Genomic DNA, 72,089 nt, shown 5'->3' on the forward strand with positions numbered 1-72,089 from the left:
CCGTACAGAATGGTTGCCTTTTAGAAATTATGCTGTGGGCATGGCAGTTCAATCAGTACATTGAAGTTTTTCCTTTAGCTCTCCTATAGCTGATGGTTTCTGTAGAAAAGGGCCAATTGATTTCTTTTTAAAACGTTGCTTCAGGGCATAGAGACCTTTATAGGTCATGTTTCAACTTATAGGAAATTTTTATAGTTCAAATATAAATTACATTAAATGTGGGCTTTGTAATGGAGTTAAGGTTAAGTAAAGTTCTGACTTCCCTTAGGCTGTTTATAGTGTTCAGGAGGCCTCCATTCTATTGAGACAGGAGCTGTGTTAAAGCAGAAGAATGGTCAGGGTTGGGTATAATAAGGAATATGGGAGGCTCAGTCTAATGATATAACTATTGAGATATAGAAAGAGGTGCACCAGGGCTCTGTACTGCTTTAGTTGGTGGCAGAACCAGTGTTATGGGTTGGATTGTGTCCCTCCAGAGAATATGTTGGAAGTCCTGACCCCTGGTACTTAGGACCTTATGGTATTGGTGACCTTATTTGGAAATAGACTCTTTGCAGATATAATTAAGGTGAGGTAATCCTGGAGTACAGAGGGCCCTAAATCCCATGAGTGGTGTCATGGACACCAGAGAAGAGAACACCATGTAAAGGCAGAGACACACGGCGAAGATGGCCATGTGATGATGGAGGCAGAGACTGGAATGATGCATCTATAAACCAAGGAATACGAATGATTGCCAGCAACTACCAGAAGCTAGAGAGGCAAGGAAGGATTCTCCCATACAAATTTTGGAGGCAGCTTTGACCTTCTAACATCTTAATTTTGGACTTTCCCCTCCAGGTCTGTGAGACAATAAGTACCTGTTCTTTTAAGCCAGGTACGTTGTTGTACTTTGTTGTGGCAGCTGTGGAAAACTAATGCAACTGGTATTTAATTTTGGAGGCCCAGTACAAAATGAAAATGCAGGGTCTTTGTTAAAAAAAATCAAGAATTCTGGGGCGCCTGGGTTGTTTAGTCGGTTGAGTTTCTGACTTTTGATTCTGGCTCAGGTCATGATCCCAGGATTGTGAGAATGAGCCCTGAATTGGGCTCTGTGCTGAACATGGAGCCTGCTTGGGACTCTCTGTCTATCTCTCTCCCTCTCTCTCAAATAAAATAAATAAAAAATCAAGAATTCTGAAATGGTGACAGACTAGTAGATTATTAAACCAAGTTGAGGGCTCTTTTGAGCCCTGGGCCTTGAGTGACTGCTCACTTTACAAGTCATGAACCTGGCTCTGGTTGCTGGGTTCTCAAAGTGCTGGACCCCCTCTGGCATGCAGGAAATGGTTGAAGTGGATTATTATAATGTACACTGATAAACCCTGGGAAACCCAAAGAATACTCACTTCTTTTTCCGACGAATGACTGTGTATGTCACACTAGCAACACACAGAACTGCAAGAACTCCTGTCACAATCCCGAGGCCAAATGCTATCTTCTGGAGAGGGAATGTCTTCTGTGTCTCTGCTCCTGCTAAAATATAAGATGGTTTTTTAATTGTCTGATTATTAAGAGGCTGTTCTTGCTGCTCCTGGGTCTCTGGGAAGTTTTTCATCCAAGCTCTGGTGAATATTAATTATGGAAATGAAATGTACATTTAACCCAAGAAAGTGTTCACTGTAGAGAAACCTCATAGGGCAAGTCGTTGAAAGGCGATTTACTAAATGACCTATTCGCCAAATGACCCATTTGCCTAATGACCACTTTGCCAAGTGACCAATTTGCTAAAAGCCAATTTGCTGAAAATCAGTTGGTGGGACATCCTGCTTATCAATAACTGACAGCAGTCAGACACCTTACCCCAGGTTCCCAATGGGCTATGAGACGGGGGTAGCCAAATAGTTATAGCAAAACTCTAAAACTTAAAAAAAAAATCCCAATAATTTCCCGAGTTGGTCATTCATTTAAGTAGTTTCCTACAAAATGGCCTGCATCCTGTAAGTTCACAAGAAAATCGTGTGCAGTGGCTTAGAAGAAGGGAAAAGTGTGTCCTTTATACTCTGTTTTGATTGAATGTAGTTGCTTTAAGTGTGATAAATCACTGAACAGCATCTAAGTCTCTCCTGGCAGAAGAAAAGCTGGCCACTGGTTGCAAACAACTGCATTCTTAGAGACTATACCATTCTTCCTTTATATCACCCTGGTTTAAGGTTTTGAAGTCTTAAGAATTAGCAACCCCATTTACAGAAACACCTCCTTCCTTCTTTTTTCAGCAATGAGTGGAATGGTAAGGTTTCCTCCACTGTGAGCAGCTTTCTTCCAGGCACTAGCAAAGGCTGAGTTGCTGAAGGAAGACTGCTTTTCTGTACTACAAGGGACGTCAGGGGGCAGATTGCATGTGATTTCTAAGGATCAGAAGGATTATTGCTTGACTGTCTACGGAGAGCCTTCCTTTGGCCCCAGAGGCACTGTATGAAATGTCACCAGCACGTGGAGGGATTCCCTGTTTCCTTTGCTACCTGTTTAAGAGCTGCTGCTATCATGCCCTGCAGATGCTGAAGCTGTTGGACAAACAGGATTATTCTGCTCGATTCTACCAGTGGCCCCCTCACTCCCCCGCCCAACCTCTTTTTCATTCGTTTGTATCTCAGGACAGAATAGATCAGACTGCCAGTTTTCTGGTGGTTGCTCTTGTATCTCACCTGGCTGCTGCTCATTGTGCTCATGTTGCACAAGCATTTCCTGGGTGACTGCCAGGGAGCCGTTATGGGGTTCAGGGGTAACCCCCAGGAGCTTACACATGAGTGGGTAGATGTGGATGCTGTCAAAAGGCTCAGCTAGGTGATTCTTTTTGAAATCTGGCCCAAAAGCTCTGAATATGGTCTTCATGTCCATGTAGACATTATCAAAGCCATGATCTCCTTTGTTGAAATATATTATTAGTTGCTGAAAAATAATAATAATAAAAAAGCCATTTTAGGCTCCAATCCCCTGAAAGAAAACTGTCCCTTAGTTATTGTCATGCTTGTCAGATCCATGAAACCTTTGAAAATTTAAATGACAAGGAAGGACACTGCTCTGCAGTGCCAAAGGGAAGAGCAAGGAATGAAAGATCTTTAAGAAAGAGAATAAAGAAAGTATACCCATTAGACACAGCAAGAAGGTAATACTGACAATAATAAGCTGAAACATAGTGCCTCTGGTGATAGCCTCCTGTGCTTTGCAAGTTCCTTAATCCTGAAGAGAGAAGACTAACACCCACTTCACATTAAGTCAGGCAGGTGGATGGGGATCTGAGAAGTGTACTCAGTGAGAGGCACTGAGACCCAAAGGATTTTCTAATGGTCGGTTCAGAAGTTTCCCTATTCCCTCAAACCTGGTTGGTTATGTTGGGAATGTGACTATTGCATTAAATTCCTTCACATCACTCTCAACTTGTTACATCATGAACCAGGTTTAGAAAGAGGCCAGTGGCTATGGAATTTCTCCTTGGCAAGAACTTAGCTTTGGGCATGCATCCTCAGTGTTCTGGGTCATGTGAGGGATTGCAAAATATCAAGTAATTGTTGCATTTTACTGTGACTATTTCCACCAATGCTAAACAATAACCTTATGAATTTTCCTATACCTATTATACTCTGAACAGATTGCAAATATAATGTTTGGCTCATGTCCATAGCCTAGGACAAATCTTCTTCAAACTATTTCTGGGATGGTCTTCTGTCATGCAGTGTTTAAACATCACTTACATTTTGTTCTGTCGTGAATTATTGGTTGATAGTTAACAAAAAACAGACCACCTTAAATCTATCTCACAATTAGTGTTGATTTTGGTATTTTCTTCTTTAGGCTTGCTTATTTTTTCATAACTGCTTTCTTGAGATATAATTTGTATAATTACCATATAATGTACCCATTTAAAGTGTACAATTCAATGATTTTAAATTTTGTTTCACAGAGGTGTGCAACTATCACCACAATCAATTTTCATCACCCCAAAAAGAAACCCTGTACCCTTCAGGAGTCACTCCCCATTTCTTCCCAACATCTCTCCCCCTTCCCCATCCGACAATCACCAATCTGTGTTCTGTTTCTATAGATTTGCTTGTGCTGAACATTTCATTTAAATAGAATCATACAGGGGCGCCTGGGTGGCGCAGTCGGTTAAGCGTCCGACTTCAGCCAGGTCACGATCTCACGGTCCGTGAGTTCGAGCCCCGCGTCAGGCTCTGGGCTGATGGCTCAGAGCCTGGAGCCTGTTTCCGATTCTGTGTCTCCCTCTCTCTCTGTCCCTCCCCCGTTCATGCTCTGTCTCTCTCTGTCCCAAAAATAAATAAACGTTGAAAAAAAAAATAAAATAAAAAATAAATAGAATCATACAAAGTCTTTCGTATCTACTTTCTTTCAGTAAATATAGTGTTCTCAAGGTTCATTCAAGTTGTAGCATGTATCAGTACCTTGTTCCTTTTAATGGCAACATAATATTCCATTGTATGGTTATATCATATTTTGTTTATTCATTCACCAGTTGATGGGCAATTGGTTTGTTTTCACTTTTTGATTTTTATGAATAATGCTGTTGTGACCATTTGTGTATAATGTGTGTGTGTGTGTGTGTGTGTGTGTGTGTGTGTATGAACAGGGCTTCTCCTTCTTCTCCTCTCCCTCCCCTCCTCCTCCTCCTCCTCCTCCTCCTTCTCTTTCTCCTTCCCATCACCCTCCTCCTTCCCCTCTCCCTCCCTCTCCTTCTCCCTCTACCTCCCTGTCCCTCTCCTTCCCCTTCCCCTCCTCCTTCTCCTTGATATGTGTAAAGGGGAACCAGCACATGGTTATTTTTGGTGAATCTACTGGTGATCTGTGCATAATGATCAAGCAAGCACACAGGCTTGGATTCAAACATTAACCTTATACTTACTTCTAATCCTGAATCACTTCTCTCTATCTTTGGCTTATTCCTTATTAAATAAAACAAGGGAGATAAGAGTATCTATCTTTGGGTTGATGGGAAGACAAAAATGAAACAACTTATGTTAAATTTTTAGTACAGTGCTGGACAGAGCTTTGGTCGGGGATGTTTGTCATTATAACTGCATAGCAGTAACATGGGACAGGGTTGGTTGGGTGAGACATGGGGTGAGGGTGGGGAACACTTAGAACTAACAATGGGTTACAACTTGTTTTAATTTTTTTTCAGAATCGTTTCTCTCTAGAGGCTGTCTCCCAGATCCAAGATGACTTCATTCATTTTAGAATCGACTCACCCCATTGATGTTATAACCAGAGTCAGCGTACATCACAATTGGCAGCACCCGCTTGTGTTTAGCAAAATGGAAGCGTTCTGGGAATTCCTCCTTCTTGTACACATTGAGGTGAGGATGTGCATTCTTCAGTGCTTGGTAAACAGCTTCCTCTTTCCCTGGTTTGGGCAGGATCATCCCAAAGCCACCATAGTCCACGATATCAAACTTGACCAAGTCCTTGAACTTGATGTAGTTTGTCAAGAGGATCTCAGTGACATTGGGCCTCTTTTTTACTGTGGTCATGCCATGGTCTGATGTGATGATGACATTGAGGTGCTTGGTCAAGCTGTGCCTCTTAATGGCTTCCACCAGGTACCCGATGGTTCTGTCAATTTGCTGAATCATCACCCTTCTGTTCTCCGTCTCAGGCCCAAATTTGTGACCCACGTTATCTGGCTCTCCATAGTACAGAGTCACAAAATCAAAGTCTTCCTTAGTGAACCAGTTCATGACAATATCGATGTTCTCCCTCCACTCTGTCTCATTGCTGTCTGGGTGAGTGTAAGACTCCACCAGGGACCGCTGGACAGCCTCCCCTTTGTACTTTGCACCTCCCCCAGGATAGTGGAATGATGCTGTCTTCCTCCCCTGCAAGTACAAGAAGAAAATTCTATCAGGGCTGTATCTTATATCTTTTATAAAATAAGCAAAGCCTGACTTGTTGACATCTCTGCCCTAGTCCCTTTGGAGCTTTGGAGTCAGATGGGGTTGGCTTCACCAGGCTTCATGGCTTCACCAGGATCTCATCAAATCTAAAACACTGTTAGTTGCAAGACATGTTATTATTTTATGTGCTACTGGAAGAAAAATGCTGCCAGTTAAACCATGACACTCCACTGATTTTAAGATGCACTCCAACTTTAGAGATGGCAAAATGAAAAAAAAAAAGTCCCTTGGAATGGAGGAAAAAGTTGCTGATGGTGAGTGTGTTCTTTAACTTCTTATGCTTCAGGGTTTCTATATGTAAAATGCCAAAAAGTTGATGGTATTTTTGTGAGGATTAAGCCAGATAACTTTAAGGTAAAGTGTGGGGTATTGTGTTTTGGCATGTGCTAGGCAGTCTTTTCTTTGCCTCCAGGTATAGCAAATCACCATAAAGCCTTCGCTGAATTGTATAGTGGACAGTTTGCCTGCCTAGCACCCAATATCCTTCTGCTGGTTCAGAGAGCGCTGACTTCCCCTAGAGGCTCTCCTCTCTGCCCTTGCTTCATGGCTGGTTTGGGATGTATTGGTTCCACATCATGCTCCAGAAGTGGGATGTGGCTGTGGCCTGGCCAGTTAGAGGACACTGTATCCATTGGCCACAGCAGTTGGTTCAGACGTGGGCCCATGTCCCAGTCAGAGCCAATGAGATTTGATCTTGGGACTTCTGGGGAGGAGAAGTAAGGGCTGAGGAAAGCTTTGAACCAGAAATAATTCAATATATTGTTTTAACAACGCATGTGATTGCAAAGTTATGAAATATTCTTAAGTGATCTCCCCAGTAGAAAGGTGGCTGTTGACAAAGTTTGGGAAAATTGTTAGGAAAAAAAAATTATATATGCTCTTTAATGAGTTCACAACAAGATGAACACATCTCACTAAATAAGTCCTGTTGTTGGAAAGCATCTACTCAACCAGGACATGGCACATAGTAGGGGCTCAATAGATTTTTGGTTCAATGAATGAATGACTTGTGTATTTGGGGAGCAAGTATTTTCCTTTGCCTCAGCAAAGCTATTAACTTGAAGGCTGTATTGTGGCACTTGCTGTGTCACCCAAGGTTTGAATGTTTTGAAAAACACAAAAGATTTATTGGTTTTAGTAGAACCAAGATTGGTGTAACTGTGCTGATTTGGTATGGAGAATAAATGACCAGGAATACTTTGGGGATAATGGCACCTGGGTTGTGGCTGTTTGATTAACAAATGAACAGAAGAGTATAAATAGAGAGTAATGAAAACTTCCTATATACTGTTTAAGAGAGAGAAACAAGAAAGCAATTTGGAAGTTGTAGGAGATGCTGTTGTTTTTCTACCCAGATCCCCTTACTGGGCCAGTGAACTCACATTCACTTCAGCTGCTCCATGTTCTGGAAAATTACCTTTAGCCAAGTGGCCAAATCTTGCCTCACCTGGAAAGTTGTTCCATACTGCTCCTTCACTCCCAGCTACCTATGGCCAGGAATTGACTAATGGGAGGACAAAAGACCAGCTTACTTGCTTCAGGCTGGGATAACATGGGGGTGTAATTCATGCGCCAGAGCTCCCTGTGGGATCATGCTGAAGCTGGTATCCAACTTTGGGGACCATTTATCTTTCAAACCCTGCCCTGTCAGTTTCCCTTACTCCCATCTCCTGAGAACTCTCCCTCAATGCCTCACATGCACTAAACCCCTGCCTCAAGCTCTACTTTTAGGAAATTTGAAGTAAGACAGAAGTCTTAAGGTGTGCCTGGGTGGCTTAGTCAGTTAAGTGTCTGACTCTTGATCTCAGCTCAGGTCTTGATCTCAGGGTCATAAGATCAAGGCCTGCATTGGACTCCCTCCATGCTGGGTGTGCAGCCTACTTAAAAAAAAAAAAAAAAAGGCAGAATTCTTAATACTAAATTCTTCGCAAGGCTCCAGAAGCTCTGCTATCCATAGTTATAGGTGAAATATTGTGCCCTCTGCCCTCCAGCATTCATTTTCTGTGATTTAGTTTTCTTTTCTATAAAACACTTTACTCAGTCTGAAATTATCTTACTTTGTTTACTTGTTTACTATCTATTTCCCTCCCTTAGAATGGGAGTTCCAGGAGATCAGGGGCCATGTTGATTTTGTTGACCACTCTTTTCCTGGGACCTAGAATAGGCCTGGTTCAGTGTAGGTGGTAATTGTTGGTTAAACGCATGTTGAATGAATGTATGAATTGCATCTCCTTTAGTCGGTGCAAAACCCATCCTATTCTCACTCCTGATTAACTTATGGAAATAGTTACAGAAGCTCTTCCTTTTTTGGGTTCTAGCATCTTATTTGTAATCTCCTCAGGCAACACATTTTCATTTCTGATAATAGAATTTATATGGTTGCTTTAACTTGCAAATCCTCTAATATTTATTTATTGCATTTCTGATTGGCATTACTCATAATTCTCAGTTTTTAGCGATGGTACTTTGTTTAACTTACATATAAATTGACTTTGCTCTGAAGTATGGAATTGGCTGGAAGGATAAAACTTTCAACGTTTTGTACAACATAGTTTGGCTATTTTATTATCTAGAATAAGCTGACATTGACTTTATGAGGGACTTAGGCAGCCTTGCCCATCCATTTGTGTTCTTGATGTTTGTGTGTTAAATCTCACATGTTCCCAACTTGAAATTGTTTTCTTGTGCTGCGTTCTCAACATACACTTTCTTTAAAGATATCCCAAGCTGTATGATTTTTTTTTTACTTGGTCCCATAGGAATATTAAGAGTTACACTACTCCATGAAAAGAGCTCCAGAGATAAATGTGTATTTGAGTGTGTGCACACACACACACACACACATACAAACACACACACACACGACTCTGTTTATTTGGGACCCGTGATAATCAAAAGTGCTATTTTCAACAAATACTTCTGAGAAATAATCTGAGCACTTAATTGGATGCAAAAGAGTGGGTATTTACTATTCTACCCTTTAATTAGCATAATCAGTGTTTCCAGTAGCAATAGCAATTGGAAAATCGCTGGTTTTATTAGGTTCATTATTCTCCCTTAGTGTAGTTTTGCATCAATGTGGCTATTATTCTTAAGTTGCTTTTTTAAAACAAGAGTTGGTACTTACTATGGGAAAAATCCTTGTACAGATCCCACCAAACTCTTCAGAACAAATCATTAGAGCAGAAGTTTCAGTTTGGTTTTGTATTTTGTTTTATTTCTTCCTTTAAGTGACAGAGTGAATGTCACAAGGTGCACATGTTTTAGGAAGGCCCTTGAACATTTTCTCATGGTTGTGCTTTGGTGGGAAGTGTGTGTGGTTTAGGGAAAGGAGTTAGTTCCTCCTTCTAGGGAGTGACTGGGTGGAAAGAGATGGACTGTATGTATGTGAAATTCAGAAGTCTGAGCGTTTTCATTGGTTTTCTGTGCTCCAGAGGAGTCACTGAACAGAAGGAGCCAGACGGCCAAGATTCTATTTTCTCCCCATCCCACACCCTTTTGGAGGTCAGATTATTATTCTTAGAGCCTTTATGATGCATTATAAAAACATGGTTTGGGCCAATATTGGGATGAATTATTCTGTTATTAACACTCTAGGCAGAAGTACCTGGCACCATCTTGCTCACAGCTCTTCCAAGTTTGGAAGCTATTGTCTAGGAGACTTGGCTTACATTGAAAACCATAGCTAAACTCCCCATGGTCTCTCTGAATCCCCTCCTGGTAATAGCCTACCATGGTCCTGATACAGACTCTTGGCAGCCATGGGGATCTCACTCGGATCATCCTCTGCCATTTCACTCCTTAATACACTCTATAGCTCCTCCATAGAGAGGTGAAACGTGCCCCTAGGTTTTTATGGTTCTCTTGGATCTTACAGTCATGGCTGTCTGCCTTTCTCTGAGGATTAGGACTTCTGAACATGGTGAACCACCTCAGCCATTAATCATGTTCAGTTATCAGGTATGTTCATTTAAAATATGAGCTTGCTCTAAATGGAGCTTCTCTGTTCATACCCTGACCATTAGTGAAGTCCTGCTGGAGTGTGGATATGCTCATGGACCATGATTAATGGACGCAAAGGTGGCCAGGAATCCCATCTTTTAGGCATCATGTGTAAGGCATGTCAATGCTTGTGTATCTTGATGAACTCTGGCAGCGTTAGTGTCATGGAAGGAAAACATTTTAGTCCTATTAAAGGTGAATGCATCAATCTCCACAAAGCCTGCCTGGAAGAGACTCAGGAGAACGATGGATTTTCCCAGTGATGGATACAGGCCAGGCCACCCCCCCCCCCCATAGCCCTGCCTGGCAAAACATATGGGTTCCTGAATGACATTTAGGGCCAGTTGGAATCCTGTTACTGGGAAGCTGACCTGGGGCCACAGGTCTGCCTTGAATGCAGTGGTTTTCCTGCTATCTCTTCAGGCTGCTGGGCAATGGCTCTGTCCCATGGCAGGAGATATCAGTGGTAGAATGAGAGATGCACCAACTTGACTTTCACTTGCTAAATGAATGGCGTGTTTTCAGTCGCCTGGCCCTGAACCAGATCTTTTTCTGCATAACCACTTATGAATTCAGCAAAGAGGAAGAACACTCTGATTATGAGTTGAGCAGAAGGAAACAAAGTCCTGAAAATAAATGGCAATGAGACAAGAACTGTGAATAAGAAAAACTACAGGAAAGAATGCTACAAGAACCCTCATGCCAATGAACAAATATCATAGCAAGTTGAATAGTGAATTAATGAAGACTGCCCAGATCTCCCTAGCAGTAAGATTCACTATCAGATCCATGACTAAATGTTTTGGCCAAGGAAATAATATTCTGTTATGGTTAAGAGTTAAGAGTTGCTGAACCCTGAGTGAATTCAAATCTCAGCTTTGCCTTTTGCAAGCTTTGTGACTTTAAGAAGTTATGGCACTGCTCTGTTTAACAGTTTACTCATCTGTTAAGTGGACATAATTGTAGCACCCACCTAAGAGCTGTTATAAATTAATAAATGTAAAGCACTTAAATCAGTATTAGACATGTAGTGTTATGAATCTTATTTTCTTGGAAGGACAGAATTTATTTGCATGGTGGTCTCTGCCTCAAAGTTAAAAAATGTGACAGAAGGGGCACCTGGGTGGCTCAGTTGGTTAAGCGTCTGACTTCAGCTCAGGTCATTATCTCGCAGTTTGTGAGTTCAAGCCCTGCGTCGGGCTCTGTGCTGGTAGCTCAGAGCCTGGAGCCTGCTTCGGATTCTGTGTCTCCCCTTCTCTCTGCCCCTCCCATGCTCATGCTGTCTCTCTTGTTTCTGAACACTAAATAAATGTTAAAAAACTTTTAAAAAATGTGACAGAAGAGGAAGGAATCTAGAGCCCAACAGTTAGGGGGAAAAAATGAAGCTAGGGTAGAGTCATTGACAACTCCCTGTGATTCATCTAGAAGCTACATTGTCCAATATGGTAGCCCTTAGCCACATGTGGTATTTAGATTTAAGTAGAAATTAATTAAAATCAAATGCAGTTAAAAAGTTGGTTCCTCAGTCTCACTAGCCACATTTCAAGGGCTCAATAAGCACACATGGCTGGTGGCTTCCATTTTGGAAAGTACACAGTAGAACATGTCCATAATCAAAGAAAGTTCCTTTGGTTAGTTCTGGTTTAGAGCTGTAGTGACCAGCTGAAGTGCTAAGATGATTCAGCTTCCTTTAATGACTAATAGTTTTTGAACATTTAGTTTTCAAGACATGTGCATTATCTCAGTTCACCCTCCCAATGGGCTTAAGAAGCAGGGACTCTGACAGTTTTCATTTTATGGGTGGGGCAAATCACACACCCAGAGGAGGTTGTTGCCCAAGGTCATGCAGCTGGAGAAGGGTGGAGCTGGCTGGATCCTGCTCCAGGTGTCCAAGTCCACAGCCTGCATTCTGAGCTGCAATGGCACCATCTTGCAACATGACACACCCAGTGTACCTTGGAGCATAGAGGTGAAGCGCCAGTGCCAAGGGGATCTTTGGAGCAAAGATTGGTGTCTTGGGGAAGACAAGGAGGAGGTCCTACTCTGAAGTGATGACTGTGGAAGCTTATTAAGAAAACACAAAGCTGACAAAAGGTTTTGGGCTAGGACTTAAACACAGAGTTCTGATTTCTGCCTTTTTGAAGCAATAATAAATGGCTACCAGAATCCTTTCAAGTGAATGTTCTCTTAAGAACTTTCCGTGGTCTGAAGATTCATTAAATGGTCAACTTCATTCCTAAGGGCTTTTATGCTTAAGTCTGAGACAAGTGTATAAACAGACATTTATGAAAGTGCTACTGGGTTAAAAAAATGTGACAGAGCCCTATGGTGAGCCCTGGAGGTACAATTGTGATTAAGCCAGACTCTGCCCTTGTAGAGACTTATCCATCAATAATGGCTAAATGCATATTTCAATTAATACTTATGTAAAATCTATTAAATAAGCACATCATCATTATTCCCATTACACATTTAGGGAAACATGCTTAGAGAAGTTAAGTCACTTACTCGAGGTCATAGCTTCTAACCCCCGTCCCACATGCTTAGGAATGTGATGCAATGTCCCTGGAAGCCAACCCAGGGTTTCTGAAAGTACCTGTCTCTGGGCTGTGATCCAGAGGGGGAGAACACCATTGTCCCACCATTCAGTCTTATTCTGTGTGGTCTTGAAGGAGTACTTCCAGTGTGTCTCTGTGTTAAACATCATGTTGTGAATGACTCCATGATCTTCAATCCAGCGACCTTGGGAATGAAGGAGGGAAGGTACTGATAAGTTCTATGAATGGATACTGCCAGCGGTGTCAAAGTGATCTTAAGACCTCCTCCAATATCCTTCTGGTTGGCCTACTTCTTCTGGGGGACTGTCACTCTGGGTGGCCACCCTGGGGCTTTAGATTTGGTTTTCTGGAGGTGCAAACATTGGTAGCCATAATGAAAGGGCTAATAGAATCTCACACCTGCCAGATTGGATCTGTTGCCTGGAACAGTCCTGGAGGAAGCTGGGGTGGGCTGTGGAAACTGATGGGCGAGGAGGGAAGGCTTCGGGAGGCCAGGTTACTTAGGTTATTCTGTGTCCAGAAGGCAAGAGCCTGGGATTTGGATATATCCTGTGGGGTGATATTCCTTATCTTCTGCTTGTGATGGTCTGATTCAATATTGAATATCCAGTGGGCCCAATTCTTGGCAAATATCCTAGGGTTTTTCCTAGGACTCCCATTGGCTGTGCTGTTTGAGGAAAACAATGGAATCAAGAAAGATTTCTAGACATAGATGGGTATAGACTTATTTCTCTCTACTTAAAGAAGGAAAGTGGATTTTGGGGAATGTGAGTAAGCTAGATTATTCTTGAAAACATAAGAATTGAACCAGATATAGAAAGTACCTGTGGTCTTACACTGTACTGGGGAAAAGGAGAGTGCATACTGGGGAGTAGTCTAAAGACTTAACCAAAAGACCCAGGGAACAGCTGAGTGTCCACTCCCCCACATTCTGGAGGAGATTCCTCTGGGTGACCCTACTGATTGCAATAAGATAGTGATGATTTCTCCTATTTTCAAGGTAAATCAAGACAGGACATTCTGTGACTAGAACTTGATGGTCACGGGAATCGAGAGGGGAAAATTCTCCACTGGCTCAGTCGTAGCCAAGCTCCTGGTGGGTAAAGTCCTCTTAGGATGGCCAAGGCTTTCAGCTGGGAAGAAGCAAAAATACTTGTTGCTTTATCATTTCTGCTTTGTAGGTACACCATGCTTGGAATCACTGGAAAAAAGTTGCACTGCTGTCAGGGACTGGGGTCTTGGTATCAAGGTTCCTGGTGAGGGATCAAATTGGATGGTCAACAGGGGAAGAGCATGGACTTAGAGTCCAAAAAGAGCTGGGTACCAGCTCTGAGTTAACTTCTGAACCTGTTATGTGAACTTGAACAAGCCCCTAACCTGCCTGGCCTTGGTTTGCCTGAATAATAGTGGGTAGGGTTTGTGTGATGAAATCGTGGCACATATTTATTGTCCTGCCTTTAGAGATTTTCCACTTTACAGGAATCAGGCACAGAGTTTGCTCAAGATCATGTAGCAGTACTGGGCTTTGAACCCAGGAGGTTTGGTTACACCCCGCTTTTTTTTTAGTAGGTAAAATTTGCAAAACATAAAAATAACCATTAACATTTTAAAGTGTACAATTCAGTGGCACTTATTATAGTCACAATGTTGTGCAATAATCACCTCTTTCTAGTCCCAAGGTATTTTCATCACTGCAAAAGGAGACTGTACCCATTAGCAGTCACTCCCCAGTTCTCCATTCCCCTACCTGCTACTGGCCGTTAATCTGCTTTCTGTCTCTATAAATTTAGGTATTCTGGACATTTCATAGAAGTGAAATCTCACAATATGTGACTTTTTGTGTCTGGTTTCTTTTACTTAGTCTCATGTTTTCCGGGTTCATCCATGTTGTAGCATATATCTGTACTTCATTCCTTTTAATGGCTGAATAATATTCTGTTGTATGAATAGACCAGAATGTGTTTATCCATCTATTAGTGGACATTTAGGTTGTTTCTAGGTTGTTTGGCTACTGCGAATAATGCTGCTATGAACATTCATATATAAGTATCTGTTTGAGTCCCTGCTTTCAATTCTTTTGGGTATATACTTCAGAGTAGAATTGGTGGGTCATATGGTGACTCTATGTTTAACTTTTTGAGGAACTGCCAAACCATTTTCCATAGTGGCTGTACAATTTTACATATCCACTAGTGATGTCCAGGAGTTCCGAATTCTCTGCATCCTCACCAATACTTGTTTCTTCCTTTTTTTGATTATGGTCAACCGAGTGGATATGCAGGGGTATCTCATTGGGTTTGCTGTGCATTTACTGAATGACTTAAGGTGTTGAGCATTACAACCTGGGCTTTTAATCTCCCCGTGATACTGTATGTCACGAGGGGGGTTGAATACCACAAGTGAGGGTACTTTGTTATGGGTAGATGGGGGCCAAATGGACAAGAACTTTTCCTTTTTTGAAATCTACAACAAATCCTCTCCTTGTTGTAGTGTCCAAGTTTTCTCATGGTTGAGCCATGTCATATCACAGCAGATGAAATGGAAGCACAGAGATAATTCACCCAGGTAGTAGCTTGCTTTTGTCTTTATCTTTTTTACCTGCAAATCCTGGATTCTGTTCTGTGTGACTCTTCCTGCCCAGTAAAGAGCAAATCACCATGGAATTATAAATGCCTGCCACTTCACCTGTTCCAGTATTTATCCATGGTATCTATACCACCAACATTAGAATCAGTTGAACTACTGTTAAAAAACACAAATTCTCTGTTCTCCAATCTAGCCCTTGCTCAATCCACACATCTAGGGTTGGATCTGCGAGTTTGCATTTTCTTAGCCAACTGACATGTCAGAGCCACTGGTTCAGGGACTGTTAGTCATTCACACATGTATGTGGATTAGTTCTAGCAGATTACCCATTACTCCAAAATCTGGGTTGATAGCAGCTTCCCTAAGAGACCAAAGGGAAGGCTGGCAGCTGTCAAAACCTGGAGTATTCCAGTATCTGGGGAAGCTTGGGGGCTCAGAGACATTGGGAGGATTTGGAGGAGGGATAGGAGGAAGCAAAGGACACCATGGACATGGAAACTTCCCCTCCCTGGACCTTAATGATTCTGGTTTCCAGGCTCTGGGACCAAGAGGTCAATTATAGTATCAGTTGAATAAACTAGCCTGGGAACCCATCATAGAATCCCTTTTCCCCTCAAAGAGATGTTACCCAAGTTTCAAACAACTAATCTAAAATGAGTTCAGGGAGCATGACCCTTCCATTTTGTGGCGTGGCTAGTCCCAGTAATTGCAAAAAGGGAACTGTCTCCATGGTGTTTGTGTTATTTCCACCCTGACACTTAAAGGTATGTTGTTCTAAATCCAGCCAGTGGCTGGGGACCACTAATGACCCAGCAGGAATTTCCATTGCCCCTTCGGTTCCTCCTTCCTGCTGCTCAAGCCTCTTTATCATGGTTAAGGCCCTGTTCTGGAATGTGGGCAGAACAAGATGGGGAGGTGGAGGGAAAGCTAAGAAATGAACAGTTGTAGGGAGCAGCAATCAGTTTTACTAAAATTGCATTTTGTACTCTGGAGACAATCAGGGACTGGGCTGGGAAAGCTGCGTGAAGGCAACAGTGTTGGCCATGCCTGGAGTTCCAGTAGCTGCAAAGGAACTGGTTTCACTTGGGTTGGGTGATGCTGCCCTCACTGCAGTATGATGCTACAGAAGCAGGGCTGCTTTCAGGAGTGGGACACCTGGGTTTGGTCTTGGCTCTTGAAAGCACTTGTTCTTCCCTTGGGCTTCATTTTCCACCTTCATAAAATGAGAGGATTAATGATTTCCAAGGTCCTCTCTGGCTTTATCCATTCTGAGAGTCTATTATCCATGTCATTTCAGTGTCTGTGATGTGGGTAATTATGCAAGTTAAACAGGAAGTAGGATGAGCTCTCTCAGAGAGCGTTAATCCTGCTGCTTGCTAATTATGCTTTAATCAGGGTACAATGCATACTCCCACACCATACCAGTTATGGCAAGATGCAGGTAAATTCTCCCAGCCGAGCATTTCAGGTGTGGGAACGAACCCAGCTAGATTTGACTCCTTTCTCTTGATTCTCAGAGACTGACATTTATTTATTTCTCAAATACTTGCAAGGTGAATTTAGAGAAACATCAAATCCAGCATTTGATCCAAACCCTCCCCTTCAAACATTTTGACCCAAGTACTATCCTCCATTGTCCCATGGTGTTCATAATCTAGGGACCAGGGGAGAGAGTTAATAAGAGAGCATGTTCTGGGGGTGCCTGCAATGCTCACAGTCACTCAGTCTTAGGATTCCCCAACTTACAGGCCCTGCCGAGAGGCAGGTCTAGGTACCATATTTGTACCATGTGATGTCTCCTCCCTACATTCATTTGGCTGGCGAGAAACCCAATTCTCTCTCAAGACTTAAACCAAGAGATGCAGTAACTAATCAGCTGGTGGTGGGCTCCCAGTAGCCTACCATGATAGGTCATGAGCAAAAAGAGAAAGCCGGTTGTGAGTGAGAGAAGTAGAGATAAGAGAGTTCCTGGGGCTGATTAGAAGGAGCACTGGGTTTCTGGATGTCTTCTTTGGAAAAGTGTCTATTCATGTCTTCTGCCCATTTCTTCACTGGGTGATTTGTTTTTCAGGTGTTGAATTTGGTAAGTTCTTTACAGATTTTGGATAGGGTTGATGGGGGGGCAGGGGAGAGGGGTAAATAGGGGATGGGCATTGAGGAGGGCACTTGTTGGGATGAGCACTGGGTGTTGTATGTAAGTAATGAATCATGAGAATCTATCCCCAAAAACCAAGAGCACACTGTACACACTGTATGTTAGCCAACCTGACAATGAATTATGTTGAAAAAAATAAAAAAAAATAGGGACCACTGGGTTTCTGAGAGCCAGAAAAGTGGGATCTGGTTTCTCTAACTCCATTTTCCATTTTTCCTAATTATCCCTCATTTGGTTCCCTGCCCAAGTTTTCCTGTTAGAGTCTTGCAAGGTGGTCCTCTCCCTTGAGCTAGTGTGAAAGGATTTCTGTATTTTACTGACATAGCTGGAGATCAGTGCTCCAATAGATGCTGAACAAAGTGCAGTGGGAACACAGAAAAGAGGGTATCAGGGAAGGCTGCACAGAGGAGGTGATACTGGAGCCTGGTGGCAGGTGAGAGTAAATGCAGTCCATCCTTGAGCAACATGGGCTTGCATTGTGCAGGTCCATTTACATGCCAGATTGTTTTTGACAAATACAGTACAGTACTATAAATGTATTTTCTCTTCCTTATGACCTTCTTAAAATTTTTTTTAATGTTTTATTTATTTTTGAGACAGGGAGAGACAGAGCATGAACAGGGGAGGGTCAGAGAGAGGGAGACACAGAATCTGAAACAGGCTCCAGGCTCTGAGCTGTCAGCACAGAGCCCGACGCAGGGCTCGAACTCACGGACTGCGAGATCGTGACCTGAGCTGAAGTCGGACGCTTAGCCGACTGAGCCACCCAGGCGCCCCTCCTTATGACCTTCTTAACAACATTTTCTTTTATTGTGAGAATATAGATTATAATACATATAACATATAAAATATGTGCTAATTTACTAAGTTATCAGTAAGGCTTCTGGTAAATATTAGGTTATTAGTTTTTAAATTTTGGGGGATTCAAAAGTTCTATGTGGGCTTTTGACTGTGTGTGGGTTCACCACTACTAACCCCCATGTTGTTCAAGTGTCAGCTGTATTTGCCATGATTTTTAACTATTAAAACTAAGCAGTTCACTGCTTGGGCAAAAGTAGATAGTGGTGGTTTTATAATACCCTGCTCGAGTTGTAACCATCGTCAGTTACCTCCCTTCAAGGATTAGGTAGCTCAAGTTTGCCTAGTTCTTATTTGTTAATGACCTAAACTTACATGATATGCCTTGGGAAAGAAGTGAGCACTGTTGTTCTGTTCTGTTGTTGTGGACAGATCACTATTTTGGCCATTGTTAGATGGCTTGAGAGTTTAGTTCCATAGTTTGAACTAAGATAGGGTCAGGCATCTACCCGGTAAGACTGCTGAAAATCTTTCCTTTTTTGATTATAATGACAAAATGGTCGAGATGGTTCACGACAGGCTTATTGTTGTGAACAATAACAAACAACAAAATTGTTGTGACTGGCTTATTGTTCTAGAGCAGAAGCCCTGCTCTAGAAGCTGTAATTTTTTCAGTTTTTTGCCAGTGTTTTAGGCTATTCCTTGGCTTGTGATGGATGAAAACCACTCCTAAGATCAGGACTAGACCAGACGTAGACTTTAGACCTATACTAGATCTGCCAAGGCTCAAACCTTCATGGGCCTTCAGATCATACAAGAAATGGGTATCTGTGCAGTATTGCCGTTGGCTGTCAGGGAGTGTCATTGGAACTGGGCACACATGGCATTAATGCCATTCCATCCTGCTTATACTTTGCATTCAGCATTCATCTCATTTCCTCTTGAATTTCAGGTGATTACCTCTAAATATGTTTTCTCCATTAGTTTAAAAGCTTCCTAAGAGTAGGGCTGTGCTCATTTATTTTGGTATCAACCTGGCACAAAGCATAGGGCTTTACCCTTAGTAGGCATTCAACAAATGTTTGTTGAGTTTAATTGAAAAAACTCCCTCTTACTTCTGCCCCATTTGCAGATGGCCAGGTATGCTCTGAACAAGTAGGAAGCAGAACCTGATTTAATCCAAAGTCAATTTGGGAAAAAAGATATTTTAGTGGGATTAAAATAAACCATGCCATAACTTAATAACTCAATAAGGGCATTCCTCTCCCCCCGCCCCAAACATTTGCTCTGTTCCTATCTACTAATTTTCAGGTGGAACAGTGTATATTTACAGATAGTCCATCTGGGTGTAGACACACTTAATGCTGAGAAACTGCTTGTGTTATTCACTAATTCCTTTAAACTAATCTACCATATAAACTATAAGCATATCTTCATTTTCCTCCCGATTTGTGATTCATTAATTTCATATTCCCAAAACCAAAGAAGAAAATGTCTTGTTAACCAGCTAGTATGAAGTCAGGAAGAATGGTTGCCAAATCAGGTCAACTCACCACCTTAAATCCACCCAATATTCCATTCTCAAGCTAACAAGCTCATTCAGAACCACAGCCAAGACACTGATGGGAAAGCAGCCTCCACTGATGCTGAAAACCACACTCACCCAAGTGTGCACACCCAGGGTACCACCCATTGATAATACACTGGACCCATAACAAAAGTACTTGAAATGAGAACAGGTGAACCCATCAAAATTTAAAACCTTATCAATTCCTGCTATAGAACTGAGGCTTGTCCCCAACACTAGCACTCATGATGGCAGCCCTTGTCTGGACAGAGAATATAAAACCCTAGCATGCCCATTTTACTAAACCACTCTTGCTCATGTGTAAGTGCGAATGAAAAATGCTGATGCTGCTTCTTTTTGACATTGCTTTTTAATTATGGTCATCAATAAATCATTTTATCCTTGAACAAGACTTGAGAATGGCCCTAAGGCAGAGGCACAATTCCTTAGGAACTAGGCCAACAGAGAATGGTCTTTCACACTCTATACCTCTTCCTTTATCTGCTGTCAAAAGCAGAAACGTTCTCTCTTTGAGTAGCTGGAAGTAGACGGCTTCTTGAGTTCCATCTGGAAACTCTGTTAACACACAGTTCTACCCTTGACCTGCCTTACTAGCCACTGTGACGGAAATGAGATCTCTCTGCTGTATTTTTTTTTCTCACTTTATTTTCTCCTCTTACCACTATAGTGGACTGAATGGTGCCCACTGGCACCCCCCCCCCATTTATATGTCCATATTCTTATTCTCAGAACCTGTGAATGTTGCCTTATTTGGAAACTAGGTCTTCATAGTTGTAATTAAAGATTTTGACATGAGATGATCCTGGATTATCCATGTTGACTTTAAATCCAAAGATAAATATCCTTACAAGAGGCAGAAGAGGAGAGGACTCAGATGGAAAAGGAGAAAGGAGACAACATGATCATGGAGGCAGATATTGGAATGATGTGGCTACAAATCAAGGAATGCTGGTAGCCGCTAGAAGACAAAGTGGGAAGGAAAGATTGTCCCCTTGAACCTCTGGAGGGAGCATGGCCCACTGATACTTTATTTTGGGCTTCTGGTCTCTGGACTTTCAGTTGCTTTAAGCCACCCAGCTTATGGTACTTTGTTACAGCAGCCATAGGAAACTAATACACCTGTGCTGTTACCCTCAAGTGGTTCCAGCTTTTCTCACTCAAGACCTTGGAATCCAGAGCAGTCATGATTTTTTTTCTCAGTTGCTGTGGTGTTTTGGGCTGACACGTTCTCATGTGTAATCCATAGACCTGAAGCATCAGCATTACTTGGGAGCTTCTTGGAATGGCCCCACTTCAGATCCTTTGAACTGGAATCGGCATTTTAACCAGATCCCCAGGTGATTCATATACATATTCAAATTTGAGAAGCACTAATAGGAGAATCTCTAAGGTGGCAATTAGATCTTTTCTCTACCTGGAAGAGTCCTAGTTTCTTCATGTTAATTATGGTGTGGAGGTTATATAAAAACAAAACCAAATCAAATTCTTTGGTTAGAAATTTACACTGATGTGGTATAGATGACATGGCATAATGTCTGGAATTTGCTTTACAAGGTTCCAGAAAGGGGACACCTGGGTGGCTCAGTCGGTTAGGTGTCTGACTTCAGCTTGGGTCATGATCTCACATAACCTGCATTGGGCTCTGTGCTGACAGTGCCGAAACTGCTTGGGATTCTCTTCTCTCCCTCCCTCTCTGCCCCCCTCCATCGTTCATGCTCCATCTCAAAATAAATAAATAAACTTAAAAAAAAAAAAAAGGTTCCATGATGTGCCTGGGTGGCTCAGTCACTTGAGCATCGAACTTCAGCTCAGGTCATGATCTCATGGTTTATGAGTTTGAGCCCCGCATGGGGCTCACTGCTGTCAGTGCAGAGCCCGCTTCAGATCCTTTGTCCTCCTCTCCCTTTGCCCCTCCCCAACTTGAGCATGCTCTCACTCTCTCTCTCTCTCTCTCAAAAAATAAACATTAAAAAAAAAAAGTTTCCAGAAAGAAAGGCAGGCAGGCAGAAAAGAAGAAAGAAAAGTCCATTGAGTGGAGACAATGGAACAGGATTGGCAAAATGTGGAAAAATTCTTACAGTTCGGTGATGGGTATAGGGGGTTCCTTGTGCAATTTTCTCTGCTTTTTCTACACTAACTTTAGAAATTAGTGTACTGAAAAGTTAGGGAATACCCTGGTTTTCCAGCCTTCCTTATTTTCAGTTATTTTCTTTTCTTATTTATTTTCTTAATAATAAGAAATATTTTCTTATTTCTCCACTTTTCGTTCCTTGTGGAAATGATTAGTGTTGGAAACATGTCTTTTCTGTCTCTATCTGTGGTTTTCTTTGTTTCATCTGTGTTTGGGGCTTTGTTGACTTCCAGGACTTTTTCAGTGGAGAGTGGTTTCTGGGGGAGAAGGATGGGAGCTGATTAAAAGGTTTACATCTTCTAACTAGGTTTCCAACAACATCTGCTGGGCTTGTACTGTTAACCAGCAGCAGGGATTTAATTTCCTTTTCCTTTCCCTACCTCTCTTACCTCTTTCAGACTCTATTTTTTTTTCACTGGATAGAGTGTCACATGGGTGACCGTTGGCCCTCTGATTTATATGTGATTTGTGTATTATACCTCTAGTTCAAGGGTTCTCAAGTAGGGGGTGATTTTGCCCCCCCAAGGAACATTTGCAATGTCTTGGAGACATTTTCGGTTGTCACAACTGGGAGAGGGGAGGGATGTTGCTAGCATCTAGTGAGTAGAAGCCAGGCATGCTTCTAAACATTCTACAACACACAAGACAGCCCCCCCAAAGACAAAGAATGATTTGGCCTAAAATGTCAGTGGTGGGACATTGAGAACCCTGCTCTAGTCTTAAAGATCATCTAAATACATTTGGCCATGCTTCTTTTGCTCTTGTTTCAGGCAGAAGGAGAGGTGGATTCATGACTGGTTACGACATCTATGAGGACTTTTTACCTCTTATAGGTTGATTTTGGGATAGAATGTAAGTAACTGATCATTTGTGCAAATTGTGCCCTGCCCACCTCCAGGGGGCACCACCCACATAGCATTCATGAAAACAGTTCTTCCCAGAATTGTGCTGTACACCGTCTACATGGTTACAAGTGGTGGTTCTGATTTTGGAGTTGTTCTGGCGGGGTTCTGGAATTGGGAGAAGCTTAATTTCTGACTGATAGGGACCTTGAGCCTACCATCGAGTGTCCTTCCAAGAAAGGAGGAAATGAAGAGCAGAGAGGACCTCACTGTTATTATCCTCCACCATCATCTCCTTACGAGCATCCCCCTTTCACCTCTGATCCATATCTATTTGACTAGATTTAAAATTGTTAAATTATAATATCACAGCTTACATTTTCTATAGCCTTTGTCTGAAACATGGTGGTGATAGCTTCTTATTTTCAGTAGGTTCCTTGGGGGAGAAAATATATGCTGCTGCCATAAGACTTCCTATCCACCCACCACTTGCTTGGCGGGATTTCCTTAGTTTCAGCAGCATAACTTATTCTCACTGGTCTTCAATCACTTTGCAATAAAAACTGAGATTGCAGAAATGTTCACTGTCATTACCAGTGATGGAGCAGTAAGTACAGGCTTCTGGAGAGGGAGAAGGAATTGGGTGATTTAAACTAGCAGAATGAGCTTCTAACCCTCAGAGAATGGCTTTTCATTTCAGTGAGATCTGAGGGGAATTGGGACAGTTCAGGGAGACTGGGGGGACCATGCTGGGATGTGGCTGTTTGCAGGTGTGGGTACTGTATCCACGGGGTGCCCCATAGCTGAGGCTGTGATTTCTTGGGACTGAGTACTGGGCCACTGGACTGTACACCCCCATCCCTACATCGTCAGCCCCAGGCTGGCGTGGTAGACCTCAGCACTTCCTGCCAGTTCTTCCTCTGTTGGTCTTTTCTCTGATAACAGTCCTTGACTTTCCACTGGGAACTCACCAGCCCCTGACTTGCAGTCTACCTGGTTTGTGTGAGGCTTGCCACCCCCTTAACCCCAAACTGGGGGTGGACACGTAGTCTCAGCTTGGGTGTTCAGCATTGTTCCACTCTCCCCCGGGCCATAGCGATTGGTTCTGAGAAGTAAATTGGTCCAATGAGAGCCAGCCTTGGGAATTTTGTGGTCACTCTTAGAGAGAGACAGAGAGAAAGAGAGGGAGAGGGAAAAGGAGGGAGATAGATCATTGTGATGACATAATATGAGGATCTGGATTACTAATGCCTGTAGTTATCAATTAATTATGTCTTACGGTACTATTATCGGTTGAACTGTTTCTCAAAAAAGATGTTGAAGTCCTAAGCTTAGATGCTCAGAATGGGACCTTATTTGGAAATAGGTCCACTACAGAGATGAGGTCATGCTGCAGTGGGGTGGGCCCCTAATCCAAATGACTTGTTCCCTTACAAGAAGATGACTATATGAAAACAGAGACACAGGGAAAATTCTGTGGATTGGATGGAGGATGGGACTGTGGCATCTACAAGCCAATGAATGCCAGAGATTGCCAACAAACTACAAGAAGTGAGGAAGAGACAGGAAGGATTCCCTGTGGATTTGAGAGGTCATACAGCTCCATTAACACCTTGATTTCCAACTTCTGGACTCCACAAGTGTGAAACAATAAATTTCTGGGTTTTTTTTCTAAGATTAAAAAAAATCTTTAAGCAGTCCCTACACCCAACATGGGGCTTGAACTCACAATCCTGAGATGGAGAGTCACATGTTCTACCAACTGAGCCAACCAGGCACTTCATAATTTTCTGTTGCTTTAAACTGCCCAGTACTGTTAAGTAAACTGTGGTACTTTGTTATGGCAGCCCTAGGAAATGACTATAAATACTTTCAATTAATAATTCTCCCCCAACTTCTTCTCCTCCTCCTCTTTGTCCTCCTCCTCCTCATTTTTGCCTAAGCAACAGAAAGTCTAATAGTGATGTGGTGACACACTATGATTGGACAGCCCAGCCTCCATGGACATTTATTGCCCCTCTGACATCAACCCTTGGGGTTCAGGGGTTAGCCATAATTCTGCGGGCTTTCTGGAGCTTCACTCTGGGGCATGATCCTGTTAACTTTTGCCTTTACACAAAGACTGATGCTCACCTCCTGTTTATCTAAGCCCCATCAGGGACCTGTTTGTGCTAGGCAGAATTCCAAAATGGTTCTCAAGGTTCTTGTCCCCTGATATATATGCCTGGTATAATTCTTTTCCCTTGAACATAGGTGAGACCTGTGGCTTGCTTCTAACCAACAGAACACGGAGAAGTTGAGATTTTGCAGATCCTTTGAATCCTTATCAGTTCATTTTGAGTTAATCAAAAGGGAGATTATCCAGCGTGGGTCTGACTTTATTAGGTGAGCTCTTAAAATAGGATCTAGAGCAGAGAGACCCTCTCCTGTGGCCTCAAAGGAGCAAGTTGCCATGAATTCTACAGTTGCAGGGAAATGGATTCTTCCAACAGCCATGAGAGCTTGGGACCCCATCCTAGCTGACACCTTGATTGTGACTTTGTGAGACACTGAGCAGAGGCTCCAGCTCACTGGTGCTGACTCCTTTCCCATGGATACTGAGAGATAATACATGGGTGTTGTACTAAACTGTTAAGTTTGTGGTAATTTGTTCTGCAGCCACAGAAAAGTAATACATCATTCTGTTTTAAGAAACTTCCAGGTCCTGTGGCCAAGTTCCCCTGTGTGTGTGTGTGTGTGTGTGTGTGTGTGTGTGTGTGTGTGTGGCATGGAGTTTGGGGGTGGGGGTTATGAAGCCAGGTGGGAAGAAGAAAACTATGTTGGAGGAAGTAATGGCCCATTCACTGGGGGAGGGGCTGAGCTTGATTAATGTGCAGGCCTACCCAGTGCCCGTCTTTGGGGAGCTGGAGGGAGAATGTTTCCTCCAGAGCCAAGGCTTGCTTTGCACTTGGGAGCTTAAATCCTAGACAGGGGCTCTACTTCCCCATCTTGTAGATGGTGCTGGGGGAGCCTGTACTTGGAGGAAAAATTTACATTCTTTGTAAAGATGCAAAGATTTTTTTGAGTGTAGAGGTGATGAAGTAGGATATTTTGAATTAGTAGCCAGTTTTCAAGAAATCTTCTTTCCTTGAGTCTTTTGCTCAGGACTTCTGCCCTTCCTGCTTCAAGGAGAGGATGCTATTGGAGAAAGCATGGAAAGTGGGTATTCCTCTTAAGCTCTGCCCCTTATGGTAGCCATAGAGGAGCTGTGGTGCAGTAAAAGGCTTATGGGGGGGACACAGCCAGGTGAGAACACATCTCTCTGTCTGATTCCCCGAGCTGTCAGTGAAAGGAAACACAGAGGCAGAAGGATCCACAAGAAAGGGGCTCTTCATCTTTCTCCCTGGCAGAGCTGCAGAGAAAAGGAAACAACACCTGAATAGATCTGTGGGATCTGGAAACAGAGGGGACATGAGCCGGTGTCTTGGGACAAGTCCTAGGAAGTGGCAAGACCTTGGAGTCACTTAAGTGTATAGTTGGCCATTGTTCCCACTGCCAGGCCCAACAGAGATGCTAAAATAATTGTTGAGTGGAAGAATGAATACGTTGGAAGCCCCCTTAAAAACTCTCCAGGAGGACTTTCTTTACCAGCAGCAGGGAAAACTGATGAGGGTCATGTGACTCTGGTTCTGGGGTGAGGGCTGAGATACCCACACATCTGACAGCCCCCAGGTATGAGGAGGCCCTGCTGCCCATATCTGGGCAGCAGATTCTCTGGGGGGCCCAGGGTTCTGACCTTTGGCAGCTGAGTCAGCTGTCTTAGGGAAGCTTGCTCATGGGTCCTTGTGCCTGGGGCATGGCTTCTCCTGGCCTGGGACCACCTGGCCCCTGCTCCTTGAACTCTGTCTGGGAAGCTCAGGGAGGTGGCCACATGGCTTCTCAGACCTGAGCCTGTGTTGGAGCTAGGATGTGAAGCAGTGCAACAGGCTCTTCCTCATCACCTCTCTTCTGTTAAATTGCCCAGAGGTGTTCGTAAGAACACAAGTTAATTAGTCGTTGAGCTAGGAGAGCCCCCTTTATCATAGTTTGTGTCATGTCTGTACCCTAGAATCTGATGAGGTCTTTGGGTGCTGGCAGCACACATTTTAACCATTATTTTTTCTATTACGGATAATTCTTGTGCACACTGGAGTCAGACAGAGGTCGGCTTGAGCTCAGCTCATGGAGACAAATGCTGAGGGTTTTGCTGGGTCTGGGGTGGTCTCTGTTTCATTAATACAACATACTCAGGATATATACTCGTTTCCTGGAAGCTCTGGGGATGGACAACATTCAGAGGGGTTTGGAAAGATTACTTAGAATCAAAGACACTGACGGGCTGTAGTCATGCTGGAGGGTAGGGATTGAGGAACCAGTGTCTGGAACCATCCAGGACTGAGTTTGAATCCTGCCTCTGCCCCAGAAAAGATTTGTACATCTTTGAGCCTCAGATATCTCTGCCCTGTAAAGAGGGTAACTGTCCTGACTTCATATCACCGTTAAAATTATTGAAAGATCTGATGATCATGGTACCTGCTTGGCCTATTCATGAGCAGGTTCAACCATTCAAGGCAGGGGTTTTCAGCTGGGGCCAATTTGCCCCCACAGCAGACATTGGGCAATGTCTGGAGACGTTTCAGGTTGTCATATCGGGAGGAGGGGTGCTCCTGACATCAGGTGGGTGTACAGACCAGGGATGCTGCTCAGCATTCCACAGTGCACCGGATATCACCCCTCAAACCCCAGCACAGAAAATGATCTAGTCCCAAATGTCAATAGAGCTGATGTTGAAAAACCTGTTTTATAGTTGAAGCAGAGTGAATGTTCACTTGCTCAATAAATGGCAGGTCTAGTTATAAATAAGAGGGTTCAAAGGAACATGTTTTTTCCACAGTGGGTGAATTAAAAAGATTATTTTGTATACAATGCTTTGTTATTTATAGGCAATACGTTTCACATGGTCCAAGATCTAAAAATTATACAGGGGGTACAATCCAGTCTCCTACCCTGTGCCCTCCTCGGAGGAACCAGTATCGCCAGTTTCTTGTGTATTTATCCAGATTTCCTCTATGCATCTACAAGTAATTGTATGCATATATATACACATCCATATTATATGAACACATATATTCATGCTACACACATTCTTTGCATCTTGCTTTTGTCACTGAATCCATTTTGGAGATAACTTCCTATGAGGACACAAAGAACTTGCTCATTTTTCTTTTGAAGGTAACAGACTATGCCATTCAATGGGTATCTGGTATTTTATTTAGCCATTCCCCTCTGGGTGAATAGTTAGGTTGTTTCTGTTTTCTTGTGGTTACAAATGCCAATGCAATGAATAACTTTGCATGTACATCATGCATCATTTTCCACCCAGCAGATATATATCTGTTGGATAAAGTCCTACAAGTGGAATTGCCAAATAAGAAAATTTGTGCAATTCTGATTGTATTGGGTGTTGCCAAATTACCCTCCATTGAAGCTGTACCCAATTCCATTTCCCACTGGCAATGAATGTAGACGAGGAGGTGCAGTAATTTTATAATTTTTAAAATTTGCTCTCACTGTTTATATCTTCTCATCAAAAATCTTCTGGGAATAAATAAAGGGTGGGCATGCCTTATAATATTTTGTGCCCATCATATTCTCAGTGTTCAGGGACCCAGAATCTGCCCATGGGAGGTCTTTTAAGTGTTACAAAGTTAATGCCACTGGGAAGTAGCATTCTCTTTCTCCAGAAAAGGGCTATTTAGTTCCTGCTTCCTGGCACTAATAGTTCCCAAATGACTTGCCTCTCAAAGAGTTTACATGTAGGAAAATCTCCCTCTGAGTGGTTGTTCAGCTTTATTTTTTAAGTTTCTGATTCAAGGGCCCCTTTGAGAGTCTGATGGAAGCGATAAAACCCTCTCCCCGAAAAAGGTACTAGCAGTTTGTGTATCATTTCAGAGGCTCCCAGAGCTGCCTTGGACCCCAAGGGAGTGGTTTTCTGGATAGGGGTGAGGCTCATACTGCCAGGCACCATTCCATACCCCACAAGAGGGGTCTGTGGATTCCAGGCTCAGAGCTGGGCAGAACCAGTTCCACGTGGCCAGGGACACCCTGGTTCCAGGCCTGGCTTCTTCCTTGCCCATTTCTTGGCCAAGTGACTGATGAGTTATTTGGCCTCTCTGAGCCTTCATTTTCTCATCTGTGGAATGAGGACAACACTTGCTTTGCAGTATTGTTGTATTGGAGACATTGAAGCCTAAGCACCTAGCACATGCCTGGCTTCAGGCCCATGTTGGAGAAAAGAATGCTGATGTTATTCTTACTATCGTGGAATCCTTTGCATTTTGGTATTTGGGATTATGGAATGACCACGTTCCTTCCTATCACAGACATCTGGAACATGCTCTTCCCTATGCCTGAATGCTCTTCCTTCCTCTTGTCTCCTGTACTCTCTTTCAATTCTCAGTTCAACTGCTCCATCTCAGAGAGCCTTTTCCTGTTTCCAATTTCAAGTCAATTTGCCCTTGCTCTCTTCTGGAGAAACTCTTCTCTTCCTTCTCAGTGACTTTCCTAGTTGTAATGAGATCTGTTAGTATCTTTTCTTGTCTAATGTTGTGTCCTCCTCTTGGGCTACACGTTCTAGGTAAGCTGGGGAGACTGGCAAGGGCAAAGGTACTAAGAGAGGTCGGGACTGGGTGGAGGTACAGGCAGGTGACCTTTGTGATCTGGAAAGAACCGTGTAAGGGAAAGAGAAATAAGAGAAGATAGGAGAGAGTGGATCAGGGGCCAGGTCATGGGGACTTTCTGGGCCACAGAGAGACAAAATTTGAATTCTTTTCAAAGAGTATTGGTGTCCCTCCAACTCTTCAGTAATAAGCCAGGGAATCCTCTAATCTAATTGAGCTCTTTAAACTTTAATGTTTTACTATTTTTATAAAGTTCTTTTAATAATTTACTTTTGTTTTTTTAAATCATTATTTTTTTAAACGTTTATTTGAGAGAGAGAGAGAGAGAGAGAGACAGAGCATGAGTGGGGGAGGGGCGTGCACACACACACACACACACACACACACACACAGGGAATCTGAAGCAGGCTCTAGGCTCTGAGCCATCAGCACAGAGACCCATGTGGGGCTCGAACTCATGAACTGCGAGATCATGACTTGAGCTGAAGTCAGACGCTTGAATGACTGAGTCACCCAGGCGCCCCTAATAATTTACTTTTGGAAAAGATCACCAGCCACTGTGTGTAAGGCAAGGTGCAGGGTGGGTGGGTCTGGGGAACAGGGAGTAGGGGCTAGGGAGGCTGCAGCTGTGTGGTCCTGATTCTGTCTGCAGACTGGGGCTCTGTAGCAGTGGGGTTCTAGAAACCAGAATATTCTTAGCTAGTGCTTCTTCCATTTGCATGAACTGCCTCCGTCTCCCGAGAGCTGGTTGAGAATGGGCTGTATCTCAGGGAATGACAGACACTGGGGCTTCCACTAGCATTGGCAAATTGGCTGCAGAGTGGAGCTTACCTGAGATGGTGGTGAAGTGAGACGGGGACGTCATTGTCACGAAGGGTGGTGTGAGGTACTTGGCCTTCACGCCCTCCTGGGCCAGCCGGTCCATGTTGGGGGTGTCCACATCCTGGTCATAGTTCCAGCGGAAGCCATCGAAGGAGATCAGCAGCAGCTTGTTGAAGTTCTTCCTTCCAGGGACAGGGTGGCAGCTGGCCCAGCCCAGCAGGACGGGCAGCAGCAGCGTGAGGACCCCAAACCCTGTCATGCTGCGAGCACCAACATCACAGAGTTTGTGGTCCGGCTCCCATTTTCTCCCTTTTTTATCTGCGATTGAACAAAGTCCAAATTGATAATTCTGCCTGAGCTCCGCTGTGGATCAAAACACCTGGAATGTAACAAGATGTCATGTTTTACGTGATGGAAAGTTCTGGAAATGGATGGTGGTGATGGTGGTACAACCTTGTGAATGCATTCAATGCCACTGAACTGTACACTGTAAAATGGTAAAAATGGTAAATTTTATGTCATGCATATGTTACCATGATAAAAATAAGTCAAACCATGTGAAATATTTTGGACTTTTATATCAATTCCACTATTGTGAAGATTTGGGGAACAAATTAGATTGGTGCTTTCCTTTGCTCAGTATATTCTGTTTTTATAGGGAGAACAAATTATTGTGAATTATGACTACAAACGCAGCCACCATGGGTTGAGGGCTTGTGAGGACTAGGAACTGTATATACATTATCTATTCCATTTAACTAAAAAAAATCCTAGGTAGGTTATTAGTTGGAAATGCCCCATAAGAAATAAAAAAAAAAATACTGTGGCTAAATACACATAGGATAACACCATTTTAACCATTTGAAAGTGTACAAATTCAGTGACATTTGGTGCATTCACAACGTTGTAAAGCTATTATCTCTATCTAATTACAGAACTTTTTCATCCCATCAAAAGGAAATCCTATACCCATTAGCAGTCACTCCTCATTCTTCCCTTGCTCAGTCTTTGGCAACCACTAATCTGCTCTTTGTCTGCTTGAATTTACCTTGCCTGGACATTTCATACATGGAATCATAAGGTATGTGACCTTTTGTGTTTGGCTTCTCTCACTGAGCATGATGTTTTCAGGGTTCATCCATGTTGTTATATGCATCAACATTTCATTCTTTTCATGGCTTATTAGTGTTCTACTGTATGGATATGCCACTTTTTTTTTTTTCAACGTTTTTTATTTATTTTTGGGACAGAGAGAGACAGAGCATGAATGGGGGAGGGGCAGAGAGAGAGGGAGACACAGAATCGGAAACAGGCTCCAGGCTCCGAGCCATCAGCCCAGAGCCTGATGCGGGGCTCGAACTCACGGACCGCGAGATGGTGACCTGGCTGAAGTCGGACGCTTAACCGACTGCGCCACCCAGGCGCCCCTGGATATGCCACTTTTTATACATCCACTCACCAGCTGATTGACATTTGGGTTGTTTCCACCTTTTGGCTATTGTGAATAGTGCTACTATGAATATTTGTTTGAATACCCTCTGCTTTCCACTAAATTTTTACAACATATCGATCAGGTGGTTTTTACTTATTATCTGCCGCATAAATAGTTCAGAGAGACTATGGAACCACTTCAAGGTACTACAGCAGATGTGAGGCTGGAACTTCAGTTTTTATACTTGGCTACATGTTTGCTGGGCATGGGAGGGGTGTATTAAATTTCCCAAGGGAACAAATTGCTTTGTATACTATTCTTTTTTTTAAAGCATACTATTTTTTAATGTTTATTTTATTTATTTTTGAAGGGTGGGGAGGGGCAAAGAAAGAGACAGAATCAGAAGCAGGCTTCAGGCTCCGAGTTCTGAGCTGTAGCGTAGAGCCTGATGTGGGGCTCAAACTCATGAACCATGAGATCATGACCTGACCTGAAGTCAGCCACTTAACTGACTGAGCCACCCGGGCGCCCCACACCCCACATTTGTTGAGCACATATTCTATCCTAGGGGTAAGAGACACAGAAAAATAGATGCAGAGGTTGCCTGTGGGTGGCTCAGAGTCCAGGGGACAGGCAGACAAGTAAAGTATTACATGCAATGGAAGGGCCCTGCTGGAGGTGTGTATGGGAAGTGATGTGGGAGCAGAGATAGAGGGTCCCAACCTGGAGAAGCTGGGTAGGGGAGGGTTCCTTGGAGGAGGTGGTGCTAGTTTTGAGTTTTGCAGGCTGGGTGGAATTAACCTGTTGGAAGAACCATTGCTCAGCCATCCCTCTGGATATGACAGCATCTGCTTCTGACCTCTTCCTGTAGGTATATGGATGACATTTACCTTTGCTCTTTTAGAAAGATCTTTGCATTGTGTAAAGATGTCACCAATGGGTTTTTCTGTGACAGGAGTTGAAGGTCTGCTCAGGTATTTAGGGGAAGTTTTTGGAAGATTTTTATCTTGACATGGGGGACTGAAGGCTGGATATCAGACCCCACATCAATGACTCATTTCCCCCTTGCTGAAATTGCCTGGAATTCTGTTCCAGGTATTTGCTTAGGTTGAATCTTTGGGATGAGGAGGTGGTGTGTTGGAGGAGCTCCATTGTGTATTTGCATAACTTGGCTTCTCCTATTAATTAGCGTGGTGTTTTGCTATTTGAGGGATTTCCATAGAATTTTGTGATGAGTGTGTAGCTTTGTGGTTGAGTGTGTTTTGAAGTTTTCCAGGTTGAGCGTGTTTTGAAGTTTGGGTTCATATCTTGACTCTGCCACTTACTGTATGTGACACCTTGGCACAAGTCCCTTAACTTCTCTATTATTTCTGTTTTCTTCTCTGTAAAAAGGAATAATGATGTATTTTCTAAGTTTGTGAGACTTTGATGAGATACTGTACATTGGTAGGAATGCTTACTGCTCATGGGCTATCCGTCTTCTCCCCCTCATTTCCCAGCCCCCTTGGAATTATAACCAATGTACTATGAGTGGAAGCCACATGCATGACTTCCAGCCTGAAGGTGTCTAGAGCTGGTGCCTGACCATCCCATTCTCTTATCCCCTGCCACCCCATTAAATGGAAGTCTTGTGTTGAGGTGTTAGGCTTTCCATAATTCTGGGTCTATGAGTGACCCTATGGAGCATATTCCCCAGCCAACCTATGGTACACATGGAGTGTGGGAAGTCAACCTTTGTTGCCAAGCCATTGAGATTTTGGGGGTTAATTTGTTGCTGTGGCATAACCAGTGTATCGTGGCTAATACAGCAGGTAAAGTACTTATGTTGGTCCCTAACAGTGTAAGTGCTCAACAGATGTTGGTTACTTGTAGCATGATGATAAATTGCCACTGAAAATTTTGTTATCTGATCTGATGATGCCAATGATGCTATTTTGTGCTTGGACAAACTGGACTTGGCATTCCTTTCCACATGTGGCAGGGACAGATGCTTGAGGGACAGTAAAGCATTATTATCTTTAGTTTGTGTCCCTGGATACCCTTGGTGGCAATGAACAATGTATGCTACTCTGAGAAAGCCAGACCCAGAGGAGAATTGCTGTTGATCCCAGAATTGGGACTGTGCAAGGAGAGAATATTGAGTCTTGGTGTGTAGATTCTCCCAGGGAATTAGAATACTTGTAGTAAGTGGTTTGGCCCTTTGAGAATTGTATACAATTGTATAATTGTAATCACTTAGGCCCTTTTTGGGACAATCTGTATGCATCTCTGTATTCTGGAAGCACAGAAAAAATAGCTTTCAATAATGCAACAAACAGTCTGCCATGTCCACCGAAACATCCCTGAAGTGCCACATTTGGTGTAATCAGCAGAATTTGGTGGAGGTAGTTGACTAGAGAAAATTCTCATTATGGTCAATATGATGCTTATGGTTATAGCAGTGTCTTGTTTTCTCTTTGGTAAGTTCTGGTTTGAAAGGCATAAATCCATCACTTGTTTATCAAATATTTATTGAGCACTTTGAATGGGGTGGAGGATGAAATATGGAGGAGAGAGTAAATCTCTTCTTGCCACTATGTTTTCAAGCTTCCTAGTATTCAGCTCTGAGGCATGCAGGCTTGAGGGTCCCACAGTTCCAGAAGCATCTTCCAGTCATGCCCTCTTGATTGTGCCATTCTTCCTTGCAAGTCCAGTAGAGCCATCTCTGGCTCTTACTGTCTTTTGAATGGTTCATATATCAGTTATGGAAACTTTTATAAAATTTCAGGGTGTTGTGTCAAACCTAAGGATATCATTAAACTTTGTGAAGTTATAAGAATATCATTAAACTTTTTAAAGAAATCTGTATATTTATGACATAGTTAATGGAGTGGAGATGGGGAATTCCAAACACATTTTGGGAATTATCCCAGAAGGAGGTAATAGATAGAACTCTTGGTTGAAAGTGGCAAAAACCCATATATTATTAGTCTAGGTAAGAAGAGGGACCATGTTTGAGTCTGGTTTCACCCTGGAGCAGACCCTGAAACAAGGATGGGGGTACAAGAGTTTATTTGAGAGATAATCCCAGGAAGCACCACTAGGGGAGTGGGGAAGTGATTCAAGGAAGGGAAGGGGGCCAACATGGGGTGTTTCAGTCTTGGGTACATGCAGTGCTAGAATGATGAGTACGAATATGCTATGGGCATGGCCTCTGCTATGGGTTTTTTAGCGAATGATTTCCCATGTCACTGAAATCATCCTGCAGAAAGGCAGGGATTCAGCTGAGTTTCACAAGCAGGTACTTACATACCACCAGCTTTCTCTTTCTATCTCTGTGTCTGCCTTTGCATATCACCTTAATTTTCTTTCATTCAGGACTGGTTTTCTCCATAAGGTGAGGAATATGACCACAAAAGCTCCTGTATTTCCTCATTCCAGAATTTCTGTCATCACAGAAGATGACTATATTTTCCAGTTCCAGTTAGGAAAAATAATCCAAGGGAAGAACTCTGATCAGCCTACTTGGGTTAGATGCCCATCCCTGGACCAATCAACTGTGACCAGGGGGCAGGGCCGTGTAAGCTCATGGCAGCCTTCACTAGAGCCACATGGCTGAAGTAGGAAGAGGTACAAGTCTCAGTAGAAGAGAGGAGTGGTAGGATGAAAAAGCTACATGTTTGTGATGAAAGGAAAGGATTAGGAGATGCATCCTGTTAAACCTAGTAATTATTGGAACTTAAACTTTTTGAATATCAAGTTTCATTGTGGTCCTCTCAGGATGATTCCCTAGAAAGGAAAAACCTATATGAGCTGAACATTTCCTATGCACAGGCTGTTGCTATGGGTTCAAGTTCTTATTGATAGATCCAAAGATCAATTAAAGTGTTTCTCAAGAGATGTAAACCATGTTAGGCCCTGCTTATGATGAGGCCAAAATTAAGCAAGAAGAGAACTGGCATGTAGGACACTCTAATTTCTTTCTGTCATTGAGTACTGTCAGGTTTAGATTCTGGCTGGCAGTGGATGCACCTCAAGGGAGGGTTGCATATAAAGGTGTGTGTGTGTGTGTGTGTGTGTGTGTGTGTGTGTGTGTGGTAGGTAATTTCTAAACATGAGTCCAACATGCCACAAATGCTCTTTTGCAATGTGATTGCAAACCCTTCCATTAGTAAGTGGAGTCAACAGGGCACCTGGATGGCTCAGTTGGTTAAGCATCCAACTCTTAATCTCAGCTCAGGTCCTGATCTCAGGGTCATGAGCTCAAGTCCACACCCAGTATGGAGCCTACTTGAAAAAAAAAAAAGGTGGAGTCATTTCCTTTCTTTTGAACTTAGACTGGCCTATGACTTGCTTTGACCAAGAGATCGTGGCTGAGATGATGGTCTCTGACTTGGGGTTCTAGGTCTTGCGAGCCCTGTAGCTTCCCTTATTTTTGCTCTCTTGCAAGCCAGCACTAAATAAGCCTTGCCTGTCCTGCTCAAGGGGCCGTGTGGAGAGGGGCTCTAGAGGATAAGTGGCCATGTGGAGGAAAACCAAGTTCCCTGGCCAATAGCCAGCATCATCTGCCAGGCATTGTGTGAGGCCATTGTCAACCTTCCAGCCCAGCTGGGCCTCAAGCTGCATGCAGCCACACGGGTGAGCCCAGGTGAAACAAGCAGAGGGAAAGACTGGCCAGCTCACAGAATCATGAGAAATAATGAGCTGATGTGGCTTAAAGCTACTTAGTTTTCGGTGCAGTAGGAATAGCTCATGAGAGGATAAGCATGTAGGATCTGCATTTCCCATCTGCTGAAGACCCATGAGTTCATAGGATTCAACCCAGAACTGATGTATTTCCTCAATGTCCTCTTGCTTGAAACCTCTGTGAACATTTTTTAAAGACTTAAATTTTTAGAGCAGTTTCAGGTTCGCAGCAAAATTGAGAAGACACAGAGATTTCCCACACACCCCATGCCGCCACACATGCACAGCCTCCCCTATTATCAACATCCCCCACAAGAGTGAGACATTTGTTACATTTGAACACATCACAGTCACCCAAAGTTCATAGTTTATATTATAGTTCATTCCTGGTGTTGTACATTCTGTGGATTTGGGCAGCTTCTGTGAAATTTTCACAGGTTTGGACCATCTCAGGGAAATCTCAAAACTCAAAAATTGTTTTACCTCCTGGAAATATCTCCATGTGGTTGAGCCTTACAAATTCCGAGGAAGGATTTTACATGAAAGAAAAATTTTAAAAATGTATTCTTGTGGCTTTACTTCAGCCAGATTCATGCCACATGTTGAAATAAGTGCTGGTGTTATTCTTAGGTCATGCTTTCAGATTCACACGGCTTCAGGGTTATCAGGATCAGAATGACCTCCCAGTGTCTGTGACATACCCAGAAGGGTTGGTTCTTCTGGAGTGGACCTAGGTCTCTGGGGGCTAATGTACTATTTCTTTAAGACAAATGCCACCACTGTCCTCTAAATTTCCACAAATGCAACCTCAGAAACATTGACAAAATATTGCTTTAACTGAAAATTAAACTGAAGAACTGGGATGCCTGGGTGGCTCGGTTGAGTGTCCCACTCTTGATTTCAGTTCAGGTCATGATCCTAGGGTTGTGGGATCGAGCCCCACATCAGGCTCTGTGCTACGCATGGAGCCTGCCTGAGAATATCTCTCCTCCCTTTGTCCCTCCCCTACTCATGCTCTCTCTGTCTCTAAAATAAATAAAATGAAAGAAAAAATTAAACCAAAGAACGGAACTTTTGTGAATTTCCTTGCTATGTGGCCACATCACTTTGTCCTTCCTCCCTATAATTTCTCCTCTCTGCTCTCTCTGGCCGGAGCCTTTTCTCCAGTCTCACTCTGCCTTTCAAAACCCCTTCAGTTTGCATACTTCCTTTAACAAAATCTCCATCTAAACCTGTGTGCTTCTAGGGGACACAGTGCACTTGCCACATGCAGACTTCTACCAGTATCATATCATCTTCATTACTCCAGGGAGGCATTCTGGGGTGGATTCTATGCCTGTTGGAGAGTTTGTCCTCATACTCAGCTGATCCTTTGTCTGTACCTTCAGTCTCTCACCCCTCATTTGACCTCCTTGGACCACACCGAGCAAAATGAATTCCTTTTACTTACAGCAGATGTTTGAATGCAGCCATATTTGCGCTTCTCTCCCCCTGCCCATTCCCTTCCTTTTCCAGATCTGGGTTGGGACACTTTTTCTGTAATGAGCCAGATAGTAAATATTTTAGACTGTGCAGGTCTTATGGTCTCTGTCACAACTACTTAAGTCTGCCACTAGCATGAAAAACATGAAAAGCAGCCAGATGATACATAAAGAAATGGATGTAACTGTTATTTACAGTAACATGTAATTTACATGTTACATGTAACATGTTATTTACAAAAACACACATTGGTCTGGATTTGGCCTATGAACCGTAGTTTCCTGGCCCCTTTACCAGAATATTCTCTTCAGCCTGAACATCTCTAAGTCTTTTGACCCCTGCTTACTTGGTGTGGCTTCAATTTTCTTCCTCACTGTAGTAACCATTTTCTGAGTACCTGTTAGTTTGTCCATCTCTCTTAAAATGTGGCCCCTAGAACAAGATGGATCATTCTGCAAATGCGGCCATGTAATACTGTTTCATGCTGCATTCTGAGCAGGAGAACGAGAGCTGGCATACTATTACCCTTGGGAACTCCAACCTTGTGAACATTTGGTGACCTTCTTAGTAAAGGTTGTAAACCTGTTAATCCACAGGCTGGAAGGAAAGAAACCGGAAGCATGATCTGTTCAGCTTGAGTTTAATATTTGATGCACAGAGATCTCTGACTTTTCTGATAGAGATTTGAAGGGGACACTCATCCACGGGAAACAACTTCTGTCCCCAGATGAGGATCCAGCAGATAATCTTGTGAGCAGAACTCCCTGAGAACTGAGATGAGGGGAAGAGGTGGTGGTAGGAGAGTGAAAAGGTCAATAATTAAGGCTCTGACTGTGCTGGGAGAGGCGAAAGAAGAAAATTAGACTGCCAGGCATGAATAATGAGAAATCTTTGATGGAATTAGCAGTGCAGAACAGATACTAAAGCTTCTTTATTCCTCTCATAGTTAAAAGTTTTTGCTTAGGCTGGATGGGGGAAGAAAAAGCAAGTATTTTGAGAACCCCCTTTCACTAAACATGAAAGGAGGATTTTGGAAAAGGTCTCAGAAGAGAGAGACACCTAGGGGTTCCTTGGAAATACACAGAGGCTGAGCCCCCTCTTAGTGTAATGCAGGGATTGGGAGGTAGGGGAGGGCATTCAATTAGGTCTTTGTTCATCCAGCAATATCACCATTTAAATGTTGGCTGTTCTCACAGCCTAGTCTTGACATACTTCTCTGCTGTCCTTAGACTTTCTCACTAGGGGAGCCCATCCATTCCCATAGCTTTACCTGCCATTTTTGGGCTGTTGACTCCCAAATGTCTAGCTCTGGCTCAGACTTCTCCTTTGAACACGAGACTTACACATTCAGTGTTTTTCTTGTTTTTTTTTTTTCCCCACTTGTCAACAAAATTGACATCTCACATTTAACACATCCAAAGTCACCAAAACCACGCTCTTGCTTTTCATCCTTTTCCTTCCTTGCACCCAATCTGAGCCTCTTCCATTCCTTAAATGACATCACCATCTACCCAGATATTTAAAGCAGTAAGCTAGGCATTGTTTTCTTTTGCTCTTTCCCCCCATCATTAAGTCCTGTGATTCTAAACTTTATCTCAAGTTGTCCATTCTCTTCATCTATATTGTTCCTTTCTTAGTCTGGGGCACCACCATATCTCAGCTGGGCTCTGGCAGCAGCCTCCTAACTGGTCTTCCTGCTCCTGCCAAGAGCCCTGAGCAATCCATATCCCACCTGGCAGCATGTAAAGTGATCTTAGGATTCCTGTTTTGGATTCCCATTGCTTGGAGCATAAAATTGAGAACTTGAGCCTCCTTCCCACTTTTCCACTGCCTTCCTGTCTCCCACCTGTTTGTCTCCTCTGCTTCTGTCACCCTAATTTCCTTTTGGTTTTCGAACCCAACAAGCCTCTTCCTGTCTTAGGACCTGCTCATCTCTGGGAATGATTTTCCTTGGCTTTTCCCCAAAGTAGGCTGTCATCCTTTATGTCTTAGCTTAAATGCTGTCTCCACAGAGAAGTCTTTCCTGACCCCCTTTATGAAGTGGACTTCCTGTTGTTCTCCACCTCAGCCTCTTGCTTCTCACTTCATGGACTTTCTTATTTTTTTCATTTTATATGTTTTTTTAAATCACTTTTTTATTTTTGTGTCCCTCAGTAGCCCATGTTCCTCAAGGGAAAGGCCACACCTTGCTCATCATTGAATTGCCAACACCCAGCATAGTACCTGAGACATGAGAATTGCTCAATAAATCCATATTGTACAGATAAATTAATGGAGAGTGACTTCTTTGAACTACAGACAATGAGCTTGAACACTTTGTGTTTTTCTTAGTCAGACGTTATGTGCAATTAGGCATACAATAAATGATGATGGGACAACATCTGTGTCTTGCCTGATGTTCATCACCAATCACTAAATTAGTCGGTTGTGCCTCTTTGACAGTTATGTTTTCAACTTAATGATTTGTTTCTCTTAACTTATGGCTGTTGGCTTTGTGGGGTCTGTTAGCCTGACAAAGTGCAGATTATGTTGATATTTGCTTTTTTATTTATAATGTCATTAACTTTAAAAATGCTTTTGCTTTTGGTAAGAAGACCTAGGTAGGGCAATGTATTAGTTTGGTTTGGGTTATGCTGCTGTAACAACAATCCCTAAATCTCAGTTGTGCGGTGCAACAAGGTTTATTCTTAGTCACTTGCATGTCCAATGTGTGTCTGGGTACTGTGGGGTTGGTCTGTCTATTCTAGTCACTTAGGGACCCAGGCTGATGAAAGCTCCATCTGTATTTATCTGCTTGATCACCATTGCAGGGGGACAGTAATGTGGAAAATAACAGTGTCTTAATTCTTCCACCTGGTAGTGACATAAGTTACTTCTGCTCATATTTCACTGGACAAAATAGATCACATGGTTATGCCAACTTCCATGTGCCTGGAATGTGAACCAAATAATTGTGAATAGTCTCATTGACTCCTCCCATCAGTTACACAGAAGACCTCATATAAATGTACTTATTTGTGATTTTCCAGAAGCAAATTGAAATCCATTAGCCTTCAGAGACTATGTGCAGTTCCAAGCTCTTATTGGGTACTCTTTGGTTTCAGAATGTCAGACTTAAGACCTTTGTTAGAGGATACTGTGTTGTGATGGTTAACTGCAGGGCTCTGATGTTAGTTTGCTTGTGTTCAGGTGCTATTTCTACTGTTTCTTGACTGTGTAATCTCTGGCAACTTTATTTACCTTTTCATGCTTCAGTTTCCTCATAAATAAAATGGAGGAGAAAATTAAAATGATAATATTATTATATAATATAATTGATAATAAAAATATATGTAATAATCATAATAATATCATCTATCCAAATGGGGAGAGCTCAGTATTCGAAACATATGGATTCAAAAATAGTATTTATTATTAATTTTGTTAGATAGTTAATAAATTTTCTCAAAATCAGGAGTTCAATAACTTTGAATTCTTGGCTGGGATCCATCATTGAAGGGAGAAGTTTTTGAAGAGCACGGCTGGGGGAGAGGGGCAGAATTTAGTAGGTGTTTTACAGATTGTGGACTTCACTTGTATGGATGTGGGATTGAGTTCTAGCTTGTGCACCAGATACCAAGGCTTTGCTAAATTATATCACTTCCCTGGGTCTCAACCTCATTTGTAGGAAATGGAGTTTATCTCAGGGCTGAGATAAAGATTATTATGTAAGAGAGAATGGAAACTTCTATCAGTGATCAAAAATGGTAGCCTCTATAATTAATTTTCTTTTGCTATATAACAAATTATTAGTGGCTTAAAACAACACTTGTCTATTATTTCATGTTTTTCATGGGTCATGAATCTGGCCAGGGCTTAACTAGGTCTCACAAGCCTGCAATCAAGGTGTCAGTTGGGGCTGGGGTCTCATCTGAGGCTTGGGGTCTTCATCCAAGCTTATCCAATTTGTTGGACTGAATTCAGTTTCTTGTGGGTGTTGGGCTGAGGACCTCAGCTCCTTAGAGCCTGCCCCTCTCCACAGACTGATCATAGCATGATTGTCTGCTTCTCCTTGAAGACCAAGAAGTGAATCTCTGAAACTTCACCTTGTTTAAAGGGCTCACCTGAGTAGGTCAGGCCCACCCAGGATGATCTCCCTTTTGATTAACTCCAAGTCAACTGATTAGGGACCTTAATCACATTTGAAAACTTCTTCCCCCTTTCCATGTAACTTAATCACAGATTCTGCCCACACTCAGCGACAAAGGATTATAGAGGACATGGACACTAGAGAGTGGGGATCTTGGGGCTAACTTAGAGTTTTGCCTTACTCTAAGAAGAAAAGATGTTGAAGGGAGGGATTATCACAGATGAGCATAGCCCGGAGGTTGAGAGAGCCTGATGTTGGGCTCAGATGGAGGAAGCTGGGAAGTAAGTGTATAAAACTTTGTCCAGTTTGTGCTTCTGTTGGGGCTGTGCCTTCGTAAGCCAAAGCCAATGTTAAGACCAGGTTGTTTGGATTCTTTTGCTTCTTTCCTCCCCAGTCACTGCCTGTAGTCTCCCAGCCCTCCCCATCCCAGCCTGAGACCCTTCAGCTGTGAGTTAGGATCACCAGGTGCCATGATCAGAGATGCAGGTGAGCAACAGGTGGGATCACAGGGACAGAGAAATACCCATGATACTTCTTCCCATTGGCTTCGCAGACCACAGGGAAAAGAAGACAAACTTCAAGTGAACAAAAACCCAGAGAGAAAATGAATTTTAAGTGGTGATGTTTTTTCGGAAACTGCCAGATGTCAGAGGCTCTTTGAAACAAAACAAATGCTGTCTCAGTTCCGCAGAAGGAGGGCTGCAGGAGCTGGTGTGATGTGCCGAGAACCAAATTACTAACCACCTGTGCAGGAAAATAGTCTCTTCTTGCTCACGGGGCCATGGGGCACACTTGATAACAATCAAGATACAAATCAAGGTCAGCTAGAAACAAAAAGCCACTAACCTTGAGGTCTCTAAGTTCCTCTCAGTGAAGCCTTGAGCATGACAGGATCACTCCCGGGGAGTGAGCTGAAAGGGTCACTCTGAGACCTCTTTCATAGGGCCTGTGACAGGGTCTCTTTCATAGAGCTGTGCCCACAGCTCCCCTAATGGGACCACAGTAGAGCAAATAAATATCCAGGGAGGTCTTAAGCTGGCCTGAGGGCCCCCTTCACTCCCTTTTCAAATCCAGCTCTGTTCTGCACTTTGAAATTGCTCTTAGTTCTTGTCAACATCTGCCCTACAGAATGGATAGAAATTGCTTGCTTGTACATCACTGCCAGGCAAGATGGAGAAGGACCCTCCTCTGTCAACAGAAAAGGTGGCATGATAGAGTAAGATGGAGCGTCAGTTTGGATTATGAAGGATTCTTAGAATTGATATAATTCCAAAGGGGGAGGGAGAGTCTCAGCCAGCCTGGGTTTGGAATGACATTGATAAAGCTGGTGGTGCTCAATGGGATACAGATTAGAAGAAGCTTTTGTCCTTGCCTGATGCTAAATGGGCTGCCTGTAAGATGAACTAAAATTCAGAGTCGGAAAACAATTGCAGAAGACCACATATCATCGAGCGTTGTTGATAAATGTTAATGAGACAGGAGCAAGCACTGAGATTGGGCAATATTGATTAAGAGAGGAAATAAAATGTGCCGAGCGGTTCTTGACAATCTCAGGCAATGACTGCATTTTGTTTAAAGTATCTCTTGCCACAGCATACATCCTTGTAAATCTGGGGTGTGATATATGCTATTGTCTCCTCCCCCTCTTCCCTACTTTCTCCATTTCATTCACTGTTGCTCATTCATTAATTCAACAAATATTTGAGTGTCTACCACATATCCACACAGCACCAGGTACTAGAGTTACAAAGGTGAGCAAATAGACACAGTTGTTTCCCTCGGAGTTTATGTACAGTGGTAGGAGAGATGCTTTAAAAGGCAGTTTCAAGGAATGGGATATAATTTGAAAAAAAAAAAAAAAAAGGGCCTTTATTGGGTGGTCACCGGTCTACGGTAAGGCTTGGGTTGAGGTTGAAGGAGGAGTAGGAATGGGGCAGGGGCCAGGAGGAAGAGTGCTAAAAAAGCATCCCACAAAGGCAAAGGCATGGGGGACAGAGTGGAATTTCCAAGGATTAGGGTGTGGGCAGTTGGGATGGGCAGGGAGAAGATAAGAAAGGAAGCTAGAAGTGAGTGGAGTTAGCAGTACACTGTCCCCTTAAAAAGATATGCCCCAGCTCCAACCCTTGGTAGCTGTGAACGTGACTTTATTTGGAAATGGGATCTCTGCTAATGACATTAAGTTAAGATGAGGTCATACTGGATTGGGGAAGGGGAGGGCGAATCCAATGACTGGTGTCTTCACAAGAAAAAAAGAGGGAGATTCAGACACAGAGACATGGAGGGGGCATGGGAGAAGGCTGTGTGTGATGGGGGCAGCTGGAGGGATGCAGCTATTAGCCGAGGAGTGCCAGACATTGCAGGGGGCCACCAGAAGCTAGGAGAGGCAGGAAGGAGGCTTCTGTAGTACCTTCAGAGGGAGCAGTGCCCTACCAACGCCTTGATTTTGGACTTCTGTCTCCAGAACTGTGAGAGAATAAATTTCTGTGGTCTTAAGCCACTTGGTTTGTGGTACTTTGTTACATTAGCCATGGGGAAAGCTAACACAGAGGGGTGGAAAATGCAGGAGGGGCAAATCTGCTCCTTCAGTCCCCTTGCTCCCCAGGAGGAAAGTGTATAAACACTAGAATTGTGGTGATCACTGGGGTGGCTGAATCAGTTGCCCAAAGGGGCTGGATGGGGCCAAGAACAAATAGTCCCTATCTAGAGGGACAGCCACCCCTAAGCCTTGGCTGACTGTGCCATATATTCTGAGTTTTTAGGAGAAGTTATAAATCCGATTTTAAGAAAATGCAGAAAATCCTCATTTTTGAATATTGGCAACTAATTAACAAAAATTTAAAAACACTGTGCAGGCAAATCCAACCAGGTCTGCAGCCCTGATTTGGACTGTGGCCTGATACCTCATGAGAGAAGTTTAAAAGTATGTGAAATCATCTGTGTAGCCAAACACAATCATGTTTGTTTAGGGACAAAATAAAAATGGCCAATTTCTCATTAATTGAAAAAAATACACTGAAGAAAAATTCCAAGTGCTGTCTATGGAGACCTAAAATGACTGTAAACTTTAGTGTCCTAAACAGCCAAGGTCTGTAATTGTTCCACCCCCAAACTTTTAAGATACAAATAGAGAGGACTTCAGGTCCTATTCAGAGGACACTGGGGACCTCAGGCTTTAATACAAGTCACACAGAGATCTTAATAAAATGCAGATTCTGATTCAGCAGGTCTGGGGTGGGGCCTGAGATTATGCATTTCTGACGAGCTACTGAGTTTGTGCCATTGCCAATGCTGGCTGGTTCGAGAACCTCACTTTGAGCAATAAAATTTTCAAGGATCTGTGCTACCACTGTGCACATCAGAAGAGAAGTTCCCCAGCTGTAACACTCACTGAAAGTAGCCTGTTGCCAACTGTCTGTGGATGGATGGGGAGCTAAACAGGGGAGTTGGAAACCGCAGGTACCTTTGCCTTTAGAAGCAGGAAGTAGGGAGCATTGCTCAAGGTGACAGAAAGGTTTGGGAGAGGTTCCTTTTGCTGCCTTTGGCTCAGTGGTTGGAATGGGAAAAGAGCAAGTCTGAAAGTGAGGAAACAAAGCATTTGGAGAGCCTCCCCAGACCAAATTCCAAGTTTGGCCTAGTGGAACCCTGCCGTCTCTTACTCAGGCCTGCGGCGTCTGGCCTCTCTTCCCATGCAAACATTTTTCTTTGCACTCTTGGAAAAATTGCACCCATAAATTGAATCCACCTTCAGGCAGTTTAACTTGCATGGCCAGCACTTACTCAGCAGATAACCACCAGCCTCATTAACCTTGGCTCATTCTCAAGAGGTTTTTTTTTTGGGTTGGGGGGGGGTGTTGGTGGTGATGGTCGTAGAGCTTATGAATTATTCTTTGATAATTTCTGGAGTATGTTGGGGAGCAGAGTCATTTATTTTGTTGAGTAAACATAGTTGGTATTCCAAGCCTTGTTTGTTGGTATTGTTGATGTGTGCGCACACATATATGTGCATATGCGTGCGCACACATATATGAGTGTTGATGTGCGTGCACTCATTTTAAATGCTGAATAGTGACCTCTCCCTGGAGGGGGTCTCTTACTCATCTGATATTGCCAGGAGATCTGAAAAACCAATGCCTTGGGTTCTGTGAGCACTGTGTTTTTCGAAATGTAGTCCTTTGCCCATCTGCGTCAAATCACCTGGAGAGCTTGCTAACATGCAGATTTCCGGGCCCTGCCAGGGAACCGTGTATCAGAATCTCTTGCATTGGAGCCCAGGAATCAACCCATCCTGTGACCCTGATGCATAAGAATCTGGAGAATCACCGCCGTATATGAGGCTCAGAAGGTTCTTTTTGCATGTCAGCTGAGTCATTCCACTTATTTTTGAGTGGTTGTCTTGCTTATGTGATATATTTTATATTACAAAGTACTTGTGTTTCTCAGGGATCACTGGGCTGACTTTTTAAATGATCACTGGGCCCAGTGTAGTTTTGTTTGCTGCTCACTCCCATTTCCTCATGTTCTGTCAACAGCCCTGCTTATCATCTGTGGACTCTTGCCTCCTCTACTCTCTTAAGGTCTTACAGCTGCTAGGCGGTGGAGTCAGCATACAAGCCCAGGCAGCCTGGCTTCAAAGTCTGCTCTCTTATTCACCGTAGCAGGTAGCTATAGCAGATGCTGCTGGGGCCCTGCTTCACTGCTTAGCACTCACACTCCTTTGTATACAGAGCTTCTTTCTGCACCCACGTCCACCTGCTTGCTCAGCCAGTGCACAGGGTAGACCAGATGTAACCAAGTGGTTTATGGGAAGTTACCAGTCACCAGGAAGTTACCATGCCAGGAGCAGTCCTCAGCCAACCACAGGCAGGGGTTCATTGTTAAGCCCCCAGCTTCCTTTCCCTTTAGGAGACAGGTTCTGAGATAAGCTGTACATAGTCTCCCTGAGTTGCCCAGTGCAATTGAGCCCCAGTTGCCCACAAGGGCTTGCTCATCACACCCCTAGTATTGGCTTCTTCCTGTCACCATTTCACATCCCCACTCCCCTATCAGTGCTTCTTAGGATCACCTCCCAAATCAACTACTTGTACCCAAACCATTATCTCAAGAGGTCTGCTTCTGGGACAGTATGTGCTTAAACTGTCTTAGGCATATCCTCGTATTTAATCTTCACATTATCCTTGCCCAGTAGGAGCCATGATCATCAGTCCCATTTTACAGGTGAGGAAAATGAGGCTTGGAGAATGGAAGCCACTTGGCCATGCTTAGGAGCCAAGCCAGGACTGGAGCCCAGGTCTGTTGGCAGCACTGTCCAGTTCCAAGTTTGTACTTTGCACTGTGGAGTTTATGGGTAACTGGTGGGTAGTGTGTGGCGTGTGTTGGATTGGGCAGCTTCCAATCTGTTCTTGCCATACCTCCCACTCCCAGCTGCGGGAGGCATCGTGGTGCCTCCCTATAAATTTACAGTACAGGTCAAGAAGGTAGGATCCTGACCTCAGGCCTGGCTGCCATACTCCCTGTTGAGTCAGTGTGTCTACCTCAGACCTGGCTTTACTTGTGTACCAGCCTTTGACAGCAACTTGAGCTGAACTTGGCAGAGTGAATTCCAGTCAAGACAGATCCTTTCTCATGGAGTGCCCCCCACTCCTCACTGCTCCCAGCCTAAGCAGACCCTCCCACTGTGAGCTGACCTCTGGGTCCCAGTGAAGTGCTCTTTCAAAATGGACTTTTCCTGGTGGGAAGCCCTTCCAGGGTTTTTGTGTTGATCGATTTCAAGCCTATGATCTTGTTTGGGGCTGCCTGGGTTGTTCCTAAGGTCTGCCTTCATGTTACAGTTTTGCACTTGAGCCCACAGGCTATTCTGCCAAGAGTAGAATTTCTGTCTTTAAGAGAATAAATAATAAACTGCTCTGGAATGGTAATAACTTCTGGAGCCTCCTTAGGTCCAATATCTCACTTGTTCGTTTGGTGAATTCAGTGACTTCTCAAGCTGCACAGGTATGGGGAAGTGAAGTCAAACACCCACCCAGGAAATATCCATGGAGTGATTAATATGCACAGGCTGTAAGTGTGTGATCACAAACATGAGAAGGCATATTATGGAAAAGAAATAGTAATATGAGAGAGCGTAACAGCGGGCCAAATTTTAAAACCATTGTTGGGTTTGTTGTATTGATTATTACAGAATTTATAGATTTTATAACGAAATCATTATAGACCTTATAACTAAATCATTATAGACCCTATAATAATTACAGATTTTTCTCCATACTTACATTTGTATAAAGTATGCACATGTATACACACACACTTATACATATAAGTGGGTTTATTCACCAACTAGCTGTTTTATTTTACTTTAGAATATATCATGGATCTCTTTCCTGGAGTATACTTAGGGACTGCCTCATTAAAAAAATTATTATTGAAATATAATGACATACAGTGTTAGATTAGAATTGCTGAAGACTGTTCGTTTAAAAAATTCTTTATGATAGAAACTTTTTTTTTTTAATTTTTTAATGTTTATTTTTGAGACAGAGAGAGACAGAGCATGAATGGGGGAGGGTCAGAGAGAGAGGGAGACACAGAATCTGAAGCAGGCTCCAGGCTCTGAGCTGTCAGCACAGAGCCCGACACGGGGCTCGAACTCACAGACCGTGAGATCATGACCTGAGCCGAAGTCGGACGCTTAACCGACTGAGGCACCCAGGCGCCCCTATGATAGAAACTAAATTTTAAACATATACAAAAGTTGTGAGAATAATAAAATGAATTCTCTTTACTGAACTTTAACATTTATCAACTCCTAGCCAAACATATTTATCTAGACACTTACCCCTTCCAATTCCCCCCTTCCCACACATATTCCCATATATCATATCACATTTATAACTTTCTCAGTAGACCCCCAGGCTTTTTAACTATTGTGTAATATCCACTGATAAATATTCTGTAAATTATTTATCCTGTTTCCTATTAATGGGAATTTCAGCTATGTTTAGTCTAGGTAAGGACACATTTTCTTTCTTTCTTTCTTTTTAAATATGAAATTTATTGTCAAATTGGTTTCCATACAACACCCAGTGCTCATCCCAGGAGGTGCCCTCCTCAATGCCCATTACCCACTTTCCCCTCCCTCCCACCCCTCATCAACCCTCAGTTTATTCTCAGTTTTTAAGAGTCTCTTATGGTTTGCCTCCTTCCCTCTCTGTAACTTTTTTCTTCCCTTCCCCTCCCCCATGGTCTTCTGTTAAGTTTCTCAGGATCCACATAAGGGTGAAAACATATGGTATCTGTCTTTCTCTGTATGACTTATTGCACCTAGCGTTAACACTCTCCATTTCCATCGACGTTGCTACAAAAGGCCATATTTCATTCTTTCTCATTGCCACGTAGTATTCCATTGTATACATAAACCACAACTTCTTTATCCATTCATCAGTTGATGGACATTTAGGCTCTTTCCATAATTTGGCTATCATTGAAAGTGCTGCTATAAACATTGGGGTACAAGTGCCCCTCTGCATCAGCACTCCTGTATCCCTTGGGTAAATTCCTAGCAGTACTATCACTAGGTCATAGGGTTGATCTATTTTTAATTTTTTGAGGAACCTCCACACTGTTTTCCAGAGCGGCTGCACCAGTTTGCATTCCCACCAACAGTGCAAGAGGGTTCCCGTTTCTCCACATCCTTGCCAGCATCTATAGTCTCCTGATTTGTTCATTTTAGCCACTCTGACTGGTGTGAGGTGATATCTCAGTGTGGTTTTGATTTGTATTTCTCTGATGAAGAGTGACGTTGGGCATCTTTTCATGTGCCTGTTGGGCATGTGGATGTCTTCTTTAGAGAAATGTCTATTCATGTCTTCTGCCCATTTCTTCACTGGATTACGTGTTTTTCAGGTGTGGAGTTTGGTGAGTTCTTTATATATTTTGGATACTAGCCAGATAAGGACGCATTTTCTACTTGTAAATGTGGAATTAAATGAAAGGTTTTTTTCCTCTTCTGAAGGGGACCTTATACTGAAGACACAGATTCTCTAGACTTAAGTAAAACAAGAGTGTACTTCATGGCTGTCTCCTGCCACTTCCACACCTAGTGGGGTGGGAGGGAGGAGTCTCTGAGCCAGGGAGTAAGGAGTGCAATTTTCTGGCCATGGGGTGGGGATCGGGTCATCATCCCCACAGCCTGAAAGGCCTCAGGAAGAGTGTGAGTCAGGCCATCTGGTCAAGGAGGCACAGTGGTTTCACCAGTGAGTCTAGCAGAACACAGAACAGACTCGAGTGAATGCTGTTCTTTGCTAGGGCTGCCACAACAAATCACCAATAACTGGTGGCTTAGACCAACAGAAACTTATCTGCACAATTCTGGAATCCAGAAGTCTGAAATCAAGGTGTTGCCATCATACTCCCTCCTAAGGCTCCAGGGGAGGATCCTTCTTTGCCTCTTCCAGCTTCTGGTCACTCCTGGTGTTCTTTGGTTTGGGGCTATGTCCCTCTAGGCTCTGCCTCTGTCTTCACATGGCCTTCTTTCCTGCATATCTGTGTGTCCTTTTCTCTTACAAGGATACTCTCATTAGATTTAAGGCCTGCCCTAATGATTTCATCTTAATTCTTACCTTAATTACATCTGCAAAGACCGTATTTCCCAATAAGGTCATATTCTGAGGCTTGGGGTAGATATTTGGGAGTGGGGAGAGTCATACTATTTAACTCATCTCAGGGAGAGTTTTGGTATACTTCCAGTTGTCCTAGGCAAAAGGCTGGGACTTTTCTGGAGCTGAACAGGTGTTACTGTGGCAGCCAGGCAGTCACAGGCTAGGCATAGGGCAGTTAGGGAGTGTTCACCTACAAGCAACTGAGAACCCAATTCTCAGAAGGTAAATGGGAAGATCCATAAGAAGCCTGAAGGTTGGTGTTTCTGGGGATGGTTCAGAAGCTTCACGATATCAGGGGATTCTGCGCTTCTTTTCGCTTTTCCCTCTTGGTTGCAAGATGGCTGCTGTGAATCAAGCAGGAAGTGTTCACACAGCTCCATCCAAAGGTGTGAAATGTGAGTGAGTGAGAGGGTGCTGGGTATGGCCAGGTGTGTGTGTGTGTGTGTGTGTGTGTGTGTGTGTGTGTGTGTGATAGAGAGAGAGAGAGAGAGGGAGAGAGGGAGGGAGGGAGACAGAGGGGGAGGGAGAGAGAGAGGGAGGGAGAGAGAGTGGGAGGAAGGTTGTTTTTTTTTTTTTTTTTTTGTTTTGTTTTTTTTTTAATTTTTTTATGAAGGAGGAAATGTCTTTCCCAGGAGACCTTCCTATATATCTCACTGGTCAAGATTGGGTCACCTGGCCACCCCAGCTGCAAGAGAGGGTGGGAAAGCAAACATCTCTTGTTCAGCCTCTGTAGACAGAGGCAAGAGAGAAAGAAAGAGCTGAGGAGGGGTCTCTACCCATGGATAGACAACCTTCCAACTCTTCCAAGTAAACCACCAATTAATCCATTATGCTCTTCCATGCGCTTCCCAATGCAACAAGTCATATCTTGTTGATCACTTAAGACCTATATATGGCAACTCATGTCAGGGACGGTCTCATTATGAGGCAGCTTTTGTTTGTAGGGCTCATGCTCTATGAAGAGGACTTTCTGGAAAAACCCTCTTAAATCAGTAGGTTTAATTATTTTCCTCACAAGTAGGACAGTGCTGAAATGAACATCCTTGTCCATAAATATTTGTACATATTTTGTACAAATATGGTATCCGCTACCATATTTTGGTAAGTTACATTTTGGGATGTGGCATTGCTGTGTTCAAATACCCTGTACATTCCTGGTGAGAGTTTCCTCTAGGGCTAGATGAGGGTCTCACTTGCTCATCTTCAAGCTGACTGTAGCCCACAGTTTTCAGGGACAACTGAGCAGGAATATGCATTTCTTTTGCTTCCCCTTCGAATCCATTATCTCGACCTGCTGTCCCTTGCCTGTTTTGGCAGTGAGGTTCTCTGATGACTCTGGAACTGTTGTATACATTATTCATATATCTTTTTATATCACCTACTGTGGCACCAGCTGGGGACAGCAAATACTACAAACATGGCACCAATAAAAAAGAATGTGTAATCAGTCTTTTAAAATTCCTTTTTGTCTGCCAAGGGTGGCACGTGAGGGTGGAAAGTGAGCAGCTGGCTGGTCCTGCTAATTTTGAGGCGGCTTCACGCTGAAAATGATGGCTGTTTCACAATCAGTCTCTCCCTGACCTCTGGAAGAGGCAGATCCCAGGGGCCTGAGCAGATTTTATGGGGAGGGAGTGCATATCTGATGCCATAAGTGAGAGGAAAAAATAAAACATATCTTCTCCATAAGTGAGGTGTATTATTACCGGCTCTCTCAGATGCTGACAGAGAGGTGGGACTTGTTGGTTATGCTTATTTATTGTTTTTCTTTCATTTTGTTTTGTTGAGACATGATGTTTATACAGTAAGGAGTAATCATCTTAAATTTGCAATTTGATGATTTTTTACACATATATACACCCATTGTGATTTGAATTGTGTCCTCACAAAAGATATATGGAAAGTTCTAAGCCCCAGGACCTCAGAATGTGACCTGATTTGGAAACAGGGTTGTTGTAGATAAAATTAGTTAAGATGAGATTGTGCTGGGTTGGTGTGGACTTTTATTCCAATGTGACAGGCGTCTTTATGAGAAGAGAGTAATTTGGTTACAGGCACACACACAGGGAGAAGACCATGTAAAGACGAAGGTGCAGATTGAAAGGATGCCTCTACGATCTGAGGAAGGCAAGGATTTCTTTCAGCCACCACAACCTGGGAGAGGCATGGAAGGATTTCTCTCCTAGAGCTGTCCGAGAGAGAATGTGGCTGTGCTGACATATCCTTGTCCCAGACTTCTGGCCTCCAGAACTTGAGGCGACAAATTTCTGTTGTGTTAAGCCACCCACTTTATGGTGCTTTGTTATAGAAACCTAGCAAATTGATATACCCATGTGACCACCACTGAGATGCAGATTTAGCACCTAGAAATTTCCCTTGGGCCCCTTCCCAGTTTATAACCTCTTTCTTCACCTGAGCTAACCTGTTTTGATTTCTGTCATCATTGGTGTGTTTTGCCTATTCTTGAACTTTGTGTAACTGAAATCTTGCAGTAGGAACTCTTTTGTGTCCAGCTTCTTTCACTCAGCATCATGTCTGTGAGATTTATTCATCGTGTTGTGTCAATATTACTGCTGCTTTTCCTCTGTAAATATTTACTGATCACCTGTGATGTGTTGTGTGCTGTGCTAGGCCCTGAGATTATGAGGACTATAGGGATCTCTGTCCAGTTTGGAAGAGAGAATTGTAAGCCACTCATCATGGGATGATGTGGACATGTGTTGACAAGAGCATGGACTTTGGGAGCCTGCAGGGCATGGGGGAATCCAGGACATTCTCCACAAAAGAGACAAAAGTTCATGCTGGACAGTTTGGGGTAGTAGACAAGTTTGAGTGGAGGCATGGAGTGGAGTATAGGGTTGTGTGCAGAAAACTGTGAGGAATCTGGTGTGGCTCAGGAATAAGACATCGTAGGCAAATGAGAGAAATTTATTGACTAGTGCAGGGATTGGCAACCATGGCCCTTAGGCCAAGACTTGCCCACCACCTGCTTTTGTAAATAAAGTTTAATTGGAACACAGCCACTCCCATTTCTTCACATATGATGTATGGTTGCTTTGGCCCTATGACTGCAGCTTTGAGTAATTATGATAAAGGCCATATGGCCCACAAAACTTAAAGATTTACTGTCTGGCCATTTACCAAACCAAACCAAACCAAACCAAACAAAAACATAGGTGATACCTGGTCTTGTGTATGCCAGAAGCTGGGGCAGACCCTTTTTAGTTACATTTCCATCTAATAACTACAGCAGCCCTGCAAGGGAGCCATTATTGCTTCTACTTTAACAATGAGGATCTTAGACTCAGAGGGGTGAAGTGATTTTTCAAGGCCACAGCCAGCAAGGTCACAACCTTTGTCTGAGTTCAAAGGAGCTTCTCTAGAGTAACTGGAATCTCTTCAACAATTAGTAATCATTGGAGCAAATAGGTTGAGGCTAGATTGTGGAGAGTCACTCATGTATTTTCATTTTTGGGCAGTGGGGATACAGTGAAGGTTCTTAAGAAAGGGAATGGTGTGATCAGGCCAGTTTGAAACTGTCACATTCAAGTGCTTTGCTGGGTGTGGGGTCCAGGACATAGCAAGCAGGGTTTGCACTCATCTACAGAATTTTTCTCAGGAGGATCATTCATTTAGGAAAAGAAAGTGCTGGCCAATATTCTGAATTTCTGACTTATGCCTTGGAGCTGGGGGTCTTTCTTGACACAGCCCTGAGGATGGCAAGTAGAGCAGAGGGGAGTCGATCAGCCCAGTGCCTAGATTTAGATCTGAGCATACATGTGCCAGTCTCTGCACTACAAGTTTCTACACATGATCTCATCTTATCCTCACCACTGCTCAAGAGGCAGGGGTTATTATCAGCCTTTCTGTATAGATGGAGAGGATAAAAGTCTTGTCCCTTAGAAGGTAGACCAGTGGTTTCAGGGCCTACAGGGAGAGGGAAATGGAGAGTGACCAGTAATAGGTGTGGGGTTTCTTTTGGGGATGAAAAAAATGTTCTGGAATTAGATCATGGTGATAGTTGCACAACTTTATGAATATTCCAAAAAATGCTGAATTGTAAATTGAAAGGTGAATTTCATGATATGTGAGTTATATCTCAGTTTAAAAAATGCAATGGTGGGGGTGCTCCTGGGTGGCTCAGTTGGTTAAGTGTCCAACTCTTGATTTTGGCTCAGGTCATGACCTCATGGTTTGTGGGTTTGAGCCCTGCATTGGGCTCTGTGCTGACACTGCAGAGCCTGGTTGAGATTCTCTCCTCTCTCTCTCTCTCTCTCTCTCTCTCTCTCTCTGCTTCTCCCATGCGCGCTCTCTCTCTCTCAAAATAAATACATAAAAAACCCACAATGGGATACCATTTCATACCCATGAGGATAGCTATAATAAAAAAAGACATAATAACTGGGCTTGGTGAGGTGGTGGAAAAATTGGAACACTCATGCATTGTTGGCAGGAATGTAAAATGGTACAGCTTCTGTGGAAAATAGTCTGGCATTTCCTCATAGTTAACATAGAGTTACCATATGACCCAGCTATTCCATTTCTAGGTATATACCCAAGGGAACTGAAAACATATGTCCACATAAAAACTTGTACACAAATATTCATAGAAAATTTATTCATAATAGTCAAAAGTGGAAATACCCCAAAATGTCCATCAACTGATGATTGGATAAATAAAATGTGGTCCATTCACACAATGGAATATTATTCTGCTATAAAAAGGAATGAAGTACTGACACATGCTACAATATGGATGAATCTCAAAAACATGATATTAAGTGAAAGAAGTCAGAAACAAAAGGCCACGTGTTGTCTGATTTTATTTATATGAAATGTCCAGAATAGACAGATCCATAGAGATAGAAAGTAGATTAGCAGTTGCCTGGAATTTCAGGGAAAGAGATTGGGAGTGACTGCGATTACGTACGGGATTACTGTTTGGGGTGAAGAAAATTGTTCTGGAACTAGATAGTGGTGATGGTTGCATAACTTTGTGAATACACTAAACATTACTGAACTGTGCACTTTAAGATATGTGAGTCATATCTCAATAGCAACAACAACAACAACAACAAGACTCTCATCTGTGATGACATAAGGAGCATTGTCACAGCCAAGGTTGAACTCAGGTTGTCTCCTTCCAGGGCCCAAGCCCGTACTCATCCTGTCCAGAACATTGTCCATCAAGTAGGATACATACATGTCATATCTAAGAAATCCCGAATTACTAGTTTTATATGCTTTAGAGGGGGAAGCATATGTTGATCCAGGAGACAGTGTGAATTTCTGGGTGGAATCCCTGCTGTCACTAATCAGTGGTGCCTTAGCTTCCTTATTTGTCAAATGTGGTTGGTAGTATCAGTGTGGAACTCATGGGGCTGCTGGGAGGAGTACGTGAATTCGTACAAGTACTCTATTGTGAAGTGTGACTGGCTGGTAGCAAGTGCTCAGTAAATGTTTTCCTGTCTCTTTCTGAGTTGTTGGGGACCTCAGTCTGGACTCTAGCTTAAAGTCTTTGAGCTTGGGTGTCTGCAGCTACCTCATCTTGCTTGTCCAAGAATTAAGTGGTAAGATCAGGCTGATGCCTTGGTCCAGGTACAAAGGTGATGGGAGAGAAAACCCCCAGGAATTGATGACACTAGACCAACCTTTGTTCTTTGAGTCATTACTGTTTTCACTTCTCTACAGCCCTGATATTGAGCATGATATCAGTAAAGCTTAAAAGTATCTGATGGTACAGGGACCATATAGTAATCATAGCAAGTTTAATATTCATATTAGAATTTGAGTGAACATGGATAATCAAAAACTTTTGAGTTCTACTTCTCATTCTCTGCCAGGTCTTCTCAAGGCTGAATAGCTTTGAAATAGCCATAAATTTGCATAATGGCTTCCATAAAGCTAATCACTTTAGGTCTGGAAGCATTTTTGCCTTGGGCTATTATAGTCTTCCAGTCTTTTCCCTAGCTGACATATAAAATCAGAGGACTGAGGATTTTTTAGGTAGAGCAAGGGTTGTCAGAGTCCAGCTGTGGCCTACTTGGAACCTCAAAGGACGGAGCAGGCTCCAGGATAGGTGGCATCACAGCTTATTTTTACTGCCATTTTGGGGCATGTTGCAGGATCCAGAGAAGAGTGGAGAAAAGTCTGTAATAGGGGCTTATGTATTATTTGCCAGAAATTTCTTCCTTAAGTCAGTCTTGAAATGGGCCACTGGCCCTGTGAGTTGTTGAATGCCATGTAGCTGGTGAAATCTGGTTAAGATTTCCCTCCCATTTTTGTCTCCACTTCTCAGGTACTCCAGGTCTCCCAGGAGCCCCAACCATTGGGTAGTGATCATTCTATTTCCACACTTCTTCAGTTTGTACATTTTAAATAATCTGAATCTTCAAAAATCTATATGTCATGGTAATGGAGGGAGGTTTACTTACATTGAAATTTTATTGTTTCACTAGTCAATAAATTCAAATAGTACAAAATTCAAAAGGTGCGTAAGGGTTGCTATAGACTAAATATTTGTGTCCTCCCCTCCCCCCAATTCACATGCTGAAATTCTAACCTGTAATGTGATGGTATTAGGAGGTGGGGCCTTTGGAAGATGATTAAGTTATGAGGGTGGAGCCTCATGAATGGGACTAGTGTTTTTATGAAAGAGTCCTCAGAAAGCTCCCTCACCCTTTCTACCAGGGACACAGGGAGAAGATGGCCATTTATGAACCAAGAGACACTAAATCTGCTGGCACCTTGATCTTGGATTTCCCAGTTGACTGAAATGTGAGGAAATAAATTTATGTTGTTTATAAGCTACCCAATCTGTGGTATTTTGTTATAGCAGCTTGAGTGGTATTTTGTTATAGACGGGGTACACAGTGAAAAGTCAGCCTTCCATCCTTCTCCCCCTGCTACCAGTTCTCCCCTCACAGGCAACAAGTATTATTGGTTTCTGGTCTCCTTCCGCAAAGAATATCTATGTCTATATCATCTATATCTATACCTATACCTACTCATCTCCTATAAATGATAGCTTACTATAAATACTATTTTGCAACTTTTTTCCTTTAAATTATGCATTGGTTTCCCATTGCTGCTATAACAAGTTACCACAAATTTAGTGCTTAAAACATCACAAATTTATTTTTGTGTTGTTTGGAGGTTAGAAATTCCAAATGGGTCTCAATGGGCTAAAATCAAGTTGTTCCCTTGCCTTTTCTACCTTCTAGAGGCTGCCTGCTTTCCTTGGCTCAAGGACCACTCTATCTTTTAATTTTTTTTAATTTTTTAAAATGTTTTTATTTATTTTTGAAGGAGAGAGAGACAGAGCATGAGCGGGGGAGAAGCAGAGCGAGAGGGAGACATAGAATTTGAAGCAGGCTCCAGGCTCTAAGCTCTCAGCACAGAGCCCGATGCAGGGCTCGAACTCACAAATTGTGAGATCATGACCTGAGCTGAAGTCAGACGCTTAACCGACTGAGCCACCCAGGCACCCCAAGGACCCTTCTATCTTTGAAGCCAGCAGTATAACATCTTCAAATCTCTCTCTGACTCTGATCCTCATTCTTCCCTGTTATAAGGATTCTTATGATTGCATTGGACTCGACTGAATAATCTAGAGTAGTCTCCCTATCTCAAAATTCTTAATTTAATCATATCTGCAAAGTCCTTTTTGCCATGTAACATATTCTGAGGTTCTAGGGATAAGAATGTGGACTTCTTTGGGGACCATTATTGTATCCATCATGATAAATCTTGGAGATTGTTCCATGTTAGGGCATAGACTTGTATCAGCCTCATAGACAATGTTCCATTGTTTGGATATACCACAATTTACCTAACCTATTCCCTCCTGATGAACGCTTAGCTTGTTTCTAGCCTCTTGCTATTCCAACCCGTGCTACAAGGAAAAACACTTTATCTGGCACCTTTGCTAGTATGTCTGATGAATTTCAAGAAGTGGAATTGCTGAGTCAAAAGATATGAACCTCTCTAATTTTATGAGATATTGCCAAACTGCTTTAAGGGTGGTTAAAAATTTATTATAGAAAATTTCAAATATATAAAAGTAGAGAGAATTGTTTAATGCATACTGTGTACCCATCATGCATTTCAACAGTAAAAATTACCACCTCATGGCCAGTCTTGTTTAATCTATACCTCCCATATGCTTCCTCCCCCCAGCTCCTTGGTTATTTACAAGTAAAACCCAGATATCACATATTCCAAAGGAAAGATTTAGAAGTTTTAAACACAGCAGTATGTGTTAATGAGATTGTTGTGGCAGGACTGAACCAAGAGGAGAATCCTTCCCAGATGTTACATTTGAAACACCTGTGTTCCTAGGAGAGTGACCCTCCACCTGAGAGAGCTTGGGTGTCTGCCATCTGCCATCATGACTGCCATTGTTGTGGAGATAGTGGCTGACCCATCCTGCTCCCTGAGACGGTTTGGTTTCACCCAGAAGATGAACTCAGAAATCAGCATTGTGCTGCAGATTTGTGCAGATGATATTCTGGAAGGTTGAGTGGCTGGGAATGAGCTGACTCAGCCAGCTGCTTTAGAACTTCGATACTGAGTGAGCGCCCTGAAGCAATAAAAAAGTACTTTTTGACCTGCCGTATCTGCACATTATCAGCAAGTGAGAGCCCTTTCTGTAACAATACCAGGACTTTGATGTCTTGCCTTATCAAATTTTCACACCACTTTCCCAAGAATAATAAAAAAGGATCCAAGTGGGGACAGGCTTTTGGGGATACTGGCTTTCTGTGGGGAGAGTTGTTTTTCTCCACCACTGGTATCTTGACAGAGGACAGACTCTCTATTAGCAAATTTGAGGGCACGGCGTTTATGACAGTGTGACCAGGACAGTGAGTTAGCCTTCCTTCAGTGTCATCAGAGCCAACTTCTCCTCTGAGTCTTGACAGCCTTTTAGATCACTGAATCTAATGGAACGTTCCAAAGGAGCAGGCAAGGTGATGTTGTGCCCAATTTCAAGACAAGGAAAAGAAGGCACAGAAATCTGAAAGCACATAGAAAAAAAGTCGCTCCCTAGATTGACATCGCTCTGCCCATCCTAGCAGTGATTTTGACCAGCAATTCCCAAGGGCTTCTCCCTGCCTTTACCTCCACAGCTACCACCCTGCTCCAGGTCTGCCTCATCCCTCCTCCAAGTTATGACAGCACTTTCTGACCTGGCCCTCCTGCTTCTGTCCTCCCCCATGTACAGCAGCCAGAATGTGTCACTCCTATGTTCACAAGGCCTTCCTCCATCTCAGTGGGCCAGAGCAGAGTCTTCTATCTCCTGCTGCTCTGCCCTCTCCTCCCTGCTTCTGGGGATTCCTGCAACAAACCAAATCTCAGGGCACTCAATCTTGCTGTTCCCACCACCTGGAATGCTCTTCCCCTAGGAGCGGTATGGGCTTGACTCTGGTCTACAGGGTCATCTTTAACTTAATGGAAGCTTTCCCTGGCCAACCAGCTGAGGCTGCAACCCAACCCTGGCACTTTTTATTCCTTTCTTGCTTCACTTTTTTCCCCTTTAGCACTTGCAACTAACGAACTGACTAACTATATGTCATGTATATACTATATATGTAATGTCAATATACAGTTATATGCACATATTATTATTACCTGATATGTATTAATTAGCTGTAACTGTATAGCAATATATTCCACAGATGGTAAGTTAATAACACGTTACTATATTAATTTGTTTACTGTCTGTGTTCCTTGGGGACTGCAGTCCCTATGAAACCCGTGGTTTTTGTCTCTCTTGCTCACAGCTATGTTCTCAGTGCCTCAAGTGGTACCTGGCACACAGTCGGTGCTCAATAACCATTTTTTGAGTAATAACTGGATCAAGGAACTCTGAACACAGCAGCCACACATTGGAGTGGATGGGCCAACTATTATCCTGAGAGCGGTAGCTTAGGCAACTTATTTTTGTTCATTTGCTGCTTTTATAAAAGAGTATCACAGAGTTTAGAGGGATTTTTGTTTCCTTGATTAACATGATTTTCCTGGTTGTTGCATCCAGGGCACTGTCAGTGTCCAAACTGTCAAACATAGCTTTAAACTTTTGTTTTTACTCCCAACCCCTCAGCCTTAGGCAGGAAGGGGAGGGTTTGCTACCTCCTGCCTGGCCCTGAACCAGGCACCATGATTGTAAGGAAGCTCCATCAGAAATTCAACTGGTTCCAAAAAAACAAAAACCAAAAACCAAAAAACAAAAGAAAAAAGAAAAAAAGAAAAAAAAGTATGAGGGAGTGAATGATCAGTTTTAAGCTAGAATCATAAAACATTTTACTTATTTATATATATTTATATATATATAATTTATTGTAAAATTGGTTTCCATACAACACCCAGTGCTCATCCCAACAGGTGCCCTCCTCACTGCCCATCACCCACCTTCCCCTCTTCTCCACCCTCCATCAACCCTCTTGTTCTCAGCATTTTCTTTCTTCTGTCCTTTTTCTTTCTTTCTTTCTTTCTTTCTTTCTTTCTTTCTTTCTTTCTTTCTTTCTTTCTTTCTTTCTTTCTTTCTTTCTTTCTTTCTTTCTTTCTCTTTCTCTTTGTCCTCAGCATTTAAGAGTCTCCAATGGTTTGCCTCCTTCCCTCTCTGTAACTTTTTTTTTTCCCCCTTCCCCTCCCCCATGGTCTTCTGTTAAGTTTCTCAGGATCCACATATGAGTGAAACATGGTATCTGTCTTTCTCTGCCTGACATATTTCACTCAGCATAACTCTCCATTTCCATCCATGTGGCTACAAATGGCCAGATTTCATTCTTTCTCATTGCCAAGTAGTATTCCATTGTATACATAAACCACAACTTCTTTATCCATTCATCAGTTGATGGACATCTAGGCTCTTTCCATAATTTGGCTATTGTTGAAAGTGCTGCTATAAACATTGGGGTACAAGTGCCCCTATGCATTAGCACTCCTGTATCCCTTGGGTAAATTCCTAGCAGTACTATTACTAGGTAATAGCGTAGATCTATTTTTAATTTTTGAGGAACATCCACACTGTTTTCCAGAGCAGCTGCACCAGTTTGCATTCCCACTAACAGTGCAAGAGGGTTCCCATTTCTCCACATCCTTGCCAGCATCTATAGTCTCCTGATTTGTTCATTTTAGCCACTCTGACTGGCGTGAGGTGGTATCTGAATGTGGTTTTGGTTTGTATTTCCCTGATGAGGAGTGACGTTGGGCATCTTTTCATGTGCCTGTTGGGCATGTGGATGTCTTCTTTAGAGAAATGTCTATTCATGTCTTCTGCCCATTTCTTCACTGGATTATGTGTTTTTCGGGTGTGGAGTTTGGTGAGTTCTTTATAGAAACATTCCAATTTAGGTTGTAATTTGTGATGAAGTTTGGTGTTTCAGATGTGGGAGGGACAGTGTTCTAACACCTGGGTGTTTCTGGTGCCCAAGATGAATCAAAAAATGTTCCAGGCTCGTTCGCAGAGCCCTGAAGGATTTGATTTTAGTTGGAGGCTATAGGCACCCTCTCCCCAAGTCAGAATGGAACAGTAGTATGTCGAGGGGTGCAAGGGACCTCCATCAGGGTGCTGGTATTTGAGGGCACGTAGGTATGCCCTTGCATCCCTCAGTGGGGAAAGCGGGGTTGGTGACCTGCTCCTTCCCAAACCCCATGTTTTATTTCCCTCCCATCCACTGTTACATCTGTGGTTCAGCCACGGAGTTCACAAAAGCATTTCAAACCAGACACTCTAGAATTAAACTCCATTGTAGAATTAAACTCTTGACTGCATGCAGGACTTCTGGGCTCTGGCTGAGCCTGCAGCAGGACAGGTGGGGCCACATAAGGTGTCTTCCCGGGAGCCCCTCCTTGAAGGTGTTCTCAGATGAATTCTCAGTCATGTTCCCAGCTGGGTCTGCTTCAAAGTCAGTTTGGATGTCCCCCCCCCCCCTCGCCCCCCAAAGGAGGGTTAGGTATTTCTCTAAATTCACTTTTCTTTTATTAAATTTCTTTTAAACTGTGTAATATTTCAAACATACAGAAATGTACAGAAGATAAGGAAATATAATACAAAAGACCCCTATTAACATCACTTTGCAATATGTACTTCAGATCTTTTGTGGTTTCTTAAGAAACGACATCACAGATACAGATGAACATCCCCACCCCATGTCATTTCCCCCCTTCTCAGAGGAAACCACCGTCAAAGTTCTTTCCTGCCTGTGCTTTCTTGAGCACCTGCTTGTCACATAGAACTGATCTGCACACTGGCTCCTAGAAAGGACCTTATACGTCTGGGACACATGAGCAAAGAGCAGGAAGTAGACACAGGAGCAAGTTTGTATTTTGCCCCTTGGTATGTTATAAGACAAATGACCTGAGAAGCTAAAGAGAGATAAATATATAGTCTGGTCTCACCAGTTTCTTTTATACGTGTGTGTGTGTGTGTGTGTGTGTGTGTGTGTGTGTGTGTACTTTACCTTACACTCTTGTTACTTTATTTTCTTCCTCTCAATTGCAACCTGCTGCCAAAGTTACAGTGAAATCAAAGTATTAAGCCAATTGCAACTACGGGGATGGAACTAGAAGGTATTATGCTAAGCGAAATTAGTCAGAGAAAGCCAAATATCACAAGACTTCACTCACATGAGGACTTTAAGACGCAGAACAGATGAACACAAGGGAAGGGAAGCAAAAATAATATAAAAACAGGGAGGGGGACAAAACATAAGAGACTCTTAAATATGGAGAACAAACAGAGGGTTGCTGGAGGGGTTGTGGGTGGGGAGATGGGCTAAGTGGGCAAGGAACATTAAGGAATCTACCCCTGAAATCATTGTTGCACTATATGCTAACTATCTTGGATGTAAATAAAAAAAAAAATGTATTGAGATGGCTTAGTGATTGACTTTTAGCTTCTGTCTGGATGCTTGGCATAACAAAAGACCTGCTCAAGCCATTGTTTGTCTCTGTCATTGCACAGGTTTGCCAGTGTGTGCACGCTCACTCCACCGCTCCCCAGTAGCATAGTTGTTCCTTCCATGGTTGTGCTGCAGCATAATTCAGCTCAGTGTTTAGCCCTCTGGAAGAGGTGTGTTCTTATCAATTACGGGTTGCAATAAAAGTAGGTTGGAATGGGGGCGCCTGGGTGGCTCAGTCGGTTGAGTGACCAACTTCGGCTCAGGTCATGATCTCGCGGTTTGTGAGTTCGAGCCCCGTGTCGGGCTCTGGGCTGACAGCTCGGAGCCTGGAGCCTGCTTCGGATTCTGTGTCTCCTTCTGTCTCTGCCCCTCCCCCATTCGTGCTCTGTTTCTCTCTGTCTCAGAAATAAATAAACATAAAAAAAAAATTAAAAAAAGAAGTACGTTGGAATGAGCAACTACTGCCCCTAGAATAACTTGATGAAAGCAAAAGTCAAGTAGCTGAATGAATTCACATGAAAAAAAATATATATGTAGTTGTGTCATTCAGTATACATATTTAGTAGTTTCTATTGTGATTTTCCCTTTAACTCATGGATTATTCAGAAGGATTTTCTAAATGTATGCTTATGTTTAGTTATCTTTTGCTGTTAATTTCTAATTTTGCTTCATTATGGTCAGAAAAATGTGGCCTGTAAAATGCCAGTTATGTCATGGATTTTGTTGTGATTTCTCTTAGGGCCTCCATTCTGGTCAACTTTTCACAAACATGTCATGTGTCCTTCAAAGGCATGTGGATGATCTGTCTTTTTAGGAGAGTTTTAATTTTTAAATATATAGTCAAGGATAGCAGTATAATTGAAGTCTAACTTCTTTCTCTGCTAGATCTCTCGGAACCTTATAGGTTAGTCAGAGTAACACTCTGACAATGCTGCTCTGACAAATAAACCCTGAAATCTCAGAGTTTTCACACAACAATCATTTATCACCCACATCACAGTCCAATGCAAGTCAGTGTTTCAGAGATCTTAGAGGTTTCCATTTTGTAATTCTGCCATCTCACAGTTTTTCCACTTACAGCCATGTGGAAAAAGAGGAAGGCATGGAGAACCCACACTTGCCTTTAATTATCTTGGACCAGAAGTGACATATGATTTCTTATATTCCTGTTGGTGGAAATGCAGTCACATGGTTCCAGACCTAATCACAAGGGAGGCTGGGAAATGTCCTACATGTCCAGGAAGAGGAACAGTGTGGCGGACACAGTTTTGTGTCTGGCACACGGAGAGTGTGCCAAACATTTCTTATTCTTATTGGGGATTTGCCTGTCTTCCCAAATAATTTACACAGTTTTTGCTTACATAGTTCAAGGCTATGTTGTTTGCTGTATTCAGCTTGATAATTATTGTATCTTCTTGGCAAAGTGGTCAAGATCCCTACTAGTATGAATGAAAAGTATTTTATAGATAGTTGGAGTCATGGAATGGTGGTACTTTTGGGAGGCTTTAAAGACTCTCCTATTCCTCCATTTTGCAGACAAGAACAACTGAGTTCTAGAGAGGGAAGTCATTGGTATCACTAATTAGTGGCAGAATTGAGACCAGCACTGCAATAGTTTTGCCTTTCTGCCATCATGTTGTTTTTCTTCTACCTTTGCTCTGATTTCTTCAGTTTCTCTCTACGAACCTCCCATTGTTAAGTTCATAAAGATAGTGATTAATTTGCCCTTCTCAAGGAAGTCCTTTCCTGGCTGGCATTGGGAACAAGAAATCTCAGTGGATAAAAAACATCAAGTAGTAGTACTTCTGTGAATGGCTCCCAAATTAGTCCCTTTGCTTTTTTTTCTCCCCCTATGAAGCACAGTTGCAGGAAACACACTTAACCCGAGATGAAGCACATATTAGAGAAAGGTTCTCTCCATAGCATTATCTATTACTCTAATGAGCATGAGAAAGGGGAGAGGGTATGCTCTCTCTCTAGCTATTATTACCTCCACTATAGAGTTGACATACACAAGCTCATTATTGCGTTATGTTTTATTCAACAAAATAACTTTAATGTTGTAGCTTAAATTGAATTCGCTAAAACATCTTCATCTCCAGCATAATGTGCCTCAAGTGTCTTCTTGGTGCCTGCGTTTTCTCCAGAATTATAGTGCTGAAGCTATGGAAATGGCGAAATTATATGCAATCTGCAAAACAATGTGGCTATAACATGGTAATTGGCCTTCCACATAATTAAAGGAACATTTCCTCATCAGAGCTGTTCCATCAGAGACCCAAAGGCTATCGTTGTACAAATCATCCACTTAGGAAAACCTTTATTCCCAGTAGCCTATAAAAATCTGGTTATGCAAACAGATTTGCTTATTCAGTAACATTAATGGTGCTTCACAGTTAAAAAATAATCAAGGTGATTGACCTATAATCTGCCTCCTTCGTGACCGAGTGTCATTTTTATTTTGATGGTATGGAGCTTTTCGACTCTGTGAAAATTATTCACAGCTGGCATCAAGACCCAGGAAAGGGAATTTCAAAAACCAACAACCTGTGTATTCCCAGCCTGTTAATCAATAGAAAATCACTTCAACTGGATTAGAGTCTTGTACCTGGCAGAAAGGCTTGTACAGACAATGGAATTGGATTCTTACACTTGATGTGACACCCTCTTGAGTCAGATCAGATTCTTGTTTGATAGACACTTGCTGGAAAATTGCTTCAAGGTCTGTGCAATAGCTGAACTCCTATTTTTTTTTTTATTAAAAAATTTTTTAAAAAGCACCATTACATGTTTTGAGAACTTCCCAATAGTTATTTTGAATGGATCTTAAATATGGTCCTGAATAACGCAAACTGAGGAAACCTCCAATTTGTGTTTCTGGGAAGATGTCTGATGGTTGTGGGTTTTTTTCTTAATTCAAAAAATTTTTTAAGTAATTTCTACACCCAGTATAGGGTTTGAACCCACAACCCTGAGATCAAGAGTCACATCCTCCAACGACTGAACCAGCCAGGCTCCCCTGGTTGGTTGGTTTTAATCACGAATCTCTCCCCTTCCTCTGTGTCCTAGGTTCTATGCTTATTCCTCTGCACTTTCTCTGGGGGATCATCTACTCTGAAGGTCCTTCAATCTTTATTTACATTTCAGAACTCTGTCCATGGCTCTGCTCTGGCATATCCAGCTGTCCACTGGGCATTCTTCTCCACTTGGATGTCCCTCTCATACTGACCTCAGGTTATCTCTCCTCTCCTGATTTCCTCTTCTGCCTGGGTTCAACTGGTCCAACTCACTCCACCATCCATAAAGCTTCCAAAAAAATTTAGATGCCATCTTGTATTTCTCCCCATTCTTCAGTCAAGTTAGTCCATCCTCTCCTCTCCAACTACATCACTACAAGCTTGGTTCAGCCAACACCTTGTCTCACTTGGTTCTTGCAGTCTGTCACCTGGTCTCCTTTCTTCCCATCCATCCTTCAGCCAGATTTCTGTTTTCATAGCACAAAGAAGATTGCTATTCTTCTGCGTGGAGATATCTCTTGGCTCCCTTTGTCCACAGAATAAACGTGGTTGGCAAGAGCCATGATTTGGCTCCAACTTCTACATTCCTCAGCTCTTAACTCCTAAAATTATATGAACTTCTTTCTGCTCCTCACATACCCTTTCACCTTTCAGTCTTTGCATGTGCTCATCCCTGTGCTTGGAGCAGTCTTCCATGGTCCTCCTTATTCACCTGGACAACTTTACTACCTTCTAGTCTTCAACTTAGGGTCATCTGATCGGAGATATATTTCCGACCACCTAATATTAGATTCTTTTTCTCTTCCGTGTGCTTCCACTTCCCCATGTGAACTCTTGTCATAGCACTTTCCACTTGGAGTTGTGAATGAGGTTTTTTTTTTTTTAAGTTTATTTATTTATTTCGAGGGAGACACACACACACACACACACACACACAGAGTGAGCTGGGGGAGGGGCAGAGAGAGAGGGAGAGAGAGAGAGAGAGAGAGAGAGAGAGAGAGAGAATCCCAAGCAGGTTCCACACTGTCAGCACAGAGCCCGACTCGGGGCTTGAACTCATGAACTGTGAGATTATGACCTGAGCTGAAATCAAGAGTCAGACACTTAACTGATTGAGCCACCCGGGTTCCCCTGATTTTTGATTTTTTACTATTTATTTCCCTCATCAAAGGCAAGACTCATTGAGGAAAGGGCCCATGGTCATTCACTGTTGTGCTCCCATCACCTGACGTTCTCTTCAAAGCTTGTGTTATTTGCCAGAAGCCATGAGGTCTGTCTAGAGCTGTGCACACAAGGTCAGATGTTGTGGAATGTCCTTCCTAGAATCTATTCTGAGTTGGGTTGGAGAAAATCCCGAAGGATCTTCCCAAAATATGAAACAGAAGATTAGCTTAAACCTGAAGTTCTTCAGCTTCAGGCTGATTTAGAATCCTCTAGGAAGGTTGTGACAAATGCTGACTCGTGGGGGGCCACTCTTAGAATCAATGAGTTGCTCCACCTTCAAAGTATATCCAGATTCCAGCCCCCTCTTTAGTGCCAGCCTGGACTGAGCCATGACTGACTCCCATCTGGATCACTGCTCATTCTCCTTGGTGGTCTCCTGCTTCTGCCTTTGCCTGCCCAGAGTCTATTCTACACAGAGTATCTGGAATGTTCCTTTTAAAACAGAAGTCAGGTTGTATTAGTCCTCTGTTTAGAACTGTCTGGTGCCTCCCAACACTCAGAGTTGAAGCTGAAACCCTGACTATAACCTACAAGGCTCTATAAGACCTGGCCCCTAATTGCCTCCTCCCCATTCTCATCTGCTACCCCTCTCCCCATCACTCCTCCTGCTCAAGCCACAGTGGCCTCTTCTCTGTTCCATGACTATGCTGGGCCTGCTCCTGCCTCAGAGCCTTTGCACTTGTGCTCTCCCGGGAATGCCGTTCCCCAGACATCCATATGGCTCACTCTGTCTCTCCCTCCAACTCCCTGCTCAATTGTCACCTCTCAATGAGCCTTTCCTAGTCTCCCTGTCTAAAATTGTGATACCCACAGCGCCTGGGTGGCTCAATTGGTTGAGCGTCCGACTTTGGCTCAGGTCATGATCTCACAGTTTGTGAGTTCAAGCCCTCTGTCGGGCTCTGTGCTGACCGCTCAGAGTCTGGAGCCTGCTTTGGATTCTGCATCTCCCTCTCTCTCTGCCTCTCCCCCACTTGTACTCTGTCTCTCTCTCTCTCAAAAATAAACATTAAAAGAATATCTTTAAAATCATGATACCCACACTTCCTTCAACACTCCCTATCCTCGTCCCTACTTTGTTTCCCCTCTCACTTTCATCTCTAACACATAAACATTTAAAGCATTTATCTTACTTAATTTCCTTTCCTCCCCCTAGAATGCCAACACTACGGAAGCAGAGTTTTTGTCTTTTTTTTGTTCAGTGCTGTATCTCCAGCACTCAGAACAGTGCTTGGCATGTAGTGAGGTACCATTAGTATTTGTTAAATGAATAATGAAACCCAGGAAGCTACATTTTTAATTGTGGTAAAATGCACATAACATAAAATTTACTTTTTTAACCATTTGAATGTGTACAATTTAGTGGTATTTATAACATTCATAATGTTGCTCAGCCATCACCACTATCTAGCTCCAGAGCATTTCCATCACCCCAAAAAGGAACCCCACACTCATTCATTGTCATTCTCCACTCTCCTTCCCCAGACCCTGGCACCAACTAATCAGCTGTCTGTCCCTCTAGATTTGCCTGTTCTGGACATGGAGTCACACAATATGTGGCCTTTTGTGCTTGATTTCTTTCACTTACAAAATGTTTTCAGGATTCATCCATATATAGGAACCTGCATTTTTAAGAAGCCTGCCTCCTAGAGATTCTGATGCAAATAGTCTGAGCACCTCATGGCCCCCTCGCTACTCCCACCTCCTCCACCTCCGCATAGGTGCCCTGGAAACAAGACTGCCACCTTAGCCATACCATGATTCCCTTCTGCTTTTACACTGTGGTTCCCCCAAGTTGACTCTTGATTCTTGGGTTTCTGTACACCTGGTTTGTCTTTGGAAGAAAGGCATGCTACTTCTCAAGGACAGGCTGTGACTCCTCCCCACTCCCTCCCCTGTTTTTATGCTCTCACCTGCTTTATTTCTCCTCTAAGGCCATCAACTTCTATTTCTTCTCTTACCCCGAACACGGAGAAGGTGACCTCTCTGTGCATCCCAGGAGCAGATTGATTTCAAGCACAGACTTCAGAAGAATGATTTAGAATCCTGGTTCACTAGCTGTGTGACTTTGTATTAGTTGCTCAACCTCTCTGGGATCAGTTTCCGCTTCTGTAATGTGGGCATTGCAAGGGTATCCACCTTGCAGGGCTCTCAGGAGGATGAAATGTGCTAATGCTCAGGTCAGGTTTCACCCCTTGGTAATGTTAATCATAAACTTCATTGCTAGACCCAAGTCGATGGCATTACTCTTGTTGATTACTTAGGAAGTCAGTTTCCAAGTCTCCAGCAACCAAAGCAAGTTACAAACAAAGGTTTAGACCACAGCTTGGGAAAAAAAGGCTTCATCCCCATGCAGAGACTTGAGGATGCTCAGTTTTCTCACTGAAGTCTAATGTCACCTGGAGGCTTGTGGGGCAGGGCTGGTGACCATTTAGAGAGAAGTGATGCTTTGAAAAGTCAACTGGACAACAAGGTCATTGACAGATGGTACCTGAGAGCACAAATTAACTCTGAAAGAGAAGCTTACCTGGTTGGGGAAAATGTGTCCAGCCAGGCAGTGACACTGGGATGGAGGGGCTTTTCCCGTGGGCTCTCGTAGATGGAAACAGCTGGAAGGTTTTGCTTTCTGAGCCAAGCGGAACCATGTTCCTCGCTGCATATTGCCACTCTGCAGCAAATGTTTATTCTTGTTACATTGATTAAAAGTGCTTACAGAAGAGGTTTGAGGGGAGCGGTGACAGCGTGAGTTATGGCTCTGCCGGTTGCCAGTGGAGCCGGCCGCTCTGCACGGCTGTGCAAGGGTGTTTTGAAAAGTGGCTGGGCCCACGAGGAGTGACTGAGTGCAAATGTTGCTGCCACAACATCTTGTAGCCTGATTGGGGCTATATTTGCAGAGCCACAAACCAGGACGTTTGTTCAGATGCATAAATAAGCTTCCCTTTCTACCTCCTCTTGGTGAACTCCATTTGTCTCTTTATCCCACCTCTCCATCCGGAAGTGCTTTAAGCAACAGAGTTACCCATTGCCCTCCCGCAGTCTGTCCTTGCAACAGGCCTCTCACTATGGGTAGGAGGAAATCCTTGATGAAACCAATTTACAGGACTGTTTGGAGGACTCTGGCTAGCCCCTGAGGTGTTTGCATTTTTAAATTGGTTACTAGTTATCTCAAATGAGTTTCTAATTAGTAGAGCTTTAGGCATTGTAAGGAAATGAAGTGAAAATATGTAAATATTGTGGGGGAGTGGCGTTTACTTTTTCTAGCTTCTTTTCTGAGTGCAGTGATTTTCTGAACTCTTATTTGGGGTCCCCTGGGGTGGGTTGTTGGGGGCAGGGGGTTACTTTAATGTTTGTAAGTTAGGACAGCCTGGTCATGCAACATGCTGTTTACTGTGGCAGATTGTATTCTCCGAAGATGGCCATGATAATCTCTCCCATCTTATGGATTCTTCTAGAAACTTGTCTTCCCCCCACAGAAAGGGGAGCACAATTCCCCTCCTTTTGAATCTGAACATTTCCACAAATAGGTTGTGGTGGCAGTGGCTCTCTGACTTTGGAGGCTGAGTTAAAAAAAGCTGTCTAGCTTCCTCCTGGCTCTGTTCACATGCTTACTCTTGGAACCCAGCCACCATGCTGCAAGGAAGCCCAAGGAGCCCATGGCAAGGCCCACATGGAGGAACCCCAACTGAGCTCTCAGAAGACAGTGTTATCAACTCTCCAGCCATGGACTGAGCCATCTTTTTTTTTTTTTTTTCTTATGTTTATCTATTTTGAGGGAGAGAGAGAGACAGAGTGCAAGCAGGGGAGGAGTAGAGAGAGAGGGAGACAGAATCTGAAGCAGGCCCAGGCTCTGAGCTGTCAGCACAGAGCCCGACATGGGGCTCGAACTCACAAACTGTGAGATCATGTCCTGAGCTGAAGACGGATGCTCAACTGACCGAGCCACCCAGGTGCCCCAGACTGAGCCATCTTGAGAGTGGTCCCTCCAACCCCACTCAAGAAACCCCAACTGAAGGCATGAAGAGCAGAAATGAGCCTTTCCTGTGGAGTCCTGCCCACATCACAGATTTGTTAGCAAAACAAATGATGTATTTTTTAAGACACTAAATTTTGGAGTGGTTTGTTATGCAACAAGAAATAATTAGAACACCTACTTTGCATAAAGTCCCTGCTCTGGTTAATTAAAAGAACTCTGGAATCAGAATACCTGGGTTCAAATCCCCTCTTTATCCTGTAACCACTTGATTACTTACAGCAAATTCCTTATTCTCAGATTTCTCATCTGTAAACTGGGGATGATGATAATATCTACCTCATGGTTGTCAAGAAGGTTAAATAACAACAACAGCTTGGATGGGTGATTCTATCCCATGAATGTGAATTCCTTCGCAAATATTTTTGAAATGCCTATTTGATGCCAGGATATGATAGGCACTGGGGCAGAGTGGCATGAAAAATAGCC

At 43.1% G+C, this 72,089-nt stretch overlaps 1 protein-coding gene across 1 annotated transcript; it reads right to left on the reverse strand.

Annotated features, from left to right (window-relative positions):
- Positions 1-1,369: 1,369 nt before the first annotated feature.
- Positions 1,370-30,458, reverse strand: LOC109278290 (ectonucleotide pyrophosphatase/phosphodiesterase family member 7-like). Its single transcript, XM_053894496.1, has 5 exons — positions 30,138-30,458; positions 12,547-12,692; positions 5,244-5,870; positions 2,685-2,928; positions 1,370-1,515 (listed from the first exon to the last, which is right to left on the reverse strand). The coding sequence occupies exons 1-5, from the start codon at positions 30,385-30,387 to the stop codon at positions 1,385-1,387; spliced, it is 1,398 nt and encodes a 465-aa protein (XP_053750471.1). The 5' UTR covers positions 30,388-30,458; the 3' UTR covers positions 1,370-1,384.
- Between the last annotated feature and the right edge of the window lie 41,631 nt (positions 30,459-72,089).

Source organism: Panthera pardus, unplaced genomic scaffold, assembly GCF_024362965.1.
Source record: "Panthera pardus isolate Hobbes unplaced genomic scaffold, ASM2436296v1 HiC_scaffold_5, whole genome shotgun sequence".
NCBI classification, from domain to species: domain Eukaryota; kingdom Metazoa; phylum Chordata; class Mammalia; order Carnivora; family Felidae; genus Panthera; species Panthera pardus.

Coding starts and splice junctions, on each gene's coding strand:
- LOC109278290 (XM_053894496.1), bottom strand. CDS start 30,387: ATGACAGGGTTTGGGGTCCTCACGCTGCTGCTGCCCGTCCTGCTGGGC. Junction 12,693..30,137: donor TCACTTCACCACCATCTCAG/GTAAGCTCCACT, acceptor TTCATTCCCAAG/GTCGCTGGATTGAAGATCAT. Junction 1,516..2,684: donor GCACAATGAGCAGCAGCCAG/GTGAGATACAAG, acceptor CTTATATTTTAG/CAGGAGCAGAGACACAGAAG.